Source organism: Meriones unguiculatus, chromosome 17, assembly GCF_030254825.1.
Source record: "Meriones unguiculatus strain TT.TT164.6M chromosome 17, Bangor_MerUng_6.1, whole genome shotgun sequence".
Classification (NCBI taxonomy): domain Eukaryota; kingdom Metazoa; phylum Chordata; class Mammalia; order Rodentia; family Muridae; genus Meriones; species Meriones unguiculatus.
Window position 1 is genome coordinate 33,991,688 of NC_083364.1, and position 71,035 is coordinate 34,062,722.

General features: G+C 48.8%; 3 long non-coding RNA genes across 6 annotated transcripts; 2 read left to right on the top strand and 1 right to left on the bottom strand.

Moving 5' to 3' along the window:
• Positions 1-24,555: 24,555 nt before the first annotated feature.
• Positions 24,556-28,271, bottom strand: LOC132648531 (uncharacterized). 2 transcript variants are annotated; one of them, XR_009586944.1, is made up of 3 exons: positions 28,074-28,271; positions 26,567-26,683; positions 24,556-26,464 (listed from the first exon to the last, which is right to left on the bottom strand). It is a non-coding gene; the product is annotated as an uncharacterized LOC132648531 (long non-coding RNA). The 2 variants fall into 2 exon arrangements; XR_009586945.1 differs by lacking the exon at positions 28,074-28,271 and adding an exon at positions 27,088-27,387.
• A 211-nt stretch (positions 28,272-28,482) lies between these two features.
• On the top strand, positions 28,483-46,700 carry LOC132648532 (uncharacterized). Of its 2 annotated transcripts, none has more exons than XR_009586946.1 (5): positions 28,483-28,765; positions 30,342-30,510; positions 33,547-33,803; positions 35,929-36,637; positions 45,167-46,700. It is a non-coding gene; the product is annotated as an uncharacterized LOC132648532 (long non-coding RNA). The 2 variants fall into 2 exon arrangements; XR_009586947.1 differs by having other exon boundaries at positions 36,512-36,637; positions 45,170-46,700.
• Positions 46,701-60,309: 13,609 nt separating this feature from the next.
• Positions 60,310-64,045, top strand: LOC132648686 (uncharacterized). 2 transcript variants are annotated; one of them, XR_009587083.1, is made up of 3 exons: positions 60,310-60,401; positions 60,670-60,833; positions 63,592-64,045. It is a non-coding gene; the product is annotated as an uncharacterized LOC132648686 (long non-coding RNA). The 2 variants fall into 2 exon arrangements; XR_009587082.1 differs by having other exon boundaries at positions 60,365-60,468.
• Positions 64,046-71,035: the final 6,990 nt, after the last annotated feature.

Here is a 71,035-nt window from a genome sequence, read left to right on the forward strand (position 1 = left end):
GCACAAACCACTCCTCGGGAGTCACTTATATTGTTTCTCTCTGCCCTGGAGATGGCCATAGTCTAGGCTGGCTAGTGAGTGTGCCGCTGACATCAGCCTGGCTCCGCCTTCCCAGAGCTGGGATTACAAGCATGCCGCTACACCCAGCTTTTTCATTTGAGCTCTAGGGATTGAACTCAGGTCTTCATGCGTGCAAGGATAGCACTTCCCCATCTGAAGTCCCCCCCCACTATACACTTTTAATGAGCGAATTTTATAATTGTGAGTTACAGCCCAGTAAGTAATTTAAGAAACATTCATCGTGGTGTTATTTATGTTAGTAAAGAATGAACTGTTCAAAATGCCTTTATGTGAAAGAAGAATTTACCAATAATAGATCTATTTTATACATATATAGATTCAATCATATCTACAAAATGCTGTTATGCTACAGAGAATAAATATGAAATAATGTTAAGAAAGATCTAATTATAAGTACATATAAATTTTAATTATATTCATCTTGGTTAGGTTTTTTTACTGCTGTGATAAAACACCATGACCAGAAGCAACTCTGGGGAGGAAAGGGTTTATTTCACTTACACTTCCACATCACGATCCATCATCCAAGGAAGTCCAGGCCAAAACTTAGAAGCAGGAACTGAAGTGGAGGGCATGGAGGAATGCTTACTGGTTTGCTCAGCCTGCTTTCTTATACAACTCAGGATTACTGGCCCAGGGTCGCCATCAATCCATGGTGGGATGGCCATACCCATATCAATGATGATTGCCCATATCAATCATCAATCATGAAAATGTCTCACAGGTTTACCCAAAGGACAACCTGATGAGAACATTTCCTAACTGAGGCTTCCTCTTCTCAAGTGACTCTGGTTTGTTACCGTACTTTTTAAAACACTCTTTTATTTACATTTCTTATCTTTTTTGCCCTACTCCACCCCAATCCCTTTCATCACCCCAATACCAGGTAGGAGAGAGAAAGGGTTAGTGGGAGAGGGAGCACAGTTCTCTTAGCTGCTTCCTGCTGGTTAGGGTCGTCCTCATTTCAGGAGATCTCCATCTTCTTGTCTCACAACAGCAACCAGGAACAGCAAGGGGGAAGCAGGAGGAGCATTGTTCTTTCTCTGATCTCCATACTCTCTGGGCTCTGGCATTTATACTCTCTCTCTCTCTCTCTCTCTCTCTCTCTCTCTCTCTCTCTCTCTCTCTCTTTCTCTCTCATCCTCAGATCTAAATTATCTGCAGCTGGCAAAGAGTTTCTCTCAGAGTCCACTTGAGGCAAATATTCTACTGCCATGGACCATCTGAATCAGTTCCATGTCCCACACCTGGGACCAAAACAAAAACATGTTTATATCCACAACACTAGTTAGGATCAGGTTGACAAAAAGTTAACCAGGACAGTGTCACTCTAGCTTTTCTTTTTTTTTTTTCTAAACCCTAAAGAAAGCACACTAAACTTTTTAATATGTGTTGTCTATAGGTACTGACAGTAGATAATCTATGGTTTTAAGTTTTATTCAAACAATAGGTCTCAAGTTTCTCAGACTGCTCTCAAACTCGGTGTGTAGCTGAGGATGACCTTGAACTCCTGATCTTTCAGCTCACCTGCTGAGTGCTAGGATTACAAGCATGCATCATGGTGCCTGGTTTATTGAACCCAGAACTTCGGCATTCTAGGCAAGCACTCTACCAACTGAGCTACCTCCCAGACTCTAAAATTTTGTACTATTTTTGCTTCTACTTTGATGAAGTAGAAATCACACTTCCCATGGTATGGACCCTAATGTTGTGTTCCTGAGGACTCGCTGTCCTAAAGCAGAACAGAACAGAAGTCAAGGTGGGTCACACCCAGCTCTTCAGATGGGGCTCCAGGCCTTCCCGGCCCCAGCTGGAATGCTGCCTTTAAAAGCAGGGAGCCTCTTTCCTGTTTCAGATGTGGTAGGTTTTGACAAACTCCAATGTCCTTTCCAAAGCAGGCCCAGGAGGAGACTCTGTCCCCAGGTCCATGTCTTTCCTTTGTCTACTCTCCCCAAACTATTTATTTCCTTTCTGCCTCCCAGTGGCTGTCCTTCAGTAACAGGAACCACACTGTTGTAGCTGCTGGCTCTCCCTGTTCTCATTTGCTCTGGAAAGAATTCTGATTGGGTCAAAATTCCCTGCGGAAACTCACAGCTGAACTGACTTCATTTTCTATCATTTTGCTTTAACATCCCAGCAGCCTTAGCCTGTCAGATTCTCTGTCGACAGTTCATCCAGCATCTATTCACAAAGTGTGGCTACGAAGTTCTGGAAAGTGTCCAATGCCACAGATGAAATCAGTCTCCCCACCCCCCTCACTTTTATTTGGAGGCAAGAACGAGCCCACTCATCTGGAGACAAGGAACATCAAAGTATGTGTGCGCCATCCGGGAGTTGCTTTCAGAGATGCTCTGTATATCAGCCATGGACCAGCACACAGGCATTCACAAGGCATTGGCGCTACCAAGAAATCAGCCAGGCATGCTTTCTCTCTTGATGGCTGCCTATGGCTACTTAATTAACTAACCATGTTTCTCGTTTAATAACAGGGATGACGCATTACAGAGACTCTTCTCTAATGAGGCCGCACAAGTCTCTCGACACTCCACAATATTACAGCCCCCTTTACAGATGAGAAAGCGGAGGCACCGGGAGATCACGTACTCCTCGAAGTTCATGTAGCTAGTGTTGACAGAGGCAGGACCGTGATAATCCCCAGCCTGTCGTTTGCAATCCTAGGGAGTTGGCACACGACGCCAAGGAAAAGGCTGGCCAAGACAAGGGCTGAGTGAGTCTTCGAACTGTATTTGCAACTTCTCAGGAAACCAAGTTTGCTCTCTGGAGTCATTTTGCCCCAGTCTGTTTCCCCTGGTGACAGAGACTTACTGGGCAGAAAGTTTCATTGTCTGTCCATCATCAGCTTCAGCATCACCATGGCAGAGAAGAAAGGTCATGGAGCACGGAGGACCCTTCTACCGGAAGAGGTCCCATTTCACCAGTGGGAACGTCACCATTCTGTAGAAGCCTTAGCAGCCTGCGAGAGGAGCGTGTGGAGCCTCCGTGAACTCCAGTGTGGGGTATGTGACAGGTACCTTGGAGCATAGATCCTATGCAGAACAGAACGTGTCTGCCTCCTCCGATGCTGTGCGATGGGGTTTCTGTCCCGTGGTGCTCTAAGAGAAATGCCTCTGAGATCCTGTGGCAACAGCCAAGAACAGCTGCATGGTGCGTACATTCAGACATTCCAGCCCCGCTCCAAAGGGTATGGATCTCTGTATGGTGATCACCCCCTCTTCTGCCGCAGAAGGGGGGAGTCTGATCACTCAGAGAAATCTCACCTGCACTTTGGCACAGACCTCCTTCCCACTCTACCAAACATTGCTGTTTGCCAAGAAGCTGAGGTACCAGCTGGCTTCTCAACCTTCTGTGATCCCCAAACCAAGGCTCGCTCGCCCTACTGTATCTTCATTTGACTAGACCAAGATGACACCTAGGGGCTTTGTTTTCCACGCTTTGTACCACTCAGCAAGTGGACTTGTCGTTTTTTCCTCACACGGCCCAGGGTGACACAGCAGAAGTCGCTGTGCTAGGCACTATTGCTACCTTTCCTTCAGATGAGGTACCTCTGTCTACAGTGTTTGACAGTTCGGTTAATTAAGCCACAATTAAAAATGATTGCTAAAGCATCCCAGCCTGGCTGGGTCTCATTTAATGACATCATAACCATAATAAAGTGTTTTGAAGGGTCTCAGAGAGCCAGTGAGGGTTCTCAATGGCCAAGACTTCTTCTAATGGCGCTCTCCAGTCCCTTCCCCACATTCCTCCTCTCCCACATTTCTGGGAGCAAATTCTGTCTGATTTCCAATACAACCTTGAAGGTTGGTTTTCAAGGCTTATCAGTCATTCTCTCTCTCTCTCTCTCTCTCTCTCTCTCTCTCTCTCTCTCTCTCCATCCAGCAATTGTAGACAGGGGGCATCCTCAGGAGGCACCATGGTCACACCCGCATTCTGCGCATGTGTGGCTTTGGGTGCCGCCTGACATCTAATCACATGGAACCCCTGCGGGGAGGAGCAATTGGTTCATCTTGTTTTGAGGTAGGAGTTGATGGTGGGAAAGGCTCATTGCTTGGTGCATCAGCCAAACTAAGGAGGAGTTCCCAGAATACCTCTATAGAAAAGCAACACAGTGTATTTCTAACATCCGAGGAATACTGAGCAGCTATCAGCGGTCACAAGGGCCTCTTCCTCAGACTCTATCTTGGAAAGGCTGCCGGGTGAGAAAGCATACGTCATGGTCTATGAGGAAATTTTGAAAATGGGGACCTGGATGAGACTGGTGCCTTGGCAGGCAAACTGCCATCCCACCCCCACCCCACTCCCTGACCCTCCAAGAGATAAAAGAGGAATTCTTGCCTTATGCCCTGTGCTGAGATGCGAGAGGCTAGAAGGAGTGAGAAGGCAGCTTTTCAAAGTGTTGATTAAATAATCCTGGGGAGTCAAGGACTCCGAGAGATAAGACCGTCTTCTCTGGCAAGCACGATGGTGACACAGTGAAGAGTGCTACCGTCTCGTTGGCCTGGGTCCTCATTTCTAAACAGTAATGACACAGTCTTATTGAGAATAAATAAGTTTTTACACTGGACTGAAGTTTAAAACAGCGTCCACAATATGGTCTGTCCTCCAGAAGTGATGTTTGGTGTTTTTTGTTTTGTTTTTTAAGACAGTGTTTCATGTAGCCCAGGTTGGTCTTGAAATCACTGTGCAACCAAAAATGACTCTGAACTCCTGAGATCCTCTTGTCTCCGCCTCCCCAAATGCTGGGATCGAACCCCAGACCCTAGGAGATGCTACAGATGCGCTCTGCCACTCCAACACCTCCAGTCCTGAATTAGTATCACTGTAAAGGAGAGTCTTTCTGACTAAACTGTGGGAAGACGTAAAGATCTTAAATTGTCCAGAGGTTGTCTTGAGTCACATGTTGGTTGAGCAGCATCTTGTAGATGCTGGGAACTACACCTGGGTCCTCTGGAAGAACAGTCAGTGCTCTAAACTGAGCCATCTCTCCAGCCCTCCATTTTCCTTTTTGTTTTTTTCCACCAGTTAGGACCCAGTTGCCCCTCATCCTGGGGTACATTTTTTTTTCAATGACATCACAAACACTGAGAACCAGAGAACTAACAATAAATGGTCTAAGGGAAGGAGGATTGAGTTTGTTTTGATTGTTTGCTTTGGTATTCCTTTAGTTATTTGTTTTTGTTTTGTTTTGTTTCAAGACAGGGATTCTCTGTGTTTCAGCCCTGGATGTCCTGGAACTCACTTTGTAGACCAGGCTGGCCTCGAATTCACAGAGATCCACCTGCCTCTGCCTTCTGAGTGCTAGGTATTCTTGTTACTAAAAATCAATAAAGCATGGCTGAAAAAGATGTCCAGATTTCATTGCAACAGATGGGAAGCTTGGAAGCCACAAAAAAAATCCACCCTAAAAAGTGTAAAACTGAACAGCCTGAAAGACAACAGCTCCTCTGAGACCCTCTAGAAAGTGACTTGCTGGGCAAGCAGGGAAGGAACAGAAGAAATACTGCAAAGGGTTTAATGACTGAGACTTCCCTGAAATCAGTGTCACATATGAAGCCACATACTCACCAAGCACAGCAGACACCATGCAAGATAACCACCAATGAACAAACAAAATGGCAAAAATAAAGAAAAAAACACATCTGTTCGTGTTATTTTCAAACTACGGGAAACAAAGAGGAAATATTCCTGAAAAAAGTCAGAGGGGAATTCTCTTCTCTCTCTTCTCCTTCTGACACTGCTATTGTAGGTACATATAAACATACATACATACATGCGTACATGCACACATGCACACATGCATATGTATGTATGTTGCCTTGTTCACAGTTGTCCCACGGTTCTTGAGTATCATGGTGTGGTTTGATTATACCTTTTGTTGTTTAATCAGTTTAAGCAGTCTAGAAAGTTTCATTCCCAAAAATTCCCAAAAATTCAGAGATTGTTTTCTTGGGGTGTCATAAAAGGACTATTAAAGGCATTCGTTTGGGTTAATGTTTCCACCCCTAAGCTTTCTCTTTCTGTTCCTTGGAGGAGGAGAAAGGCTTTCTTCCAACTCCTCAGAAGCCACACAGGCAGGCAGGGAATGAGTGAAAAGTGTGATGTGTTGAGGGAAGATAGATAGAGAGAGAGAGAGAGAGAGAGGAACAAAGGACAGCTTTGCTGTCTGAGCTCTGAAAAGAATATTCCTCAACAGTGAACGAGAAATAAAGACTTCTTCAGATACTCTTAAATCAGAAACATTTGTCGCCAATAGACCACATTTAAAAACGTCACACAGTCTGGGTGTGGTGGCTCACAACTTTAATCCCAACATTTGGGAAGCAGAGCTGGGCAGAGCTTGGTCATCTTGAGTCTAGTTAGGCTGTTAAGTGAGTTCTAGGCCGGCCAGGGCCACAGAGTGAAACCCTGTCTCCACCCACCCCCCTTAGATCTACAAAAGTAAAAATACTAGAGAAGGAACAAGTAATGATAAGAATAAAAGCTTTTGCAGAGTGCGGGGCGACAGTGACACAGGGATGAACAGGAGAGTTACTGACTTGGTTGTTTTAGGTCCCTGTAGGCTCAGAGAACAGAACAGTTCCCTAATGAGTGACGATGGATGAATTGTAACGGACAGCGCTAAATCCTGGCTGACGTGGATGAATAAAAGTTAAAAGGACATAAACCCTACATGGTTAGGGGGGGGAAAAGGTAGATTCAGTGAGGTGGCTCAGTGGGCAAAGGTCCTTGCCGCTGCCTATGCAAACCTGATGGCCTGAGTCTGATCCCAGAACCCACGCCTGTATGGAAGGAAAGAAGAGACTCCGCAGAGCTTGTCTCCTGACTTCCACGTGCGTACCATGGTGTGTACCCTCCTTTCTCTCCCTCCCTGCCTCTGCGTGTGCATGTACACACACTAAACAAAATTAAAATGTAAAAAGTAACGGACATTATATAAAAGGTTCAATTAAAACCACAAAGACAGTAAAAGAATAGGCAGCAAAAAGTAGTAACAAACACTCTAACAACTATCCTTGGTGCTAAGCCAGCCATATGGATATTCATTTTTAAACAAATGCTCTAAGTTCAAAGACCGTGCGTGACTAACGGTCACGGTGGCACACACCCATAATCCCAGCACCTGACTGGCTCAGGCTCAAGCATCAGTGGGGGCTGGGCGTAGGCTAAGTGGATAAAGTGCTAAGGACCCAAGTTCAGATCCTCAGTGCCCATGTACAGCCTTCACTACACAATAGAAAAGAAGATTTAAAATCAGGCTCAGCGCTGCCCATCTGTAACCCCAGATGTCCCTGGAACTCATTGGCCTGCCAGCCAAACAGATAAAGTCCAGGTGCAGTGAGACACCTGTCTTTAACAAGGTGTAGGAAAATCGAGGAAGACACCCATTATGGACCTATGGTATACCTACATCTATACCCACATGTACAGCATGCGGGTGACATGCACATACATTCACATCAGCTTGTATAGATCACATACACACACACACAAACCAGGTGATGCCACAGACTTTTAATCCCAGCACTCAGGGAGACAGGGTCCAGCAGATTTCTGGGAGTTCAAGGTCAGCCTGGTCTACAGATCGAGTTCTAGGACAGCCAGGGGTACACAGAGAAACTGTGTCTCAAGAAAACAAGCAAGCAAACACAAAAAAAGCAAAAAAGAAAGGGAAGGAAGGAAGGAAGGAAGGAAGGAAGGAAGGAAGGAAGGAAGGAAGGAAGGAAGGAAGGAAGGAAGGAAGGAAAAAATGAATAAACCAGAGAGTGGGGTGGACTGGGGGAGAAAGTCTGAAAGGATTATGGATTCTGGGGGCTAAGGAGATGGTACCACATAACAATGTAGGTATCTGTTGCTCCCCCTCCTGAGGGTCCAGTCCATGGGTGAGGGTAGGGGGTTCAGGCCGAGGGGCTGAGAGGCACGCGGTCACCACATGGACACTGGGAGTCAGCTGAAAGTAAACTGGGGATGAGCCGCTGCAGACTCCTTTATTCCGGAAGAGACAGTATGTTATATGGCTTTGGGCGACCAATCAGGTTCCTCTGCGCCATCTCCCATCTGGCCAATGGATGTTCGTCTCTGGGCGGACTCTCCAACGTGAGGTCACGTACTTTCCAACCCGCTACTTCTGTAGTCACATCCGGGGAACCTGCCCCAGGCCTTGAGCCCTAGCGGCCCTTTGCCAAAAATGCCCACAGCTATCAATTCTCCAAAAGACACAAGGGTCCTTAACATGTGTGCACCCCATAGAGCCTCACAGTGTGCGAGGTGGGAAGATGATGCAACAGTGTGGAGAAATAAGTGACTCCATGACTTCACCAGGAGAAACTGGAACAAGAGTGGGCAGAGTAAGCAAGCACAACAGCGCTGAAGCGCCGAACACACCACCGACGGCAGGGTCCATGGAGACATGGTGCTGAGAATTCTCCGTCTGAATTGCCAGGCAGCAGGGAGAGAGAGAGAGAGAGAGAGAGAGAGAGAGACTGGGCCTGGCTTGAGCATTTGATACTGCCGAAGACAACCCCCAGGGTCACACTCCAACAAAGTCACACCTCCTAAGAGGACCACTAACAGGTAACTAAGCATTCTCCTATGAGCCTATGAGAGCCATTCTTAGACAAACCACCACAGGCTAACAAGACTCCTCAGGTTAAAGAGTGCCTCTGAGCCCCAGTCTGGGCAGGGGAATAACATTAGGGCTAGGCAGTTGAGAATCACCCCCCCACCCCATAGTTGAGAAGTTCTTATCAGCTAACCATGGGGTAAGCCTGAGTGTGGGACTGTTGGTGAGGCCGAGGAACAAAATACAGAGAACCCCTCAATGCTTAACTCAGGAAGAAGGCCAAACAAGCTTCTCACAGTGAGAGCAAGCCTTGGGCTTCATCGGGATGTCTCTTGCTGGCAATTTCCTTCCTCAGAACAGGCCTAAGGGGTTCCAGGGTGTAAGTAACTTATCATAATGAATGTTACACGTGTTGCTAAACATGCTGGATGCTTTCCATGTGGAGATATCCCTCATCTCAACACACAGGAAGGAGTGTTTTTATTTAAACAACTCCAAAGTTTAGAAAATAAGTCATGAAAGGCTCCCTCCACCACCATCCTCACTAATCTTGCCCTCTAGAGGTAGTGACTGTTTACAGTCTTTGTGTATTCCTTCTGACATTTGTCTATATTTAATCAAGGTTATATATGCACACCCACTTGTGTGTGCGTATTTATACAAACACAGCTTGTTTGTTTTTGTGAAAATAGGACCGTACCTTAGGAAGTGCCTTGCTTTTCTCGTGTGTCCATCCATCTCTTTTCACCAACTCCACACAAAGAGATATGTGAGCAACTCTCAGGAAATCTGGAATAAGCAACAGGATTACTGAATGTCTGTCAGAAAAAAACATTGTGCTACCTGGAGTCTGTTCTTCCTGGTTACTTGATTCAAGCCTTTGAGCTAACTTTAGAGCTCTGTAGGATTTGGAAAATGGAAGACCACACAAAGAGTATCAACTATGGACCTGCAGATGAGCTCCATCAACCCCCTGACCCTGAGCAAAAGCCAGTGTGTTATGGCCCTCTGAGATCAGACTGGGCATATCCAAGATGGCCATGGAGCCCAGCAGAAAATCAGTGTCTCTGACCTAACCATATGTCTGTTCATCAGATTCTCCTTTGAAGTAGATACAACATCCCCTGGTTCGGTCATTAGAGTAGCACATGTTGATTCCGTCCTTTTTAAGAGTCATGGCTTTGCTTTAAGAAAAACAAATCTTTTGGTCGGGTGTGGTGGTAGAGGTGGTAAGAATAAGAGCTCCAGGCCAGCCTAAACTACATGAGACCCTGTCTCAAAGAAAGAGCTTGGGGTGTAGATCCCTCACCTACACGAGCAAGGTCCTGGCTTTGATCCCTTGCATGGGTGAGTGGCGATAACCCATAGCAACAGTAGTGGCAAGCTGCAGTGCTGCAAATTCAATGCAGTCACCTCTAAAGTTAGCCTGTGGTGCCTGGTTCATGTCAAAGCTACGGGTACTCGCTACCTGCTAGCTGCTAGTCTGTGCATTTCGGCTGCATTCCCTCATCTAACCCTCCCACTCTACGAAGTATTAGGGTTTCCTCTTATGGAAAAGAAGGACACGAAGTGATGAGCCGGGAACACAGAGGAAGTAGTTCAGCAGTCCCTCACACAAGGTGTAGCTGTTCACTGCTCTTGACATACTGCTTGTCCCTGAAGGGAGAAAGGCAGTTGTTTTGTTTCGTTGTTTTAAGATACATTTATTTTACGTATATGAGTGACCTGTCTGCGTGGGTACCTGCGTGGGCACCTTCATGCCAGCAGGGGGCGCCAGATCTCATTACAGATGGTTGTGAGCCACCATGTGGTTGCTGGGAATTGAACTCAGGACCTTTGAAAGAGCAGACGGTGATCTTAATCTCTGAGCCATAGAGAGAGGCAGTTTTTCAAGGCTAGAAGACCAAATTATGCTGCTGGCAATGCCACATGCTGAGTTGATGGCTCTGTGTGTTTGGGGGGGGTGTCTTTCTCCAGATTCCAGCCTGCGCTGGCCGTCATGGACGCTTCTGGGCTCAGACAGCCCTCGCTCCACTATTCTATGTCCACCCGACATTTTCAATGTGTATCTTCACACGTCTTCCTCCGCACCCCGTGCCTGGCCCCATCTGAATGTTCTCTTGTATACCGACACCCGTTGCACTGACTTAGGACCTCCTCTTAACTAAAGTCCTGGGGGCGTGGATTTTGATGAACGTTCTTAGAGTGCTGAAAGGGTGCATGAATCACAGTACAGCAGACAGAAAGCTGGAGCTAAACCTCTCTCCTGAATGTTAGCATCACCAGGGGCTCTGAGAGAAAAGGCTCCTGCCTCCTGAAGTATCAGAGAAACCCCCAGGGCTGGTGGTCACTAGGCCATCACAATCCATTCACATCCTGAAGAGTGCGGAGCAAAGAAACCTGTTGACCTTAAGTGGACATTTCCCAAACTTATCGGAAGTTAGTGGTAGGGGGATTGGGACGGTGGTAATTAACATTATTCTGCGGAGCTGCTGTTGACCGGCAGGTGAATGACCCTTGTGAGAAGGGAAGACAACAGCCAGAGCGTGGGAGTAAGAGATTCCGGTCCTGTACTTGCTTTTTACTGAATATACAATTTTGGCCATTGGTTTTCCTCATTTGTGTAAGGGAAGTGAAGATTCCTAATTAGTCACTTAGGGGCTAGTTCACAGCTATAGCAAACACCGACAGAGTGCGTTTTGAACACAGGAAGAGTGGTTCATTTGATGCTCAGAGCTAGTTGAAGGACATCCTGCTGTTAGCCATTCTCTACAGGGGACTCAGAAACCCAGAGCGCCAGAGGCTGCTACTTTACCAATTTGATTTGTGTCCTCCAGGGTCAGATTGTCCTTGTTCCATCTGGGCAGAAGAGGACAAAGTTTGGAGAACACTTCGTGGGAAGAGTCTAGGGGCCACAGCCCTCTCCTCTACTCAAAGATATGAGTCAGAACCGAGTCCCAGGAGTCACTGTAGGGGTTGGAAACTGTGAAGAAACAGCTAATTCTAGGAATTGAGGTGGGGGGTGGGGGGAGGAAGCAGGCACGGGGGATGACAGTCTCAGCCAGCTAGCCTTCTCCTGCTAATAGAACCTCTGGATATGCTCTTGGCACTAGATGTGGGTTTGGATGTCTGTAGAGCCCTTAGCATTGCATGTAACTAAATAAGTGGCAACCATTTAAAACTGGGAAAGACAGGAGGGGGCAGTGTCTGGTAGGTGAAATAGGAGACAGGCCCTGGGCACACAGAAGGGTGGCCACATCTGCCCCTTTCTTCCCAAGGCTTCCTGGTGGCCTTGTCTGCCGCGTGGTAGGGATAGGAGAGCAAAGTCCTCAGGGTGTCATTGAGCTCAGCTCGGCTTCTTCCCTGCTTCCTTGGCAGCCAGATGGAGAAGCGTGTGGCTCTGCGTCTTGACAGCCTCACAGCTTCCCTGGTGGCCTCAAGGCTGTAAACCCCACCTTCCCACAGTTGCCAAGCCAGCTGAGGGACAGGCAACACGCCAGGCCCAGCAGCAAATCCCCACCCCGCCACACACAAACACACCTCACCTCCAGCCCACACCAGCTGCAGATGCTCAGGCGAGGGGGAGGGGAGGCAGACACATGGTGCTCATTCCCAGAGTCCTGCAAAGGCCAGACACATGTCTCGGTCCTCCTCTAGGCTTCCCCAGCTACCTGGCCACAAAGCACAGGGAGATCGGGTCCTCTCTGGCCTCATCCTTGCTCACTGATCTACAAGGTACCAAAGGGGCTCAGAAGGACAAGCACTGCTTTGGAGAATCCATGCATTCTTTACACATGCTCACTAGCCCTCAAAACAACTGTATTTCCAGTAGCTTCCTAGCCCCCAACACGAACAAGCTCCCATCAATGTCTCCGGCACCCAACCCACCTTTCTGTACTTGACTGAGCTTTTCCAAGCTGCTGTCGGTGTTCAGTGTGTATGTACATAACAACTCCACTCTCTCCTCCTCCAGCTTTGTATATACTTTCCCATGAGCTGGAGCTTCCAGGCGCTGAGCCTGTCACAGGACTGCAAAATATATAGGAGGCATATTCTGCCTTAGAAGCTTTATGCCCAGAACATCTGGATGCTGCTCAGACAACTGGAGATCCTTGCTGCTGGTGCACATCCCCTTTGAAAGAAAGTCCCTTGTGCATCTGTCCTCATGCACATGGGCTGTTTTCCACACGGAGGACAGTGGGGTGTAACAGTTCCTGGGTTCTTCCCCGAAGTGGCATGCCCTGTAATGTTAGCCAAATTTATTTATGACTTCTGATTCCTGAAGCATTCTCTGTATAATAATAAACGGGCCACGGTCAACTTTTAGCATTTCCCTATCCTCTACAGCTGTTATTCAGCATTATTTGACTGGTTTGAGGCAAGTTGGGAGAGTGAGAAGGCATGGTGAGGGTGGGAGGAGGCAGAGTCCAAATTAGAAACAGATTTAAGGAGCATTTGCAGGGAATTAGGCGGAGGGCCAGGAGCGCTCGCTGGCAGCATGTGGAAGCCCTCTTTAGGGACTGTCAGCCTCTAGGTTTCCACAGCGGATGTTTCCCCAGCCAGAGCGCAGCTGGGTTTCAGTTGTCAAAGCCACAGCCAAGACATCTGAGAAGCGGGTGGGATGCCCCCGTGTGTGAGTGCATATACACACAGGCCACAAGTGACACCCTCGACCTCGGCACAGTTCTGCGTGTGTACACTTACTAACTGCCTATGAGCGCACCGACCCTCAGGGCATGGAAGAAGACACAGGTGCACACATTCTCTCTCTCTCTCTCTCTCTCTCTCTCTCTCTCTCTCTCCCATTTTCCCTCTCTAACTCTTCCTGTCTCTGTCTCTGTGTGTGTGTCTCTCTCTCTCTCTCTGTGTGTGTGTGTGTGTGTGTGGCATATGGTGTGTATGTATATATGCACATGGCAGGAATACATACATACCTGTGTGTGCATTTGGAGAGCGGCGAATATTGAGCCTTCTGCTCAACCACTCTCCTCACTCCCTTGAAATGAGGTCTCTTACTGAGTCTGGCAGCCAGCAAGTCCCACAATCCTCTTCTTCCCACTCCTACCCCCACCTCTGGGGTTGTTACAGGCACTCATTGCCATCCTGGACTTTTCCCATGGGTGCTGGGATCTGAACTCAGGCATGCACACTAGCACAGCAAATGCTCTTCTCCAACCCCCAGAGCGGATTTTAGTCCTATCCTGGGAGAAGATGAGATGAGAGTTGTTTGACTTTGGGGTTACCCTTTTGACCTCTCTGAACCTGTATAAACCATAGCAGCTGTGTTGACCAAAATGAGAAAGAAAGGTATCAGGAAACTCTTCAGCCTTTGATTCAAGAGGTGAAGAAAGGTGAGACATGGTGCTGTGGGCAGAGGACAATGGTTACACCCTTTCTGGAGGGGACAAAGATCGCTCCACTGGCTTTGGCTCTCACCTTGATCAAAAGAATAGAAGGCATATGCACGCATGGATGGATAAGTGAGGTAGAGAATTAAGGCGCCCTTTCCTATCAGCCCTGTCCTTGCAGCCAAGAGGGACCTGTGCCTTGCTGAACCCTGGGCTCTTTGCTGTGTGGGAGGCTTTACCTTGCTCAGCAAGGCTATATGCCTCAGGCTCCGCTCTCCTCGTGTTTCTCTCAATGATTTTGTGCTAACTATTTCTGCACAGTCCCCAACATATTTTCCTTCTTCACCCCACTTCTGGTGAAGAATATGTCCTTCTCCCTCTTCCTCTCTCAACCTCATGGCTTCCCTTCTGCTGGCCTAATTCCCAGAATCCTTTCCTTCTTTCCTTCTCCTCGGCCTTCAGATTGACTCAGCAGAACCAGCTGCCCTTTCCCGGGAACCTATTTGTTACACACATGCTCTTGTTCTGGGGAGGGGAAGAGGAGGGGCTGTAGTGAATTGATGTCACTCCTGCCCTAGGGGAGTTCGCTAGTCAGAGGGACCTTTCAAAACACAGATCCCTATGGGAGAAACACTTAGGGCATAGCATAAAGGCAGGAACACTGCCCACACTCTAGGAGGTCAAAGGACAGTAAGCCAGATCTTACTACACAGATCCGGGCATTCTGCCCTAAGCGTCCTGGTGTGGCAAAGAAGAGGGTGGGCAAGTCCAGCACTCAGAGACAGCCAGCTGTGTAGAGCTGCTCTTGAGGCCATGGGTAAGCAGAACACCTCTGAGTGATCACTGCCAGAATCAAGATGGGCTGGAGCGGGGAGCAGCACACTCGAGTAGGATTTAGACACAGAATAGGGACCTTCTAATCTTCACTAGACAACAAGCTCTTAGGAAGCTCATTGCTGGAACACAGCAGCTGACAAACCCAGATCCTGTTTCCTGGTACACTGCCCAGCAAGAACAATAGCTATAAACAAAACAACAACCAAAAAAAAATCAAAATCAAGATGGAAACCGGCAGGACAATACCATGGTCTACGGCTCTCTACGAATGATCTCTAAAGTGCCTGGTGGTGGTGGTGCATGCCTTTAATCCCAGTACTCAGGAGGTAGAGGCAGAGGTGGAGGCCAGCCTGGTCTACAGAGTGAGCTCCAGGACACAAACACTGCCTTGAAAAGGAAACAAAACAAACAAACAAACAAAAAATGTTCTCTATCGATCAGGGAGCAGAGGGGCCATCCACGAAGACAGAAGTGGGGGCCTCTGGAGGAGTAGGAAGGGTCCAGGAAGTACACAGAGGCGGAAGGTGTTCAGAAATCACCAATTAAGAAAATCTGAGAGAAATCAAGAAGTGAAAAAGGACCAGGTCATCAAGGAAGGTCCCTGCTATCTAGCTCACTCACGGTCATACTCACTAAGCTATTTAATACATACATCACTAAGCTATTTAATAGATTCTGTGCTGGGTCCGACGCCGCTGTGGTGAGTGTGAAAATGTAGAAGGTCCCTATTCTGTGTCTAAATCCTTTTACTCTCACGTGTTGCTCCCCATTCCTTTCCATCCTGATTCTGGCACTGGTCACTCAGAGGTGTCCTGCTGCCCAGGGCCTCAAGACCAGCTGTACACAGCTGGCTGTCTCCGGGTGCTGGAACTGCCCATCCTGTTGCCACACCGGGCCAGGCTGGGCAGAGTGCCCTGATCTGTGTAGTAAAGGAAAAAGGAGAGAATTCTACAGAACAGAGAGATGGGTGCACGCCTTTAATTGGAGGAGGGTGGTGAGGGAGGGGAGATAAAATGATTCTTGATCCTTGGATCTTTGGTTGGGTGCTCGGATGGAGGACGTGTCTTTTGGTAACAGGAAATACCAATGTGGTCCACTGGCAGGTAGAATGGTAGAGCTGATTCTGAATTGTCCTTGCTTGTTTTTAGACCCAATAGGATAGTTGAGTCAGGTGGGAGCTGGTGGTGATCCAGACTGCAGTGGCACAGAGCAGGCTCCAGAAGTGACAGGCTCCAGCCTACAAGCAAGGTTTGGGGCACAGACCTAGCTGTAGATGGGGACTGGGGCACTCAGGCAGAAACTGCAGTCCATAGGAATGAACACACACACACAAACCCGCAAACAAGTGTATGAATTTGCTAAGTCAGTTTTAAAATAGGAACAGTAGCAGAATCATACCCAAGAAGCTGAGTACCTGGTCGTACTGGGTGCTTGAGGTTGGATGGTTTGATACCTGAAGAGTGAGGAGTTGTTCCCCAATAGCTGTCTCTCACTGGGAGTGGAGAGGGGACAACCTGCAGTTACTCAGTCCATGAAGCGGGGTTCCTCAGTTGTCCTAGCCTGGCACCAAAAGCCAGGAAGTTTCCTGGACAGCCACTGGTCCCTAGTCTGTGATGAATGCTTGGAATCGCTGGTTGCAGAACTTCTTCCTGAAATACCATTTTTATCCAGGGTGCTACCAGAATATGTCGCCCACAATCTAGGTGGGCCTTCCCACATCAAGGCAATCGGGATGTTTGGTTCTTCAGCTGAGGTAATTCTAATTTGTGGCAATGTTGTTGTAAGTTAAAAAAAATAAATAAAAGAGTGTTGGTTTATATATTATTTATTATTATTATCCCTAAGATTATCATGGCTGCTATCACAAACAATGAGACACAGACACCTGTTAGATTTATAATTACCTTATTTACATTAGGCCAGGCAGATATTTCACTTACACTGTCTCAATATCCTCATCATCCATCTTCCTGCCCCCATCCAATGCCATCTACCTTAATCCTCCTCAATCGGACTTCCTTTCATCCATAATCCCATGGTACTTGCTTTCATTCTTTATCCAGGCCTTTCCAGGCCATCATTGGAGCCCTTTCTCCAGTCCCACGTGGTTCCTTCTCCACCCATCATGGCATCCTCCTTCCACCTCTCTTCTATTTCCAGTGATTCTCTCTTGAACCCAAAAGCCCAGGAACCTTAGCCACGCCTACCTCATTCTGCCCCACCCAGGTATAGGCTATTTAATCAACCCATCAGATATGTCTTAGGCAGGTTTACAAAACAAAGATAGGTGTAACCAGATCTCGAGTGCCAGTAACACCCATCAGACCGAGCTGCCAGGCAAGCTGACATTAAAATCAACCACCACAGCCTCTGAGCGCCACCCCTGTGACTCAGCTTGGTCTGGCCCACCATGGCAGAGGTCTTTTCTGTGACCCCAGGGACATCCTCGTGTGACGAGGGCTCAGCCGGGTAGATCCCTAAAGGTTGGAGAGAAGCAGCCAAGATGAAAGTGACTTCATTATGGTTTCAGGGAGGCCAAAGCTGAGCTGACATGCAAAGAGAGGTCTCTGCCCTGTGTTCTGTTACTGGTCTCCACATGTGACGTGAACAGGAGCTGTGAGTGAATGCCACCTGGCCCGCCTACATTCCTTGCTTCTGGTCGTCAAGCTCAATGGAAAGCAAGTTCCCCAAAGCACATGTATCTAGAGCAAATGGCCGTAATGCTCACATCCAAAGGTGGGGGTGTCCAGCGGTGAGAGTACTGGTCAGTGCCAAGTGAAACTTTGGCTTATTTGGCTTATTTAAATGATCTTACAATATATCCTTTATGCTTTGACTTTTTTTTTTTAATGTAAGAAAAGCAATTTCTTTTTTAATCATGTGATACTTTGATTTAGGAGCTGGCTTGCATTACATTAGCAAATTTAATCATTTTTTATTTAAAAGCAATAAAATGGAAAAAAATGAAAAAAATAAATATCATACACACATACACATACACACACACACACAAATCTCCTTATCTCTTTCCAGGTGCTGGATCTGGGACAGGTCCCCTGGAATCTCAGACGGCCTGCGCTTGTCATCATGCTATAAAAAGGGAAGAAGACAGAGCGACTGAAATCTAAAATTCCTGATCCAGGCCAAAGCCAGAAGCCACCGTGTGCTGTGGATACTAGCAGACACCTCCAGGCAATGTGGTTGCCGGGAAGGGGGTCCTACCGCAACCAGGATGGGAGGGGCCCATCCCAGCCTTGCAGGCTTCCTGGCTTCTGGTTAGGTGGACTGGACTGTCTTCCTGAATGACTAGGTCTAGGAAGTAGCGGTGACAATGGGTGGAGAGGGTGGAGAAGTCCCACATGTCATACACAACCCCTGCACAGCCCGCTTCCTAGCACCCCCTCCCTTCCACACTTACAGACCAGTTACCTAATCTGCAACAAGACGAGATGGTTATCTGAATCCCTAACGGCTCTAAATGCCCACAAGTCTAAAATTCAGATATAAATCCAGCTAGAGTGAGAGATAGGAAAACCCCAGCCCCAACCTGCTGCTTGGGGGATGTGAGTTGTAATATACACTGAGCCTGAGCAGAAGCAGCTGGTCTGCTGAGCACACAGCCCGGACTCAGCAAGGCAGTGTTTTTCTACCACACTGTCATTTTTATGCCCAAGTGACCATTATCAACACTGATGAGGAGACAGAGCTTAGTCAGCTGAGCAGCTTGCCCAAGTGATGGCACCGATGTCCAGTCCCTGCCCTGGGCTCCGCATCTCTCTATGCTCCACCCTTGGCTATTTCTAGAACCTTAAAGGGCTGGCTAGGTCTTGCTCTTTTATCTCCCAAGTTCCACCTCCACTGTCCGTTAGCACTGGGAGAAATAAGCTTTTCCCCAGGAGCAGGATGACTGCTTTGACTAGGGAAGAAGAAACCACACCTGCCTCTCCCAGCCTTGCAACAGCAGCTGCCCTGATCCAGCCTGCTCTCGAGGGAAGCCCACATTTGCCCATCTGCCCCAGACCCTGACAGGGAAGGAAGGTTCCAGAGGCTGTGTGAGGGAGGCCGTGTGGCCTTGCCCCTGAAGCCTTGCTTTTCTTCAGCTCAGTCGAGTTCATCATTCCTCAAAGTTAATTCTACAATTACAAAGCCAAAAAAAAAAGCTTACTTTTTACTGAGTTCATTAGAACCCCGCCAATATGAACAATTGCCGTAGCCCCAAGGGGACAGATACTAACAAGTACTTTGGGGATGTACTTGGGACATTTCCCAAGAACACAACAGCTTAGAGCCAGAAGAGAGCACATCCAGCCCAACATGGGAGCTAGGAACTGAACTTGGTGCTCTGATGAGCAACAAGTTATAAGTTACCTACCCCATCTCTCCAAGCCTGTGTTTGAGCGTATCATTTAATAAGAGCTCAAGCGTCACATGCTCTAGTGGCTGCTATAGTAGATAGACAAGCCCACCACCCTTCTCTCTTCCTGTGGGAATGTAGTCTCCACCTGCCAGTGTTCACCAAAGACTTCCTGGCACGATGCCTTCCCCACCTCTTCAATCTACCCATTTGCATATAGGGCACATCCCTGGCTGCCAGAAACATCTCGTTCCCTTGCTGGACCCCAGTCTGCCGTCCAGTTCACCCTTCCCTTCCTCTGAGACACGGGCAAAATGAGACACCCCACTAGGACACAACATTTCTAAGGAGCCTGTCTCCCTTCATTCTTGCCTGCTAGCTCTCTGACTCGTTGCCTAATGCAGGAATTGTTGATGGGACAAAGCCTTATGTTTTGCTTGCTTGAGAACACTATATTTAGAACCAATGTGGACACCTGTTTTTTTCTTCTTTCTTTCTTTCTTTCTTTCTTTCTTTCTTTCTTTCTTTCTTTCTTTCTTTCTTTCTCTTTTTCCCCCCCTGACCATTCAGTATCCAAAGATTTTTTTTTCCTGTTTTAGAAGAATCCCAAAATAGGTGCGAGCAGGGCCCACCTGCTGGCATGGCGGCCTACAGGAGAGCAGGCCTTTGCTCTCCACACTTCACAGCCTGCTAATCACATGCTTCTGCCAGGCAGCAGGAAGCCAGCAGGACTACACAAAGGCAGGGAGGCAGCATAGCCATTTACGACAGTGGCAGAGCCAAAGGTCCAACAGAGAGGCAGCTAGTGCCCTGGGGTGGTGGCAGCGCGCACAGAGGCAGCCTCTGTGGTTTGTTAGAAAACCGCAGACGTATGGGGCTCTGCAAACACTGCCCGCCCCTGCCAGAGGTGCTTCCTGGACAGCCGTCTTCCCTCGGCGAGCCCTGCTAAGAATAGGTGTCCTGAGGTAGATTCCAGCTGTAAGACACTCAACTCCCAAGTTTTTAAATACAGTCTCCTGCTGATTAAGATAGGAGGCCGAAAGTGAAGTGGAGGGAGGGAGCCAGGATATCAGAGGAGCGATGCAACAGCACTTTGTGAGAGTTTGGTTTCTAAGTGGCCCGCAAAGGCCCAGGGGATAAAAGTTAGTCTATGGTGTGTTGAGAAGATGTAGTCTTCCAGAGGTGGAGTATGGTGAGACATCTTTAGGACGCTGGATACGCACAGGCAGAGGAGACTGTAGGACTCTGGTTGTCTCCTTTCTCTCTTTTGCCAGAATGTGAGTGTTTTTTTTTTGTTGTTGTTGTTTTTTTGGTTTTTTTGTTGTTGTTGTTGTTGTTGTTGTTGTTCAGCTACGTCCTCCCACCATGACGTATTCAAAGCAACAGTTGTCCATCAGAGACTGAAGCCTCCAGACCTCTGGGACAGAAGCAGTCTTTCCATCATGACAGTTGATGTTCTCAGGTGTCTGACACTGTGACAGAAAGTGGCTTCCAGTCTTTAAAATCATTCTCTAAAGGTAATCTCAAACCTACCTTAAGATTTTAAGCTCTAACTGTTTTTCTAAGACACAGAGTAAAAACTAAGGTGAAAAAGCTTATGCATTCCCCGTAGTTTCTATGTGCTGGTGCTTGGTGCTTCTGTCCACGAGGGGTCCTCGAAACCTGTCTGGGAGCAACTGGAGATTAAGAAAGACAGACACAAGTGGGCCATGTGCTCAGATGATAACACACCAGCAGTCAGGAGACTCAGGGTGTTTGTTACATGCAGTGTGAATGAGGAGATGGGTTAGGTCATCTCAGCAGGGTCTCCAGAGAGAAGATGGTGGGGGCGGGGTGAGCCTGCAGTTTTTTGGGTTTTTTGTTTTGTATTATTTTGTTCTAATGTATCATTTTTAGCCAAAGGTCAATCTTCCGTTTTTAACCAATGGTCAACCTTCAAACTTGGACCAAAAGAAAGCCCTGCCATTCCCCTGAGCCTGAGGCATTGGCCTCCCTGACTCGGCCACACTCATGTCAACGATACACACTCATTAGGAACTTTGTCTGCTCTCCACACTCTGGTGTAGAAAGTAGTTGAAAACATAGCAGTACTGGAGGCAGGAGAACATGGGTCCTCATCCCAGTGGCCTGGTGTGGAGAAAGGCTTGGGAAAATGTTCCTCCCCTCCTGAGCGATAATTCTTTACCCAAACATCAAAGCAATACACGGTTGTTAAACTTCATCCGGTTTTTATTCTAACAAATACCACGGGAGCTGTGATTTCTTGAGCTTCTCCTTGCTTTTCTCTTCTTCTTTGAAATGCATTAACATTTTACAGTTTATGAGTGGATAAATTAAATATCATAAACTTATGCCATGGATATGCCCTTAAAAGAGAGTAAAAGTATTGAGAAGGGCAACAAAGTGGATGAGTCTTGAAAATATCAGGCTAAGCGAAAGAAGCTAGACCCTAGAGACCGATAGAGCATAATTTCATTTGTAGGAAATGTTTGGAACAGGCAGGTCTGTAGTGGCAGATGTACAGTAAGCCAACCCCAGCAGCAGCTCAGGGCTAGAAAGACGTGTATGGGGCCTGAAGCACATCTAGGATTTGTTTTTAGAGATGACAGAAATGCTATAAATCTAAATAACAATGATTATACAACTTCATAAACATATGAAAACATTTGAATTATAACTAAGACTAGTCAGTTACATGCTATCTGAATTGTGCCTCAATAAACCTATTAAAAGCCAGGCAGAAGCTTTAAGAAAGCCAATGACCCCCAACCATGCAGGACACGGAGAAGAGGAGATGGGGGCAGGAGGGCTTCTAGCTTGGAATCTAGAGAGATGGAGAAAGAGGAAGAGGCAGACACGAAGAGGTCATTTTGAACAGAGCGAGTTTGACATGTCACACGGAAGCCTTCTGAAAGCTTCCGTGAGCCCGGTTTCCCAGGACGAGGCATGACCTTCACAGTGTCTTCTTCCTGAGCGGCAAGGCAAGAGAACATTGAGATCCGACCCAGACTTCACTGTGAGGCCCCGGGGTGACTTTCAGTAGCACCACTCCCTCCTCTCAGTAACAATTCTTGTCATCTCTCCTGCCTTCACCACTGAAACCCAAACTTTACATATATTTGCTGCCCCTACTGCAACCCTCTCTGGCTGGTGTCACCCCGCGCTTCACAGTGGAAGAAAGATGAGAAAGATGGTCCAGGTAGCAGAGTTCAAGCCAGCCCATGTGTTCCTTCAAGGACACGACACTCAGTAACATCACATTGTCTTCACATGGGGACCAAGGAACAGTACAAGGAATGACTTACAAGGAACAGTACCCTAAAGCGATCTTGTGGCAAAACTGATTAGTTCATTAATTCAGTCGCTGGATTAATTCTGAATCTTAACATAGTGAGTTTGAGGGCAGCCTGGGCTACATGCAACTCTATCTAAACAAACAAATAAACAAACAAACAGTTTTGGCTCAAAGGCCAATGAACTATGGCCCCCGCGGGGGTGGGAGGGCAATTCTGGCCCACTACCTATTTGGTGGGTGAGGTCTTATTGGGGCACAGAACCATTTGATTATGTTTTAGATAAAGCTAATTTTATGCCTCCATAGCAACCATCGAGTCAGGGCCACCAGTGACATGCGTCCCACAAAGCTCAGCATGATTACCAGGTAGCCTTTGTAGAAAAAGTTGCTGAACCCTGGTCTAGAATCAAAACCATAGAGGTCATAAGGTAGAATGAAACCTGGATCATCCAAACAGCTAATGGAAAGAGCTCCGAGCAAGCCCAGAAGTGACTAAAGCCACATGCAGACAGGATGTGAGCCTCCGATGACAGCCCAGAACACATGGCCAGGTGAGCATGCTCAGATAGTTAGCTGTTCGAGTATTTTGGCAAGAAACCTCTTCGTTCTCTTTCTAGAGCGGCAGAGGTCATGGTGGTCACCCAGGCTCTGCCGCTGCTGAGTTGTGTGACCTGAGCCAATCTGCTTCCCCGGGTACCTGACACCAGACATCTCTTACTGGACAGGCAGGCTGTGAGAGGACTTGTGAGAAGTCTATGATCCTGGATGCCTTCACGGCTGTTAGACTAACTTCGAGATATTTAAATATATAGTGGGAGTAAAAAAAAAGTCTGCACTGGGGGCTGGATGGCTCAGTGGTTAAGAGCACTGTCTGCTCTTCCAAGGGATCCAGGTTCAATTCCCAGTAACCCATGGGAGCTCAGAGTTGTCCGTAACCCCAATTCCAAGGGATCTGATGGCGTCACACTGACGCACATTTTAAAAAAAGAAGAAGAAAAAAAAAATAAGTCAGCTCTGTGTGCAAAGCCATCTTTGTCCCTGGCTAAGCATGCTCAGTTTTCAGCCATTCTCTCAGGACACAGCTTGGCACCTTGAGGAGTTCCCCCTGACAGCCAGGAACATGTGGACACCCAACCTCCTGAGACTGCAGTGTGTGTTCCCAGAGGCAGAAGCAGCTGGGAAGTGGGAGCCAGCCTGGGTTTGCTCTGGAGGACTGAACCATCAACCACATCTTCCCTGGAGCCAGCACAAAGGGATCAGAGCATAGCCTCAGCCAGCTGGCCCAGTCCTGGTAAACACTGTGTTCTCTGCTCCCTCACCCTTCCTCCAGGAAACAACCCCTTCTACCCCAGCTTGGATGATGCTTTTCGGCTTACACCCTTGAACCCACAACTCAAGCTCAAGGGGGAGTCCGTGGCCCCATCTGCACAGCCCGCAGCACCTGGCTCGCTTTCCTCTCCCCAGAAGCCAAACCCTCAGACACAAGAGAAACCAGAGCTGGCTCAGCTGGCTCAGCTGGCCAGCACACAGGCTTCCTGTCCAAGTGTTTGCGGCTGGGCTTCCTGCTGGCGGAAGGGTGGCCTGCAGCTCTGCTCTGACGTCCCCGGGTGGCAGCCAGGCACGTCCAGCTGGCACCGGGCAGGGCTGCTGTGGCTGCACTCCACGCAGCTGTCAGTCGGCATTCCCAGGGACGCTGGGGTCAGGCTGTGAGAGCTGTAAAGAAGGATCCTTTGGGAACAGAGGAAGCTGTGAATAAGACCCCAAGCTTCAGCTCAGGCCTGTCCCAGGCAGCCAGCCAAAGCATGCCTCCCAGACACGCCACACTCCAGATGAATGGACCCCTATGTTTCACAGAAGCCCAACACCCTTGTCACCTGTAAACCTCCACCTGTGTTCCTTCATGGGTACCCCATACACCCCAGGAACACTGGGGACAGAGTCTAGGCACCCAGACCATAGCCCTTACTAACTCTGATCTCACCATCTTGAGGGATCCGGTGCCTGTGGAAAATCAGCTACCCTTGTCTCAAGTGGAAACCAGAGAGTCGAGATATTTGCTGGGCCTACCATGTTTATTTCCCCACATTTCAAGGGCTGTGACATGGAAAATGGGGCTACCCTTGTCCCACAAAGATCCAAGGAGTCCGAACAAGCAGAGAGGCAGAGCTCAGTTTTAATATGGAAAATTATGTTGTCCCACAAAATGGTGAATCTCCTGTTATTAGAGCTATACAATCGTCAATGTCCACAGACTGTTCAAAAAGTCCCGGAGAGCTGGCCAATGGGCCCAGACCCAGCTCCAGTAGGACCAGCATTCCCACCCGTTCCAAAACATCTTTGAAACAAGGGGAGGGAGGTAAAAGAGATAAAGAAGGAGAGGGTTTGAAGACTTTGAAGAGCAAACTCTTAATTTCAGGGAGATGGTGGACAAGCTGCCTCTTGAATACCGTTTATTTCTGTGGTGATGAGATGAAGGTTACAGATGCCCACCCCAGAGGGCGTCATGAGGACAACTGTGAGCCAAGCCAGCTCTCCTGTGGGGACCTTGTTTACAGGCAAAAGCAATCTCCTTATACATTCTCTGGCTCATTTTGCCGTTCATTTTTATAGAGCCCTGAAAATGGCCAAGTCCCTATTTGAACTGACACAGAGCCTGAAACTCAAAGTTCAGCAGTATGTCTGAGCTGACTGCTAAGCCGCCTGACTGGAGTCTGGCATCATCCAAAAGGGCATGTCCATCAGTCCATCTTACCGTCCCTACAGATCTTGCTGTGATGGCCTATCAAAACATCTGGTGTTCAGTTAAGCCCCAGACACTGCTCTATCTTCTAGGGGGGAAAAATGTGCAGGAAGCAAATCATCTTCCAAAATGGCTGGTTCCTTCCCACCTCATTCAGAACTGAGGTAACAACTACTGGGGGGGGGCGGCGGCAGGGAGGGCAATCTTCAAAGGCAGGTGCTTTTCAGTTCTCCTAGTCCAGCATTAGAGGGATGCCTGGCGAATGGGCCTGTGACCGGTTCTGCCTCAGATCGAGGACCTACTGCCCACCCTCCATTCCTCCCTTCTGAGACATTCTTGCAAACTATCATTGTCAAGGACCCTCCTACTGCCAGATGACCTGGAGAGGAGAAAGAGGAAAAGGAGGAGGGTGATGAGGACCAGTCTTTTTGCCTTTTGCCTGGCAACACCACCACCCCTGGAGCCCCAACTCCTACCAAGAAATCTGCACCAAGGTCCCAGTCCCCCTCTGACTTCTGGCAATGCCAGCTTCTCTATGGCCCTGAAGCCGGGGACGACAGCAGCTTCCTTTCCCGTCAGGCTTCAGGCTGCTGTCCCCAACTGTACCCTTCATCATTTCTCACACCTGCATGACTACTCTCCCACTGCTGAGGTTTCCGGGATGGGTTATGTTTCCCCCGTGGACTCCTTCCGGCTCTAAATCCATGTGGCCTGTTGAACCCCAGCCCAGAAAGAGTCAAAATGAGGGGAGGAAGGGGCAGTTCTGGCTTGACAGAAAGACAAACGCAGGGCAGGGGGCAAGGGAGGGAAAAGCTGAGCTACACTTGTAGTTTGTAGGCGAGGTGGTATGTTGGAGTAAGGATACCCACTCTCAGCCCCGCCTGTACCCTTTCCCTCTCACACCTAGCTGCATAAGGTTGAGCCAGCCCTGGCATCCTTTAAAGCCATGACACAAGAGTCCGTGCTTCTCAAGTACATGGGCCAGAGCCTGTGACTCAGGGCTCCGGGCTCCAGGCAAGCCATTCCAGGTCCACGTCACCTCCTCCATCAGGACGTGGTGAGAAGGCCTCCCACAGTGATGTCAGCAAAGGAAGCAGGTGTCTTTCCACTCAACCCCTTCTCCCAGGCCTGGAGTATCTGGGACACAGAAAGGACTCTTCGGTTCTGCCTCCTCCACTCCCACAGCGAGGTAGCCTGGTGAGGATTCCTAGGAACCTTGCTGTGGCCTGGTCTGTAGGGAAAGGAAAATCGCATGAAAAGAAGAAAACTAAACCCTAGGTTCAGGTTCATGCGGCCCCATGACATTAAGCTGTCACGGGTTGTATCATTTCACCTGTCTACTGCCTGTCTACTGCGATGGAGAGATCCTGGGATCCTGCTCAGCACATCTGTGCTGAGTGACTACCAGGTGCTGGCAGTTGCAGAGATGGGTAACCTGAGGTCCTGCTTTCTGGAAAACAAACAAACAAACAAAAAAAAAGCTAAGAATCTAGGGTTTGTATCCAGGATCCAACCGCAGGGACTGTTGTGATTTTGGTCATGTGACTCTTGCCGCCTCTGCAGCAAGTTGTAAAAGGTCTCGTGTAGGTAACCAATTTGGCACAGGATAACGCTCTTTAATATCCGTTGACTATTTTCTTTTAATTAATAAATGGAGCATGCACGAAAGCCTGGGGAAGCCTGAGAGTGTAAAGCCCTGCTAAAGACTTGCTTCTGTTAACCCCAAGCCAGTCACAAAGCCCGTTGCCACAGAATAAAATTTAAAACATTAAAAAAAAGAAGAAAAAGAAAAGCTTGTTCTTTTTCATTTTGGTGATCTTCAGCCGCCTGACCTCGAAGGCATCCCACGCTCACCCTCTGTCCCCCTGCCTGCCTGGCCGACACCCCTCCCGGCCGGATGTGCGCGCTCAGGGCCAAGGTTGGGAGCGTTTCCGGGATGGCTGGGTCACAGTGCGGCTCTGCGCTGTCTGGCAGCCCCACCCTTCCTGGCAGCCAGACCTCCTCCTCCTCCTCCTCCTCCTCGGTCCTCCAGCCTCTGAAAGCCTGCCAGCACCCGGGGACCGCGGGGAGGGCAGGACCCGGCGCTCCTCCCGCCCACCTGACCTGCCACGCATAGGCCGCTCAGCAAGTGCCGAGCGCTCCTCCTAGCGGGAGAGGAAGGATGCGCGACTCCAGCTTGCAGCTAGAGCCCAGGGCTCCTTCCCAGGCCTACGTAAGTGATGGATGGCAACAACCATCTGGTCCCACGCCACCTCACAGTGACAAAGACCCGTTCCTATCCAGTGCCTTTTGAGTGCGTTACACTTTTAGGACCCGTTTTACAGATGAGAACGCTGAGTCAGTCTCAGGCTGAGCTGCAACTTCTTTCTTTGAAATAGTGTGTTACTCTCAAAATCCACGAAAAGCAAGGCTTGACCACCTATCTCATACCCATGGCCCATGCTTTTTCCACCCGGCCACACACAGACATCACGCCATCTTAAGAACAGACCTGGTTCTCTCTTTGCCCTCTGACCTTGATCGCTAGAAACCAAGTGCCCTAGAGATATCCTGATTAAAAGCCTTACTGCTGTTCTTGAGGCCACCCCTTCCGAGTCAGCCCCCTCCCCTTCCAGCAACGTGCCTAACCCCACCAAAGCAGGAGAAAGGGGCTTTCTGCTCACTATGGGAAGGATGAGTTAAAAAAGTTGCCTCTGAATAACTCTACCACACACCGGCAGCTGAGCCTAGTTTACATACTGCGGGGAGTGGGGAGTGTCTCCAACCCTCCAGCCTCTAAACACACACACACACACACACTTCTGCCCATACAGCAGAGAGGCCATTTTGGAGTAACTCACTCATCAAAGAGGAGAGTGGCCCTTGTCCTGTCTTACAGAAACAGGCTTCCCAGACTGGATGAAGCCACATGTTGTCCTAGGGATGTGCGTCCTGGGGACCAGCCCTGGAGATCTGGTATGGAGACCCTGGCTTGGCGGCTCTTGGAAACCACAGGAGGAGGAAGGTCTGCTGCCCACCATCCCCAGCTGGGATCCTGTCACGGGACAGCACTGGGCCTGAGCTCAAGGACAGAACAGGCAGTCAGTGAGCTGTGTTTTCTGGGAAGGCAGCCAGGCCTTGTGCCCTCAGGCTTCCGGGCACTGAGGAGAGTGGTAGAGCAGGCACTGGCGTCCTCAGCTCTCTCTGGCCCAGGCTGAGTGGGCACACCCTGCTTCTGGTGCCAGAAAGCCTCAGCAGGGGGTCGATAAACGCTGGGCTCCTCGCACTCCAGGGGAGAAGGGACACAATGGAGCCTCAGAGCCATAGCAGTCTTGTGCAGAACACACAAGTATGGGTGTCTGCTGGATGATCCTAAGTCCTATCTCCTTTGCCCGGCTGAGCTGTCTGAGGGCAAGGGAGAGGCCCTGGAGCTGGCCTCGGAAATGCAGAGCTCAGAGCAGGGTGGTGGTGGCTGCACACACGCCTTTGATCCCAGCACTCAAGAGGTGGAGGCAAGCAGATCTCTGAGTTTGGGGCCAGCCTGGTCTACAGAGTAAGTTCGGGACGGCCAGGGCTACACAGAGAAACCCTTCCCCCCCCCAAAAAAAAAGGTAGGATACCATGTATCTGTGAGCACATGTCATTTCTCCTAATCCCAGCCTCAGTTTCCCAGATGTGCTCACCTTTCTGGTTGCTTAAGGGCCTAGGGTGTATCTTGATGCGGCTGAAGCATAGTTCTCCTATGAGGGTTGCAGTTTCTTAGTGTCAAAGAAGTTAATGAAGTCTTATTAACCCATTAGGGGAAATGAGGATAAGGGCTGGGGTGAGCACCTAAGCATAGACTTGGGCTCTTGACAGATACTTATATGAGACCCTGAGAAGGAGGAGGCTTCCTAGTTCCTGGTAGCTGCCCAGCAGGTATCCATGCCCACTAAGGACAAACCATGGATGAGCCCGGAACGAATCTGAATTCCTCACTGGGCCACTCAGCATGCACTTGACAAGTTTCTTGTTTAGGAAAGATCCAGGAGATGAAGTTTGAGGGTCTCAGAGCCAGCTCAGGGGTGGGGGAGGGGGTGGATTATCTGCACACTGAAAAGGGTTCTCATGTAAGGGGGACGGACACGGCAAGAGCTCTAAAGTGAGGATTTGTAGAGGCCAGGTCTGGATTCCTGGAGAAAAGAACTTTCTAGAAGCTCCTTTCCACCAGACAGGACTGAGTTCACAGGCAGTGCACTAGGAGTGCTTGTCTGGGTCTGTGATGGTGGTGGGGTGAGTCTAGGAAGAGGTGGCGAGTCAAAGGCGTTAGGGAACCCTTCCCTTGTCCTGGGGATTCCTGGCTTCTCTGTTGCCCGTGTGCTGAGCGGCTGTTCCTGGTATTAATTAGCAGGCACTGCCTGAGAGGTTACTCAGAACACTTGGCCAGATCGCACTGCCAGGACCGCCTGAAGCGCTCCACATCCTGTGTACATTCCGTGTAGGAGGGGCTGGGTATCTATCAGGACAGGCGGTTCAATGGGTTAGAAAGGGCTCCGTTCCCGTGTAGCCCTCTGTACGCCTCTCTCCCCTTGCTGTGTAAAAGGAGCCCACGTAGGCTCCTCACACGTAAGGCCACAGAGCATGTGGCCGTCACAGCGCCAGGAAAAACAAGCCCGAGCCTGAGGAGAACTCACCCTGAAGAGTGGCGGGCCAGCTTTTCAGAGCTGGGTGGTCCCCTGGTTGCCACATATGAGCTTGATGCGTGGTGTTCACCTGCCAAAATCCACACTCCAGTCACATTAAGTCATCGAGGGAAGATGCTAGGTGGTGGCCGGTTTCTAAGGAGACGCTGTGAGATTTGGGGTGGGGTGGGGCTACCGCCCTGTGGCTGTGACACAGCTTTCTATCATCAAGCCATTCCTATCAGCCTGGAAGCAGGCCAGCAGATGGGCAGCTGCAGACCAGCTGTTGGCATGAGGAAAACCAGCAAGCAAGAGGCCATGACGTGGGAAGGCAGTCTTCGTCTAAGAGGGGGCCCAGCCCAGACACCCCCCGCCCCAGGAAAGAGAAGCTTAGGTGGAAGGGTACTGGGTTCCTTCAGGCAAATTAATCTCGACAACCAGATTATGCTGTATCTTGTTTTCATCTAGCTCATGATGGCCAGGCATTGGAGTAGCCATGCTTTTTCGAGCTGTGGTGGTCGGACACCATGCAGAAGAGGAGCAGCAGAGGGCCAGAGGCGGAAAGCATCTTGTCTGAGGCCTGTCCTATGACACTTCGGTAGCAGGTCAGGTCTGGGTCAGCATCCTTCCATCACAGGTAACTTCCCACCAAGCCCCACTTCACATGAACTACAGGTGAAGGAGATGAGCATGGCATGGTACCTGCTGCTCTGGGGACCTACCTTGTGTGGACTTCTCTCCCTCTCTCTCTTCCAATGCTTCTGGACCCAGCAATCCTATTGCTTGGCAACAAGGAAAGATGCGGTTGTTTGTGCTATCCCTCTTGCTAGGCTGCAGTCAGGCTGTCTGTCCTCAGCACCAGTGCCATCACCAGGACGCCTCCCCTGCCCACTAGGTCATTACCTACTGCATTTCTTTATAGAGTGTCATCTTGTGTTTGCTTGTGTGTGTGTGTGTGTGTGTGTGTGTGTATGTGTGTGTGTGTGTGTGTGTAGGGTGCATACATGTGTGCACAAGTACATATGTTTCTGTTTCTTCCTGTTAACATTTAAATATCAACAAAACAGACTGTGGTATGGACTCAACAAATATGAGTGACGAAAGTGAGATTTTCTTATTCCTATTCTTCTTTCATATATTATATCCCAACTACAGTTTTCTTTCTCTCTCTTCCCCTCAGCCCCCACCTCCTCACTCCCCTCCTCCTCCCATCAGAGAAGAGCAAGCCTCCAGGGGACTTCAACCAAACACAGCATAACAAGCTACAGAAGACTAGGCACAGACCATCACATCAGGACTGGACAAAGCAACCCAGGAGGAGGAAAAGATTCCACAAAAGAGTCAGGGACAGCCTCCTCTCCCACTGTTAGGACTCCCACAAGAACACCAAACTACTCATCCACAACATAGATGACCTAGGCCAGACCCCTAGAGCCTCCCTGATCTTTGCAAGTGCCCATGAGTCCTGACCAGTTGATTCTGTGGGCCTGGGTCTCTAATTTTATTGTTTTTTACTAGAAAAACTTTTTCATACAATATATTTTGCTCATGTTTTCCCCTCCCCCAACTCTTCCCCAAACCTACCCACCCAACTCCAGCTTCATGTTCTCTCTCTCTCTCCCTTATTTTTAATGGCAAACCATGCAAGGTTGGTAATGAGTGTTGATGGAGATGTTGTCAGACCTTGCATCTGAATGATTTGTGTTCTCTTGGATGATCTAAACTTACCTGTGCTCCTAGACTCTGCCTGGGAAAGTAAGAAAAAGTGCTGTTCTGGTCCCCAAAAGACCCAATAACCCACCAACCCCAACACAGCCCTGCCTTGCTTACCCTCCCATGTGCAGAAAGCAAGGTCAGGGTCTATCCTCTTTCCTCTCCTACCGATGTTTCCCACCCTGCCTCCTGTCCCACCCTGTTAATCTCTGCTCGAAGCAATCTCTGCTTTCACATTTGACATTTCAGAGGTGAGAAGCAGTAATGATCCCTAAGCAAGACAACTTGTGAGGTTCCCCCCTCCCCAAGCAGGGTCCTCTTCAGAGAGAAAACAATATATACGACTTCTCAATTAAGTGTTGCTGAAATCCCGTAAGTTGAGTATTTATGGAACAGGCTGTGAGTGCCTGTGAGCCAGGCACTGTGCCAGGCATGCCAGTGATTTGGGGGGTGGGTCCTACCTTTGAGCAGCTCTCCTCGGGCCAGTGAGAAACAGATCATTTTGACTGAGTGGATATTTTATGAAGCCTCTACCAAACGCTAAAACCCCTAGGAGACCCGCTGTGAATGACCTCACCACAGCAGCCCGTGGAGAAGGATAAATTGCTGACAGTTTCGATATTCTGCTTTAGGTCCCGTGAAGGGCATGGGGCAGGTGAGAGACAAGGTAGGCAGGGATAGTGAGGAGAGCTGGAGGTTAGCTTTGAGGGAAAAGTAGGGTAGGCTAGGGCAAGGGGGAAGGGGTCTCAGGCAGAAGGGGTTTTCAGGCAGCACAGAGATGGATGTGAGCTGACAGGCTCCAAGGACGGCAATGAAGCTGTAGGGGCAAAGAATGAAGTAGAACCATGTACGGCGGCAGGCAGGATAGGCAGGGTAGGCAGGCAGACAGAAGACTAAGTGAGTACTCACAGACAGGGGAATGGTCTGTCCCAACAAGCAGCTAGGAAAAAAGTGTGAGGCTGGAATTTACAGAGTTTAGACTTGCTCCGGCAAGCCCAGGGGAGCCTAAAGACCCTAGGGCTGAAGGGAAAAATTGGCAGGGGGAAACCCAGTTTGGAGGCTGTTGCCAGGAGAAAGGGACAGGTGACAAGGGGCTAGAGCACAGTGTCAGGGTCGGGTAGCCTTGGAAACTGCAAATAATAAAGGAGTGATGTTCCCAGGCCTCTCTTCCTGGACTGTAAAGCTCCCATTTCAAATTCTTTCTGTGACCACCCCCACCCCTCATCCCTAAGCCTTGATCCTCTCCTTCAGCAGCTCCCTTCATACTCCCATTAAGGATGTTGTCAGGTCAGAGAGCTTCTGTTGATTGGAATGTTGCCCTTCCCGTGTGTGTGTGTGTGTGTGTGTGTGTGTGTGTGTGTGTGTGTGTGTGTGTGTGTGTGTCACACAGGGGTGCCAAAACAGCCCACCTAAAACACAGATTCCTCCCCCATCTGCCTAAGGACATATTCATGCACTCACTAGAGACCCAGAATGACTCCATTCCTTCACTTGAAATCTTTCCAATCCTTCCATCTGGACATTGACTGGACAAGAGAATCTTCTAAAGAAACACCCATCTTGCCTTCCATTAAAGAGCCAGGGATGGGAAAGACCCGTGCTACCCGGGGAGGTACAGGTGACCACGGACTATATTTTCCCTTTGGGAAAACATATCCTCTCTCCAATCAGCTGGATGGCTTGATTTTAGTCCTGATTCCAGCAGAGGCCCATGGCCTTGCTTGGTTGGGTGGCAGAGTTGATAGAAAGAACTCAAAGTTGGGGGCTGGTCAGACTCTGCCTCTGGGAGAGTCCCTTCACCTCTCTCGGGCTCAGTTTTCTAACTGTGAAAATAAGGGGATGAATGGTTTCTAAGGAAACCTTTGCCTCTGACCTTTTCCTTGTGGCCATGTGTGAGCTGATCCCTGCCTTCCTTCCATCCTCCTCCTACAGAGCCAGGCTTTTTTTTTTTTTTTAACAGCCCCATGCATCTCTTTATATCGTGCTGAAGAAGAAGGAAGTGTCTGTCACTGAATTCACCCATGAGAACTTGGGAGTATCTGATGGGAGAAGGCCCCTTCCTGCCAGCCCTGCCTGCCAATGCTGCTCACTGGGCCAGGCAGTGTCAGCAACTGCCAGGAGCACACAGTGTTGGCTGGCTGGCAAGAGGCCTCGCCAATCCCGCCACCTCTACCCTTCCTTGCTTGCCTTGGATGGCTCTCAGGACATCCTGACAAGGTAAGATGTCCTCAGCCAAGGTCCCCATGCACCTCTGCAACCTGAGGAAGGTACAGAAGTCCACTCTAACCAGACAGTGCACCCTCTGCCATCCACAGAGGGGAGGTGGTGGGGGACAAGTTAGGCCTAGATGGATCACTGGGAATGGGGAGAGGGCAGAGGAGCTGAGGTGAGATTTCGGCTTTGTCTCCAGGGACAGCTGAGAACTGTCACAAGTAAAGGTTAGGAAAGAAAGAGAGAAGGAAGACAGGCTGAACTGAGAAACGCTTGCAAGCTCTGTGGCCAGTGAGAAAGCACCTCCTGCCTTCAGGCTCAAGGTCTCCTCCTGGCCAACCACCAGCCTCTCTAGTCATGCACCCCAACATTAACAAACAGCTGGCTGCCCTCACTGGATCATCCTTGATTAAGCCTCAGACCCCAGCTTTCAGCCGGTTCCCTCTCTCCTTCTCTCCCCCAAGGGTCATCCAGGGAGAAGCAGAGCTTGACCCAACCTCAAAAAGCCAGGACCCAAGGGGGACCACTGGCACCTTGCCCCTTCCCCCACCCCAGCACAGGAAGATTCTTGCTTAGGACACAGTGGGAGTCACAGGGCCTGGAGGGCACAGGGCAGTTGCCCCCCCTCCCCAAGTTCTTGGCTGCTGGCCCATCAGGGTTGGCAGCGGCTCAGCTGGCTCCAGCACACTCCCCTGGAAAGAAATCCCTGCTACTCGGTTCTCCCCTCCCGTTGGCCTGCAGCAAGTCAGAACTATTGGCTCAAATCCCTTTTTCTTTTTAACCTTTCCCTCACCATTTTACCCCCCTTGCTGGTGAAAAGGGTTTGCAAGATACTTTGTTAGGCTTTTTTTTTTTTTAAGTGTCTTTAGGAAAACGCTGTAAATCACAGTGGTTCTGGTATCTACAAGGTTCAGACAGACCTTTCCCAGATTGGGACAAGGAAATTGGGAACTTCCAAAATCCCACTCAGAAGACAAATGGGAAGAGAGATTTTATAGCACTTGTTTCCACACACATCTCTCAGTGAAAGACACCAGGTCACTCTTCCATCACCCTTGGTCCCAACGCTCATTGGGCTTCTAACAGGAACTGAATGGACACTTCCGGTGATGGAAAAAAAAAATGGACCATGGGAAGATGGAGCCATCACAGTTGCGGCCACTCAGGTAGAGACTCAGCTGAGTCCTCTCCACAGGCAAGCACATGGGCCACCAGGGTCCTCTCTCTCCCTAGCCTGCTCCAGAGACCCTCCTACCCCCCAGGAGTCCACTTCGAAACACATCTTGCAGATGGGCTCCTTCTGGCCCTCCCTACACTGGGACATGTGCCTTCACACTTAGGACTATCCGTAAAGAGTAGCTGGGGTACAGGGTCTCACTTCTAAGGCCCAGAGGTGGCAGGCAACAAGCTTGGGGAGCCCTGTGGCAGAGCAGCCACCTCAACTTCTCATTCACTAAGTAACTACTAGGTACCAATCAATACAGAAGGCTAGAGAGAAAGACGGTAGGAAAAGCCTTGATTCTACGGAGTTTCTGGGTCCTTGGAGCTAGCAGACTACCCCTGACCTAAGGATGAAGGAAGGGACAAAGGAAGGATGGACAGGGTTCAGTGGAAGTCTTGTGGGAAGAACACTCGGTTATTTGGGGTACATCAGGGAAACCCTCAGATGTTAGGGTTCTGACAATGGCATTGATGGGAAACAGACAGGATGGTTCCGGACCAGAAGTTCTCAACCTATGGTTCATAAGCCCGATGGGGGTCACATATCTGACTCCGGTATCCACGTGACGATTCATAACAGTAGCAAAGTTACAATTATGAAGTAGCAATAAAAATAATTTTGTGGTTGGGGGTCACCACAACATGAGGAACTGTGTTAAAGGGTCACAGCCTTAGGAAGGTTGAGAGCCACTGTCATCCAGACCGTGGCAGTGTGGCAATAGCCCAGCTCTGTATCCTGCAGCTGATCTAAGGTCATTCCCTCAACTGTGGGATTAGAAAAAAAAATCATATCACTGATCACATATTTATCATAAGCACATCTTGGGGTCATTTTTGTGAGGAGGGAGCAAGCTTTGTCCCTCTGGGCTGGCCTTCAAGATATGATCACTCCCTCATTTTTGTCTCTCAGCCTAGGCCACCCTCTTTGCTCTGTTGGCTGTTGCTGCATATGCCTGGGTGAGGATTTACCGTGTTGTGCCCTCCCCCGCAATGGAAGCCAGTATCAAGTTAATGGAATACATCTTGCCCCTGGACCAAAGACCCCAGGACCTTAGGAGCCTGCAGCCCACCTCACTCATCAACCCCGGGACAGAGGTGAAACAAGCAGTATGGAGCTGGGATCACTGTGGCAGTGGTTAAGACAAAGTGACACAGATGATGCCCAGGTTGAGGGTGAGGCTGGCTGTCGCACAGGGATGAACAAGTCTAGGGGCTTGTACTAGCCTGTACATCCCACCTATGGCCTCCTCAGCAGATGTGTTTAGGCTCTGATCATGCCTCCCTCCGGCTGTGCAGGATTCCCCTGGATTCCTTAACCCTCACGGCTTCCTCAGGCAGCTAGGGGAGGACCCAGGCATCGAAGACCTCAAAGCAAATCGGCTAAGCTGGAGGGTGACTACTTCATGGCTGCTCGCCCAGCCATCCTCACAGGGTACTTGGATGTCAAGTAAGCGGGTATGAAAGCAAGCATGCCTCAGCAGAGGTGTTTGCAGCCCACAGGGTTTCCTCGAGCTCACCTCCGCGCTCGCACTGACTGACGCTTACTTGGATTTCCCAAGGTCACACCGTCAACACTATTGGTCCAAGCCACAGTAAAAGAAAGGAACTGGAGGTAGAAGGTAAGTGATACCGAGAGATCCCCATCTCCTATGAATATCACATGACCTCAGGGCTGGAAAGGACTTCCCATCCTACAGCTAGGACACTGAGGCCCCAGGGTTGGGGCCTGTCCATCATCAGAGAGGGTGGGGGACATTGGCAAGTGATCAGGAATGGTCTTCTTTATTTGGAGAAATGATAATCAGACGCTCAGGGAACTGGCCCCCCAGATAGAAGGACTGCAATAAAAGGATGTTGTGAGAAAACCCACCATCCAGCTCCTCCCTTAAAATCCCGACATTGTGTGCCCAGTGACCCCCCCCTCTGCCTGCTCTGTCCCACCCATTTGACACACGCTCAAGGATGGGGTCAGCCATAACCCCCTTGCTCTCATTTCAGCCAGTAATTGCCACTCCTCCATGGATTTCCAACAAGAACTGAAGGTTCAGGCTTAGAGATTTGACAGCTGCTTTTGACAAGTCTCTGAAGTCCACCAAAACCATGCCAGCTGGGCAGTTCTTGAATGCTCTGACTTGTAAATAAGGCAGAGGGCAGAGTCATCCTTTTCAAATCTTAGGAACAGGGGCGTTTCCCAGGAGAGGGGGAAATGAAGCTTCCCAAACAGTGGTGGTTTGACTGAGAATGGCCCCAGCTGGGGAACTGTTTGGGAAGAGTTAGGAGGCGTGGCCTTGTTGGAGGAAGTGTGTCACTGGGCTTTGAGGTTTTAAGAGCCCACACAGGCCCAGGCTTTCTCTCCCCTCTCTCCTCCTACCTATCTACCTAAAGTGCTCAGCTACTGCTTTAGCATGTCTGATTCCCACCATGATGGCAACAGACTGACCCTCGGAAACTGTAAGCAAGCCCCACTCAAATGTGTTCTTTTGCAAGAGTTGCCTTGGTCATGGCGTCTCTTCACGGCAATGGCACGGTGACGCATGCCCCATCAGACTCCAGTTAAACTTGGTGGACGAGTGCTCAAGCCCCAGGGTGATGTCTCAGGCCCTTCAGCAGCAGCACAGCAACAAGGCCTCCCAGCTAAGGGAGCAGCAGAAGAAAGACTTCCTTCTGCAGAGTGAGGAGCCCCAACAGCCCCCACAAGGAAGCTAGGCAGGCCAAGCGGGACTCCAGACCTGAGCCCACACAGCTGTGCTTCTAGCAGTAAGCCAAGCCTAATGGGGGGTGGGCGGAGAGGAGCTGAGCTGGAGCCAAGAAGTGAGATCTGGGGCAGCTAGGCCAGGAGTGACTGCGGGATCTGGGAGAGCTCCAGACACAGTGGACCTGGATTTCCAACCACAAAAAGCCTGGGTGCAAGGGGCCTCTGGTAAGCCAGGAAGCAAAGCCCATGGAGAATGCAGGACCAGGACAGCTACACAGAGAACGCTCACAGAGAAAAGGAGTGCTGATGTAGAGAGCTACACCTCACGACTGTCAGGTTCCTTCTTTCCATAAACTTTGCTTAAACTGAATACATACATACATACAGACATACATACATAAAATCGTGCTCACTTCATGACTATGTTCCGTACAAAATTCAGAACTCATACACATGGGTTAAACCTCTTTTATTAGGCAGACACTTTAAAAGTTGGGCCTCTTGAAAATACCCCTCAAGTCCCTCTAAAATATCCAGTCTCTCAACTGTGGGCTTCAGTAAAACTGAAAACAAATTAAATACTTTCTCACTCAAAGAGGGAAGAACCAGGGCTCAGCTACAAGCAAAGCACAGCAAAACCAAATTCCAACAGTATAAAAAGTTCAGTGCTTGCTGTCTGGGACCTAGTCACCATCCCTGGACTCCAAAAGGTTCAACATCTTTCTGGCTCTGCCCTCTGCATTGCACACAGCTTGTATGCTCCGCTGGCTTGCATAGCTAGCTGCTGCTGTCTCTGGTGGTCATTCCATGATAAAGGCATCTCCAAAATTCGGAGGAGGGGAAGTTCTACATTGCCACTGGGCTGTACCTTCACCAATAGCCTCACTTGGGCTCTCCTCAGGGATTCTAACCTAGCCACGTGGTGCTAAGCCTCCGCTGCTCTCCATGACACCTTCGTGCCTTCAGTGCCACACTAGAAACCCTTATACAGTACCAAGTTTGACTGCCGGCACAATGGACCACACTAACTACCTCTGGACCACAGCATCTGTGTGCTGAGCCTGAGGAAAAACTCCCAGAAGATTTCGCCTCCGAGAGGCCGGTCTCTTCTTGATCACAGCTCGTTTCTCAGCTCCAGCTGACCAGCATCAATGGCATTAGTGGCTCTTAATTCAAAGTACAGCTCAAACAGCCCTGACAGAGTTTTCACTTTCCTCTGAATCCTCACAAGCCAGGCTTCCATTATCTGCATCACTCTCAACGTTCTGATCTTCCAAGTCCATACAACAGCCCATTAAGCTCTGAGCACTCAATGGCTTTCCTAGCCCAAAGTTCTGAAATCCTTCCACAGTCTTCCCCAAAACATGGCCAGGTCTGTCACCATGACAGTCCATTGTCTGGTACCAATTTCTGTATTAGGTAAGGTTTCTATCGCTGTAATAAAACATCATGACCAAAAACAACTTGGGGAAGAAAAAGTTCATTTCATCTTATACTTCCAGGTAATAAACAGTCTGTCACCGAAGGAAACCAAAGCAGGAACTCAGGGCAGGAACTCAGGGATGTGGAGGCAGGAGCTGAAGCAGAAAGCACAGCTTGCCATTCGTGGTTTCCTCAGCTTGCTTTCTTATACAACTCCAGACCACCTGCTCAGGGACAGCACCATCCCTCGTGGACACCCACATCAATCATTAACCAAGAAAAGCCGCCGTAGACCTAATCACAGGTCAATCCGATAGAGGAATTTTCTCAACTGAGTTTTTTTTTTTTCCTTCCCAAATGATCCTAGATTATGTCAAGTTGACAAAAGCCAAACAAACGAAAACAAAAATAAAACAACTGGACAGCTCACCTCTGGAAGGAGACACTTGGGAACTGTTCCTCTCTGTGGCAGCCCGTGTGTGACCTATTGTTCCTACTGCCACGTCATGCCTGAGCCCTCGCAGCACGGGGAGACCCAGTGGAAGAAACTGACCAAATTCACGTCTCCTGGCTTATTTCAAAGACAAGGAAGTGTGAGAGGTCTGTTCTCCCAGGAAGAGTGCAGACAAGAGCAGTGGCTTCCTCCGTCAAAGCCCTTGTTCTCCCTCAGCATTCGGGAGCATACTAGCGACTTAACTGTCGTGTAACAAATTGTCCCCAAAGGCAGCGACTTCAGCAACAACCATTCGTTTCTCTGAAGGGGATTGTCCTGATGGTTTGGGTACAAGGTCTCCTGTAAGGGTACAGTCAATGTGTTCTTAGGCCTGCAGTCAGACTGAGAAAGATCTGCTTCCAGGACCACTCACATGGCTGCCATAAAGCTGGGACGAGCCACTTCCAGGACCACATATGTGATGGCTGGATGGCCTCAGTTTCTCACTGTATAGACTCTCCATAATCCATCATGGCTTCCCAAAAGTGGCAGTTTGGCCTTCCCCAGAGCAAGATTTCAGAGGGGGGCGAGGGGGCTGGAGAGATGGCTCAGTGGTTAAGAGTACCCGCTGCTCTTCCAGAGGTGCTGAGTTCACTTTCCAGCAACATGGTGGCTCACAAGCATCTATACTGGGGTCTGGTGCCCTCTTCTGGCGTGCAAATGTACATGCAGATAGAGCACTCATATACATAAAATAAATAAATAAATCAGAGAGAGAAGGAGCTGGGAGGTGGTGGCACATGCCTTAATTCCAGCACTCGGAAGGCAGAGACAGATATATATATATTGGACTTTGAGGCCAGCTTGGTCTACAGAGTAAGTTTTCAGGACTGTTAGGGCTACACAGAAAAACTGTCTCGAAAAAAACTTTAAAAGAGAGAGGAGGGGGTGGGGGCAGAGAGAGATGGGAGAATCCATGTCAGCAGCCATAGTTCCATAACCCAATCTTGGAAGTAATAGCCCGCCATGCCTGCCACACTCTGGTCTCCAGCAGATATTAACTAAACCCAGGCCACGGTCAAGGGGACCCCTGCCTCTGAAGAGGGTAGAATGAGAGTGCGTGCACCCCAACTTAATAAACACCCCACCTTGGACTTAGGGCGGGGCATTAGATCCAGTCCTCTTTAAAGGCTCTGGGTCTGGGATTATGGCTCCCTACCCCACAGAGCATCAGGTTTGACACAAAAGGAGCAGCCAGTGAGCTGACCTCAGAAAAGAGGAAGGCCTGGGAAGGAGCGAGCACTAAGGTGACGCTCAGAAGACTGTTGTTCTCCTCCATAAAAGGCTGGCTGCCCTGCTTCCCGGTGATGGGGCCCACCTAGCTCCTCGTGGACACAAGGAGCAATGTCTAACCACCTCAGTGGTCCCGGGCCTGTGTGATGGCTGAATGTGAAGTCTCTCTAGCAGAGAGCAGAGGTTTTTTTCCTTGCTTCCCTTATATCTCCAAGAAAATGAGGGTGAGGGGGGAGACATGGCAGAAGCTGAGAGATAAACTAGGAAAGGCCAGTCAGGTCTCTTCGCTATGAAAGGAAGGGGAAGGAAAATTACCTGGCACCCAGGTCTCTTTAGAGGGATGCTAGGGTGAGGCTAATAGCTTGAGCGTGGTGATAGGTGGCTCTGAGCTCAAATGTTGACTGCCATTGCTAGCTATGTCCATAACCTCTTTGGGCATGTTTCTTTAGAGGCAAATTTGGCATCAGAAGAGGATTTGGACTGGGGAGATGGCTCAGACACAAGGGCTTGTTGTACAAACATGAGGACATGAGATCACAACTGTCACTGTGCCCCCACTTCAACTATACATCAACAAAGATCCCCTCCAAATTGGTTTGTTTGTTTGTTTATCAGTTTTTCAAAACATGGTTTCTTTGAGTAGCCCTGGATGCCCTAAAACTCTCTATGTAGACCAGGCTGGCCTCACTCTCAAAGATCTGCCTGCCTTTGCTGGGTTTAAAGGCATAAGCCACCAAACAACCAGGCTGATCCTCTCCGATTTAAAAAGACATGACTGGGCCAGCCAGATGGCTCAGCTGGTTAAAAGGACTTGCTACACAAATCTGATGGCTGAGTTCAATCCCCGGAACTCAAGACAGAAGAAAAGAATCAAATTCCACAAGTTGTCCTCTGACCTCTACATGCACATTCGTGAGTGTGTGTGTGAATAAATTAATAAAAATAAAATGACATGACGGAGAACTCTCAGACTACTGCTCAATTACCAGGCATTCTGGAAACCCTCTACCTGCCCGGGAAGCCAAGGCCAACAGAGGGACAGCTCACATCTGACCTGAGCCACTCTCGCCCTGGCTGCCCTCTCTGCTGCTTCTTCATGTTGCAACAGCAAACAGTCTAGATTCTGAAGGGCCCCGCTCTAGGAAGGAAGAACATTCGCCTGTTTTCAGTTAGGTGACATGCCCTTGGCAGTCCCTGGCTTTTCATTTACCCTCATCGCGTCTTGCTTCTTCTGTTTAAGGTCAAATCATAAAAGACAAGGAGCCTGATAACCTGTGTGTGAAGGATCTGGAGGAAGAAGATGCCTGCCAAGAAGGCTAGACAGTCCTTCCTGGGAGGGGCCGTGGGTATCAGGTTAATCTGGAGGTGGGAGGAGGGTGTGTGACTGTATGCAGATGAACAATGGTCCGTATGTACATGCTTTTTTCTTGCCTATCTGTGTATACACATATATGTTTATGGGGGGGGAGACTCTGCTGAGGACCATCTCTGCCTTCTCTGACCATGGCACAGTGACCCCAGCAACAAAGCAGGTCGAGATTAAGGGGCTCCTTTCTTCTCATGCCAGCCCCCCTAGACAGCCGCATTTATTGGTAAGGATTGGATGTTTCTTGCGCTAAGCCTTAGAGAAGCATCCTACGGTAAAGTCAGAACACACACTCAAGGAAACAGTCCGTGGACCACCTCAAAGGTGTGAGGTGGGGTGGGGAGTGCCAAGGATGGCCCAAAAGTAAAGTCATGGGGCTCAAAGTCCCGAAACTTCCACCTCTGAAGAGTGGGGTCAGCACCTCCCCGACCCTAAACCCCTATTCTTCGTTTGTAAATGAGCCTTACAAGCAAACATCTGCCACTCTCGGCCTTCTGAATGGGAGGTGAAGCCCAGAACACAAATCTCTGTGTTTTCATGAGGTGTTTTAGCCAGTTTCGACTCTCCTATTTTGTACACACACAGAAGTCGGTGCTAAGAGGATTACTCTTCCTGGTGCTGCATCCTCCCAAGAGGCCCCGGTCAAAAAGAGACCCTTGTTTAACAGCGTTTTCTCTAATTCCTCTGCCTTTTCCTCCTCGCCTCACCGTGCAGACGCGTAGCGTCGCCAGGTCTTAAATCCACCCACCTCCAACTTCGGGGAATAAAGATGGTCTGGAGCTCCATTCTCTTCCTGCCCCCGCATCCTTCAGACAGCTGAAGATGAACATTAGCGCTTGGTTCAGCAGCATCTGAAAAAGAAAGGGCAGCCTGGTCGAAGCCTCCACGCCCCAGAGAAAAAATGTAGCCTTTTTGCCTGTGTGCAGTGAATGCTTTCTGGAGAGTTTTCATTAGGGCCGGGGCCGCTGGTGCAGAAAGCTTCACAGATGTTGACATTTTTTTTTTTTTTCATCCCTGGGTTAAGATGTCTTCCATAAGCTTTTATTCCTTATTTGTTACTTCTTTATTATCAGGGAGGTTTTGCCGCCTTCCTTCTCTGGTTTCTCTGAAGGGAGCAGCGGTAGCCAGGCCACTCATTATCTCCGCCCTATTCTCTGGCCTCCAGAGGCAGCCCGGGCCTCGGGCCCCTTTTGTGAGGAACAGCAGGTAGCTGAGGCAGGCCGGGTCATTCCTCAGACCCTTTTGTGTGGCAGTCCCCTCCTCCCCCAACTCAGCCCAGGGCGTGTAAAAGGTCAGGGGCAGCCAAGCCTCCATACCTGGGCTTTTGTTGGTTGCCGGAGGCCACGGAATCCAGAGGCACAGGGTCTTGGCAGACAGCCTAGAGAAGAGGCCTGTATCTCTTGACCACACAGCTGTCCTCTCACCCATCCTCTGAATGGGGTAGGGAGGCACCAGATGAGCCTGGCTCTTCTGTGTGCAAAACTACCTCAGGACAAAAGTAGGCGCCAAAAGACTGGCTGCGATGAACTCAGACTGTGGCTACTGAGGTATAGAGGGAAGTATTTTCAAATAAACATGTAAAGCCCCCTTGGTTTCAACAGTCTTTTCCCCACATCTGTCAGATGGTGCCTGCACACCCTCTGTTTCCTGCTTGATGCAGTTTTCCTGGTTGTCCTGTACATCCAGTGGGGTGCTGTAGAAGCTACAAATTGCTTTGCCAGCCATAAGATTCTAAAAAGCATTTTTTTCCTTTTGTTCCCCTACTGCCCAGGTAGACCTTACCATGAGCAAAAATCACATCATCTGACACAGATTAATGTTTCTGAAAATTGTAAGTAGCAATTACAGACTTAGTGGCCTTGACTGATATCCAAGGCCTGTCAAAGCCTGATGACCTTTCAGTGACTGAGACCTCAGAACAAGCTGGCCCCTGGTGACAATACCACCCCTGCCAGGAGAGTCACTGGAAAACACACCTGCCTCATGAAATAAAGAGGCTTTGGGACCAGGAAGGTGAGGACATCCTCCAGGACAGCACACCTTAAAAGAGCAATGAGGCTCAAAGGACAGAGGAGAGAGCCACGCCAGGACCAGGGATCCGGAACAGAACTGGCTGGATGGAGGAGTTGAGGTTCCTGCGCTCATCTCAGGGCTGCTCAGGGCTGGATTGGGGTTCAAGGCCATTCTGTGTGGCCAGGGGAACTGGAATGGAAATTGAAGAGTAGAAGCAGAAATGGACATGTTTGGAAACAAGTCAAGGTGCTTTTGGTTTTGTTTGTTGTTGTTGTTGTTGTTGCTTGGTTGATTTGTTTGTTTTGTCGTTCCGTGGTTTTTTTCCAGACAGGGTTTCACTGTGTAGCCTTGGCTGTCCTGGACTCATTTTGTAAACCAGGCTGGCTTTGAATCCACAGAGATCCACCTGCCTCCGCCTCCCGAGTGCTGGGATTACAGGAATGCGCCATGCCGGGGAAAGTCTAAAATGGAATGTGCTGCTTTATTGTGGGGTGTGGGTGGGGGGAGTGGGGCTTCACTGAGGGTGGCATCCCACAGACTGGAGTGCCCTTGAGAAGATTCAGCCACCAAGCGTTCATTTAGGGCTCCCTCTGTGTCAGGCCCAACAAGCCTTTTTTTTTTTTTTTTTAATCCTAAAATTGCCCCATTCCTTGAACTATTAAAAAGCATCTTTCACTTCCTGGTGATTAAGTTAAATGACACCAATCCCCACTTCTGGTGATGGCCGAGCTACATCACCCTGTGTGTGAGCAGAACAGGACAGAGGGTGAGTGAGGTGGCTCAGCCGGTGGAGGCTGATGACGAGAGTGTAATCCCCAGGACCCACATGATGGAAAGGACCAGCTGCCCCACTTGGTCTGCTCACCCCCACACATGCACACACAAAGTCAACCAATAAATAAATACATGTGATTTTTTTTTTCAAGCAGACAGCATTCGATGGGACTTCTGCTCTCTGAAGAATGGGTTCGCATGAGTACAGCTTCAGAAGAAACCAGATGCAGGTGACCGTGTGCTTAATGGGGTGCAAAGGACTATGGAGCTAAGCAAACCATGAGATGGGGATGAAAAGGCAAATCCTCCACGGAAAGAGCCAGGAAAGTTCTCAACAGCCTGTTTGTTCTCGTCTCTGCTCAAACCTTGAGTTACATATTCACAGGGAATGCCACTAAGCTGTTGAAAAAAAAGATCTGAGCCTATTCTAGTGTCTCCCGCATCAGACACAGGGGTTGCAGTATGAATCCAACCAAGATAATTGATTGATTAAAGAAACAATACCAGCCAGCTGTGCTAGCACGCACCTTTAACCCTGCGCTCAGGAGGCAGAGATAAAAGCCAGATCTTTGTGAGTTAGAGGACAGCCTGGTCTATACAGCAACAGCATGCATCCCGCTGAAGAAGCATCCTCCCTACCCCCCCCCCCCGGAAAAAAAAAAGAAGCACGTACTGGAGAAAAATAGCAAAATCCAGAAACTACCCAACTTAATGTGTACAATGTCCAGATTGCAATCCAAAAGCATTTACTATGAAAAGAACCAAGAAAGGAGAATGCATTCCCAAGACAACAGAGCATCAGGTGAGACAGCAAAAAACAATCCAGATATAATTAGCAAACAGGTAATTTCTAGAATGGATTGTAATTATACTGAAGGTAAAAGAAAACATGGGAAATTATTAGACAGGACTGGAAAATGAAAATGGTGAAAACTGAAATCCCAAAACTAAAAATACAATATAAGGAAAGAAAAAAAAAAAGAAAGGGAGAGAAGATCACTCTCTCATCCTGTAACAACAGGATGGAGTTGACAGAGGAAAGAGAAAATGGACTTAAATATGAAACAAAGATATTATCCAGTGTAAAGAACAAAGGAACAACCGTGGCTGCCGAGATGGCTCCGAAGAGCACTTAAGCCACTGGTTCTTCTACTTCTCCTCCAGAGTGCCGGGGTCACAGGTGTGCACCCCCACAACACATCCAGCTTGTCTTGCACAAACTTTTCAAAAAGGATGGAGGCAGGAGCATTTCCTAATTCATTTTAGGAGGTTAGCATTACCCCGATACCAAAAACAGACAGAGATCACAAGCATGCACAGAAAATCAAAATTTTCCATGGAGAGAAGACGTCAGTGGTTACGAGCAGTAGCTGCTCCAAGGGAGGACCCAAGTTCAATTCTCAGCACCCTCAAGGTCCCTAGCAGCCATAGATAACTCCAATTCCTGGGGACCTAATGCCCTCTTCTGGCCACTTCTGGCACTGCATGCATGCAGTGCACAGACACACCTGCAGGCAAGCATTCAAGCACGTGAAATAATAATAAACAAATCTTTTTTAAAAAATCAGAATTCTAGAAAATAAAATCTAACAAGATATCACTATTTAAAAAGGCAATACAGCGTGACTATGTATCTTTAACCCGGGAATACATGACTGCAGTTCATCATATTAATAAAGAGGAAAACATGAGCATATCGACAGATGCATGCGTGACTTTTTAAGAAAAAGAGCCCTCAACTTAACAAATTACACACACATGCAATATCCATCTATGTTAATATATAGTATGCTCTGTGTGTGTGTGTGTGTGTGTGCGCGCGCACTACAGTTAGTATCATACTTAATGGCAAAGGGTAAAATTCTTTCCCCTAGAGACAGAAACAAGCAAACCAACCTGAAAAATTTTCAAGACTAAGGGAGTCTAGTAAGATAGCAGAACATAAAATAAACGTGGAAAGCCAGTGTCTTAGTCAGGGTAACTAGCCAAAGCGACTTGGGGAGGAAAGGATTTGTTTGGCTTACATTTCTATATTACAATTCATCATCAAAGGAAGTCAGGACAGGAACCTGGAGGCAGGAGCTTATAGAGGCCATGAAGGGGTGCTGCTCACTGGCTTGCTTCTCATAGCTTGCTCAGCCTGCTTTCTAATAGCACCCAGCAGCCACCTAGGTTGACAATTGATGGTCCTGTGGTGGAGTGGCTAAAACATAAATGAATAGTCTGAAGGGCAAAAAGAGGAGAGATGGAGCGACCAGGTCTCTACCTGGGATTTTTTTAAACATGAACTTTTCATCAGAATGCAGAAAGAGGGCAGCAAGATGGCTCCCTAGGTAAAGGAACGTGTCACACAGCCCGGTGCCCTGAGTATGATCCCTACAATTCACATAAAGGTAGAAGGAGAGAGCTGACAGCAGAGTCTTGTCCTCTGATCTCCACACGCCCTCTGTGGCATCCACGGGGCCAAGCACACCTTATAAGCCAAGAATTTCCTCAGTTCCTGAAAACGAAGGCAGGGAGATCACGGCTCCGGCCCAATGTGGGCTATTTGCACAGCCAGACTGTCTCGGAAATGAAGAGGCAGCTTAGAGGAGCCAAGCCCATGTCTGGCTTTGGTGGGAGGCTGGCACCCTCCTTGCCTCTCATTCTCTCTGCAGAGGCACCCCTATTCCCTCCATGCCACCCTGAGGATTGCCCCACATCAGGCCTTAAAGAGCCAATATCAAAAAGAAGAAGGTAGTGTCTACCTCTCCTGGGCTGCGTGTGCCTTCCCTCTCACAGCTGAGTCCACTCTGCCTCACGCTCTTCAAACACAGAATGCCGTCAGTCCTCCCAACGTAGCCTGGGCTAAGAAACCACTGTGAGCAGCAGCACGTGCTGCCTGGGTGGCTCCCAGCAGGAACCGGATGGAGGCGGATGAGGTTACAGGTGCTTTTCATCCAGCCCGCCGGGAGAGCCCCAGCTACCTGCTGCTAGAACTTTGTCTACAAATCTTTGTTCTCATTCGAAGGAGGGATGGAGGCTGGGAGACTCAGGGCAGTATGATAACTTGATTAGGCCTCAGGACAGATGGACAGGAGCTAAGCAGCCTCCGCTCTCCTCAGGCCTGGCTGATAACTACTGATCCATCCTCTCTTCTACCATGCTTCCGGCAGAAGCCTGTGAATCTCCATAATGCTGGGCTTCTCTCTAGAACAGGCGTTAAATAACTCTCAGACCCCTGCATGGGGTCCGGTGAACTGTGGGAAACACCAGTACAACAGGGACATGCAGGACTTTTAAGAGCCTGGAAATCACCCTCCAGCCCAAGTGTAAATTACAGCACATTTAGAAATGAGTAAAACTGTTCTGTTGAAAGATGGGTTCAGATTTTCAGAACACCCTGCTCTCTTGGGAGAAATGTCTCCTGATCTACTGTGGTGTCTGCTGTCGATGGTACTTGGTTGAGAACATTTCTCACCATCTAATGCCAGATACTTGGGCATAGGCTGAAATGAGGCCTCTGTGAGCTACTCTGTCCATGTTATATACACCTGGAAGATTTGGAGATGAGCTGCCAAGCAAGGAACAGAATGGGCATGTTGTTTTGTTATTATTTGTTTTTTGGTTTGTTTGTTTGTTTGGTTGGTTGGTTGGTTGGTTGGTTGGTTGAGACAGGGTCTCACTGTGCAACTCTGGCTGTCCCGGAGCTCACTCTGTAGACCCATTGGGCCTCAAACTCACAGAGATCCACCTGCTTCTGCCTCCCAAGTGCTGGGATTAAAGGCCTGGACCACCAGGCCCGGCTGTTGCCATGGTGATCCCCGCCCCCCAACTGTTTCAAAATTATCTAACATAAGTAATACAGAAGACATTTAGAGTCAAAAGAGGTTTTAAAACAAACTCCCAAGGTCTGGTATGGCCCTCTAATTCCAGCACCCAAGAGGCTGAGGTGGGAAGAATGGCTCAAATTCAGGCCAGCCTCATCTACATAGCAAGTCCCTGTATTAAAAATATAAAACAAAATGATCCCCCTCTTTTTTTTTTTTTAATATACTAAAGAAATAAAATCGACTACTGGCTCTTTCTGAGATGGCCCCTGTGGGGAATGTGAAGGGAGCTGTTAGTGCTACTTTCAAAGTAAGAAAGCCAGGCCATTAAAATTTAAAGAAATGGTCTTTTAAATTTTCAGTCATGGTGATGATTTACTGCCCAAATCTCCTGGTAAGAGTGAGCTAGAGCTACAGTATGCCAACATCGAAGGTTTCTGTTTCTGTCATGGGAATGGAATGTCTTTTGAACTGCTAAAGTAGATAATTCCATGCCTGGAAGAAAAAAAAAAAAAAAAGACAGTAGGAGGGACTGGAGCAGAATAGAAGGAAAAAAAAAAAGATCCTCTGGTTTCTCAGTAATTCCACAATTGCAGCATCGGGGAAGCTTGGCAACATGTCTCACAGGCCCACCGGAAGAAGAGCATGCCGCCATGCTCCTCTATCAGGGGGACACTAGAAACTCCTAAGGGACACACTGTAATAACATAGATTATACAATGAGCAACAGGTATGATGCAAAGAGGTTTATTTAAGGGAGGAGTGGGAAAGAGGTGGAGAGATAGTGAGAGAGCTTAGGAGAAGAGGAAAGAGAGAAATGGGGATGGGTAGGGCACCCCAGGAGAGAAACTCTGGGAGAGGGAAAGAGGGTGGGGAGCAGTGATGGGTGGGTCCTTTATATCCAGAGCAGGCCTGGCTGGCACCTGGCAGTATCAGGTGATGATGTCAGAGGCTGCTAGGCAACCTACCCTAACATTCCCCCCTTTTTCTTTAATTAAAAAAAAAAAAAAAACTTAGGAAAGAGTACAGAAAGATCAAAACAAAACAAAAACAAACAAACAAAAAAAAAAACAAGAGCAAAAAATGTCCAGATTATATGGTGAGGAGGAGGGGAAGCCCCTGTCCTGGAAAGTTCAGGGTAGAGGGTGGGTTTTGCCAGCCATGCCCAGCAGCAGATAGGGACCTAACATCCCAGCCTTTTGTTGATAAAAGCATTACAGGCAAAGAAACCCATTGTCTCTAGCTGCTTCTGGCTGACATTGGGGTGTTGATTTTGAGGGGCAGAAGGCTAGAAGGTTGGCCACATCCCAAGAGCAAGCTGTTCTATTTGCTGTTCAGGATCTGTGAGATCACCTGTGGCTAGGTAGGAAAATGCAGGTCCAGGTGCAGCCATCGATGGTCGACAGGAGTATTTGTCTAAGCACCTGTCTACCATTGCTTTGGTGGCTGTTGTGGATGTAGGAAACACCTGGGCCTGGCAACTGGAGTGCATCCTGGTGGTAGATTGGGGTAGGTTTCCTGTAGCTTACAAGAATCCTTTAAAGTGCATAAAGAACATAAATTTCAAACATGTTAGCATCACCATTGTAATCTGCAGTGAAATATACATTGTAGAAAACAAGGTAGTAGGCCTACATCCTTGTGTCACAGCAGGGTTGAGGCTTGGGAAATAACCTCGGGTTAAAACCATGAACACTTTTTTGAGGTGAGCTCAGGGAAGACAGAAGCCTTCTGTGAAGTAAATGGGGGAAAGCGCACTTGGATTTTAGTATGGTTACACACCATGAAAGAGAGGGTGATTCCCTCTGTTCAGAACGCTGGATGTGTATAGATCTAACACAAAGAGGATTTTTTAAGGATTTATTTATTATGTGTTCAATGTTCTGTCATCATGTACACATGCACGCCAGAAGAGGGCACCAGATCTCACTATAGATGGTTGTGAGCCACCATGTGGTTGCTGGGACTTGATCTCAGGACCTTTGGAAGAGCAGCCAGTGCTCTTAACCTCTGAGCCATCTCTCCAGCCCCAAAGGAACAACTTTTAAGTCTATACTTAAAAGACAAACCAAAGGAAATTTGAAATCTTGAGCTTGGAACTATGATAGTGGATCCTATAGTGGAATTTTTTTTTTTTTTAATTCAGAGTTAGATTAATAAGTCAGGGTTCCAGTGATTAACGTCAAAGCTCTGAACCATTTTAGTACAACTGTAGCATACCAGCAGGAAGAAATCTGAGGCATTTTTATCTATTTACCTATTTTGGATACCTTAAATCATCCTTTTAGACCCCCTAACTTTACAACTTGCGTTTACCAGCCTTCAAACACCTTCTTAGATCCTCCAATACTTTCTTAGAAGCTGTCCTTCATAACCTTCACTTGCCAACCTTGAAACACCTTCTTAGACCCTCAAACATTTTTTTTTTTAGATCCCCATAACTTCTGTATCCTTCGGCCTTTTTCCTATTTACCATGAAGCACAGGTGAGATTGCTGGAAACAGTCACTGTCCTTCAGTTGAAGGAACAGTAAAAGGTTGCAGCCGAGACTGCTTTGGGGGTCTGGTAACAAGGAAGGCTGTGTCTAGACCCTACAGCAGCAGCTCTAGGAGTGAGGACGAAGTCCTGGTCCCCTGCACATGACCAGGACTGAGAAGGCATCTGAAGCCTCCCATGACAGATGCTGGCAATGTGACCATGGGACCCAAGTATGGGGTTAAAACAGACCTGTAGCATTACCCTGGTCTTGCTAGGATGGTGGAAGTCACTGAATTTGGGAGCCTTCAGCCCTCTATGAGGCTAAGAAACTCAAAGGCTGGATGTGTCTGTGGTGCTTGCACTGATTGGGCCTCCGTGTCGGGGCACAGACGGCTAGCCTGCATGGGAGCATTTCGACTTCCAGAGACCAGTCTGCTGGCAGGCAGGGCATGGCTTGTTGAGGCAGCTGCAGGACCAGGCTTCTTCCTGACTGCATTTGAAACAGGTACCTGACAGAGTTGTCTTAGGCTGGACTCCTGGGGGGTGGGGCATTCCAGACCTCTTGTTTCTCCTGCAGGAATGCCAATAGCCTCAGAGCAACAGCCAAGGTCTGGAGCACAGTTTTTTGCTGTAGCTCAGCCTGTCAGGAAGGCTCCGCTCAGGCTTTAAAGACTTTTAAAAACCACTTTTACCAATTCCTGTATGGGGGTTCAGGGACCATCCTCACCCCTTTAGTTAAGATGGCAGTGAGACCGTGTCTATCTCAAATAGATCTAAGTAGACAAACTTTGCTTTTTTTAGTTATTTTTTGGCTGCCAGTTATGTGGCTGCCCTTAGTCAAGATGGCAGTGAAGCCATGGCTCCACCCTCTTTATCCTAAAATCAACATGGCGGCTAGCCATGAGTTGTTAGAGGCTGAGGTGGACAATTTCAAAACATAGCCATTGGGTGTTTCTGTTGCTGGTGGGCCACCTTGGCCACCCTCCAGACCTAAGAGAGGGAGGTCGGGTGTACATTTAGGGGTGAGAGCACAAGTCACCAAAACCTGGACACGATAAAGGAACTGATCATTTATAAGTTGACTATTAACTTGCATTTCTCAATCATCAATTAAAGATCAGGCTTTTAGGTTTTATCCCTGATAAGTTGGACCCTTAAAAATCATAAACATAGTCCATACAGAGATTGGGAATCTTTTGATCTTTTTATGGTATAGCACTATAGAGCATTAACAGATTCCCATATAATTCAGTCCATAAAAGGTCCATAGCTTATAAAAGTCCAAGGCTATATCAATAGAACATTCCCTATTCCAAAAACAAGGCTAAACGCATTTCTAAGGCAGTGATTTTTAACCTTTTTGAGAGGGAAGGTAGAGCACAGTAACCAAGTTCTAACACTATAAGCAGCTGAATGTTTCTGGAATTTAAAAGTATTTAATTTAAAAGTATCTTTAAATCCTAATTTAAAAGTACCTTTGGAATCATATCACATAGTTTAAATTATTTAAGTACAAGCCTTTAATTATTGGTCTGGACTTAAAAAACAAAAATAAAAACAAAAACAAAAACAAAATACGTGAATGAGTCTGAGAAAGGATTAAAGGATTAACAATTTCCTGTTTATAGAGTCAGCAATACAGTAGAATGCTATAAAACAATTTTAAAATTATGTTTGAATTTGCTATACCAAATTCATTGGCTAGAAAGCCTAGACATGAACCCAGAGCACAGGTAGGAGCAGAAACAACACGCATTCATACACCCAGTAACTAGTAAAGGCAGCAGTTAGACATACATTTCAAGTCTGAATAATCCATACCAATTTGAAATGAGGCTAACAAGAGTTTGAACTTAAACTTTAAACACCATGACCAATAAACAAGTTATAAATCTTTAGGTAAGAGTTCACGGTATAATCCTAAGACGTATATTTTCATTTTGAGGGTAGAATGCAAAGAAATCAGAGATAAAAGTTTTTTTTTAAGAGTTGAGAAGCAGATTCTTAAGGATAGGACTTTGGAAACTTAAAGCATAGTAGGTTTAGAAAGATAATATTTGAGAACCATTTGTCTGTGGCAGTGAATAGTTGGTAATTTGGTATGTCATTTTGGGGGGGCTTTGAACGTAGGCAGGTTTTACATAATAGAGAATCTACTGATGGGGAAGAGGAGAGGGAGAGCACTAATTTGAACTCCTGCCTCTGCCGGAGGGGGGAGGGGCGAGCAGCGAGCGGGATCCCATGTGGCCAGGCCAAGAACCAGAGCCTCGTGGAGGAAGTGGACTCTTAAGTGAGCTATCAAATTCACAGACAAATGGCTCAGACATACCTCAGCACTGGTCAAATTCGAGGCCTGAGGCAGCTGATGTTGGGAGTAAGACCTGTGTAGTGGTCTCTGTTCTCGCCAGCCAGATCAGAGGGCTGCATGCTCAAGTCACGCAGCGCGTGAGAGCAACCAAGCGGCGTTAAACATGGTTTGGAGAAAGGAAAAGAGCATAAAGAAAGGAAAGTTTTCAGTGTCCTGTGACCTTCCCCCCACTCCGGCCCTCGTCGCTTGGGTGGTGTGATGAAGCAATTTAAAAGCATCTGATGGAGAGAGTTTGTCGGTCTGAATGGGGACAACAGTCCCATGGGTGAAGAGAGAAGCCACAAGCCTTGAAGCTTGGGTGTCCCCAAAAGCACAGAGGAGCTAGAGACAGAGGTACAGATCAGTCAAAGCAGGTCATCACACCCTTGTCAGGGACCTGGCAGATGCTTGAACAGCACAGTTTCATGGCACCAATGTTATAATTGTTATATGGGCTGGAGAGATAGCTCAGAGGCAACGTTGGCTGCTCTTCCAGAGGTCCTGAATTCAATTCCCAGCAACCACATGGTGGCTCACAACCATCTATAATGAGATCTGGTGCCCTCTTCTGGCATGCATGTGTACATGCAGACAGAACATTGTACACATAATAATAAATAAATCTTTAAAAAAATCTATTGCAACATATTTGGTATAAGGAACAAAAGAGCATAGAAAAGAGAGAAATTGGGGATGGGATGCCCTGGAAAAAAAAGTCAGAGACTGAAAGAGCAGTGATGGGTGGGTCCTTTATATCTGGAGTGCCAATTTCCATGTCTCACAGGGGTCTGGCCAGTGTCCATAAGACTAGAACCGGGGATGAAATACTACCTCACCTAGAGGATAAACAGAGCCTCCCCAGGAACTTCCCTAGGGCAACAAGAGCAGGTGTTTCAGCTGCTGCCCTTGGTGCTCCCACCGAGGACTTCTGATGCCGTTCCACCTAGCTTGGCCTGGACAGGTAGGAGGTACAATCCTGCAGGCAGGGAGAGTACCCACAGTCCCATCTACCCCCTTCCAGATGGCCTGTCTTCTCACTAGGGTGGCCAATGAGGAGACAACGGGTTACAGCCACCTGGGCATGAGGCAGCCTTTCCCCAGATGGCAGACCACACCCTGCTTAGGATGAGTCCCTAAGAGCCAGGGCAATGTGGGGCAGGGGCTCCTGCCAGTCCCGCAGATGAGCTGGTACACCCTGGTTCATGCTGGGCACTTCACTCTAGTGATACCCTACCAGCCATGGCACACCCTGTGTGGCAGGCAAGGTCTCCCTCCACCTCAGTCCCCCAAGGAGAACCTTGTCTTCTCTCTCTCTCTCTCTCTCTCTCTCTCTCTCTCTCTCTCTCTCTCTCTCTTCATTGAGATAGGACCCAATGTAGTGGCCTCAGACTCACTATGTAGCCAAGAATGGCTTTGAACTCATGATTCTTCTGCTTCAACCTCCTCATTACTGGAATTATGGGTCTGTACCACTCTGCCTGCTGATTTGGCTTTTTAAATACATACTTTCTTTTCCTCGGTTGATTTCTGCCACGCCTGCCTGTCTAAGTAGCCATTTCTTATAAAAGGGAGCATTTAACTGGGGGCTGACTCACAGTCTTAGAGGTTTAGTCCGCTATCATCATGGTGGGGACCATGGTGGAAGGCAAGGTACTAGAGAAGTCACTGAGAGTCACAACCTGATCTGCAAACACAGAGAGAGACAGAGACTGAGCCCAGCACGGCCTTTAGAAACCTGAAAGCCCACCCAGTGACATACTTCTTCCAACAAGGCTATACCACGCCAACAAGGTCACACCTCCTAATCCTTCTCAAACAGTGCCTCTTCTCGGTGACTAAGCATTCAAATAGGTGAGTCTATGGGGGCCATTTTCAATCAATCCACCATACTGCCTACTCACTAACAGGTCTGAATGTACTGCAGGTACAAAATATTTTCATCTTCTGTTTTTATGCCCTCCTTACTTTCTCTACAGATATCATTAATTGTAAAAAAAAAAAAAATTTAAATAATTAAAAAACGAACAAAAAAAGTCAGACAAGGTGGTATACAGCTATAATCCGAGCATTTGGGAGGCTGAAGCGTGAGGATCACCATTTTGAAACCATCTTTGGCTCTAATTTTTTAATTCTTTTGAAGACCCATTGGCTGGACAGTCTGAGAACCCAAGATATTGCAATAATGAAACTCCCAGGAGAGAGTGAAATAGACTCAACCAACGGTTGCCAGAGGCTGAGGCAGGCCAGTGGTGGAGAAGATGAGAAAGTCCCTATACACAGAGTTTATGCGGTGGCCCTGGTTCCAGGCTTGCAAATGAGATGATTTCAGCAGCCTTTGTGTGAGTGTGTGTGCCAATGTGGCTCATAACCACATGTGGAGAGGCAAGAAGGCAATGTTAGGTGTCTCTCTTTATCTTATCATCGTCATCATCATTACCATCATTTAGGGTTGTATTTTGCTGTTTTATTTTGTTTGTTTGTTTGTTTGTTTTTGTTTGTTTGTTTGAGACAGGGATTCATTGTGTGGCCCTGACTATCAAGGAACTCGTTTTGTAGACCAGGCTGACCTTGAACTCAAGGAGATCCAACTGCCTGTGCCTGCTAAGCCCTGAGGTGAAAGGTGTGTGCCACCATGCTGGGCTCTCTAGCTCATTTTTTGAGAAAGGGTCCCTCACTGAACCTGAAGCCTGCTGATTTGGCTTGACTGGCGGTCAGCAAGCTCCAGAGAGCTGTTTCTGCCCTTTTGCCTACCCCACTCAGAGCTGGGATTACAAGCAAGCCACTGCACTTGACGTTTTTTGGAATCTGAACTTAGGTCCCCTGAATCATCTCTCCTTGATTTAATTACTAAGAACGAACCTTCCTCTCAAAGTTTCATGCTCCATCCAAGCTTGACACTTCATTGTCCCTCAAGAAAGCACACTGCCCCCACAAGATTTACCCATCTGGATGGTGACATGATTGACAGTTGGGCTATGGGAAGGCTCTGGAAACACTTAGGTTTCAGACAGGTGGGATCAGGCCCAAGATGGATGATGCAATCAATCCTGGCCTCTTCCGGGAGGACTGACTGAAAAGGAGGCACAAGGCTTTCCGTAATAAGAATCTCCAAATGTCCATGAGGTTCACAGCCCTACCCAGGCAGCCTGAGGTGGTGAAATTTCCCAAGGCCCAGAACCCCTGCTCTCGGGGAGCACAATTCCCAGGGGCTACTGGGTAGAAGGTGCTCGCAGACAGTCTGGGACCACAGGTCTCCAAATGAGTAGTATTTACATGTGCAGGGGAACCCATAGGAGAAAGGAGAAAATATGTATCCATTGGCAATGATTTATAAAGCCTGGTGAGGAATCCACCAAATAAAAAAATATTAACATCTACTTAATGCTTTGACACATTGCACATAATTAAACACTTGGTTTTAGGTCTTTGTCAGTTTTTTTAAGTTTCAGTTTCTTAAAAAGGTGAAAGTTTCAAAATTAAATTTTTTTTTTGAGACAGGGTTCCTCTGTGTAGTTGTTTTGGAGCTCGCCCTATATAGACTAGGCTGGCCACAGAGATCCTCCTGCCTCTGCCTCCTGCCTCTGCCTCCTGCCTCCTGAGAGCTGGGATTAAAGGCATGTGCCACCACTGCTCTCGGCCACCTATCTTAACTTAAATACTAACTGACCTATTTTTGACCTCTGATTTTGAACTAGTTAAAAAATCTTATTTCAATATTTATTTTTAAAAAAGACTATAAGGTTTCTGTTCTGGATGGGAAGGTAAATAGTCCACCTGCCAGCTGTGGACAAGTCAGCCTACCGGCTCCGGAGCTGATCTCCAGAGCTCATTATGATTATGAATGATATTGGACCTCTGGAGGGGTAAGGAGCCAAGCAAGGTGGAGAATGAGAAATGTGCTTTTGAATTAGACAAATGAGGACAGTCTAATTGAAGTAGATTCAAGGGGCAAGGAGAGAGGTGAGGTTTCATAGCTAACAGGCACCGAGCTGTCTGAAGAGGACTTCAGGGCAATGGGGGTTGTCTATTAGTGGGAGTGTGCTACAGAGGCCCAGTAGTCGGAGAGAGGCCGGTGGTCTGTGATGGGAAGGGAGATGGAGAGAGTCATCTGTAAGCTATCAGGAGGTGCAGAAGGGGGTAGCCTTACACAGCATGGAGAGCTGGCCCGTGGTGGCAGGAGAGGCAGAGGCATGATGCAAGTACATGGAAAGGTAGACGTGACATGGAGACAGTTCATGGCTGTTTCTCCACAGTGGGATACAAAGCCTATTGTCTCCATAGAAGGGCGGGGCAATTGCTGTTGGTACAGTCTGGTTGGACTGTAAAGTCATGAGGACAAGAGCCTTGTCCTCTGAGGCTGACCAGGCATTAGGAATTCAAAGGGCACTTTGACAGTGAATGGGCAAACTGTCACGGGGCCTGAAGCTAGTTCACCAGTGTCCTAAACAGTCTCTAGACAGAACCCTGTGCTATCCTGACCCACGCAGAGGCACAGCTCTCTCATCTAAGGCTCCCCTGGATCTCCAGCCAGTCTCCCCACCCTCCTTCGAGCTGAGCATTAGGAGGGGTGAGCTCAGGCCTCCTTGTCAAGTGTCCAGTTGTGTCTGGTTCAGGCTCAGTGTTAGCAGGTCACATCTGCGTGCCTCCAAGGCTCTTGTTCTTGTTCCCAGCCACTCACATGATCTTGTATTTGTTGCTGGCCCCACCAAGACCTCATGATCACTGTCACCATCTCTAGGGAGAAAGGGAAGGTTTGAAAAACACTTCCACTGCTGAATCTAGGCCCGTGGAATGTCATTTCACCATCACACCAATATCCCATGTATACAGCTAGCAGTTAGAACTGTCTGGAACCTTCAGGTCCAGGGCAGGACTGTGAAGGTAAGGGTCCTCCAAAGAATACATATTCTTATTCCAAGAATATGTAGCTTGTGCATCCCAAAGGCAGGAAGCTGGCTCCCTGCCACCCTGCAATAGGCAGCAATCACAAACCCACAGTCTGCACCACTGAGTCTAGCCCCTTCCAACATCATCTCTTCCTGTAACCCTGATGGGCTGTCCCCATCTCAGAATGAACTTCTGGCTTAAAAGAAAAGTGTCAGAGAAGCTAGGGAGGTAGCTCAGTCAATAAAGTATGCTGAGCAAGCATGAGGACCTTGTTGAGATGCCCAGCGTTCACATTAAAGAAAAAAAAAAGTGTGGTGTTGTACACCTTTCATTCCAGCACTCAGGAGGCAGAGGCAGGCAGATATCTGAGTTCTAGGCCAGTCTGGTCTACAGAGCGAGCTTTCAGGACAGCCAGGGTTATACAGAGAAACCCTATTAAAATACAAACAAAACAACAAAAAAGACAATGGGGCATGCCTGTAACCCAAGAGTTGGTCAGGATGACAGAGACAGATGCTCTTTGGCTAGCTGCTATAGTCAAATCTATGAGCTCTTTTATGGCACTTCCTAGGCCATCAAGAAGAAGCTGAACATCTTCTCAGCCAACGGCTACCAGAAGCTCACTGAAGCAGACGATGCTTCATCCTGTCTGTCAGTGGTTCTCAACGTTCCTAACGCTGTGGCCTTTTCACGCGGTTCCTCATGTTGTGGTGACACCCCCCCAACCATGAAATTATTTTCATTGCTACTCTGTAACTGCATTTTTTGCTACTGGTATGAATCATAATAAAAAATATGTATCTGTTTTCTGATGGTCTTAGGAGGCCCCTGTGAAAGGGTTGTTCAACCTCCCCTTTTATGTGACCTACAGGTTGAGAACCATCGCCCTATGAGAAACTGCAGATGTAGCTCTTGATGCTCTGGGTGAGGAGTGGAGCAGTTATATGGTTCAAATCAGTGGTGGGAACAACAAACAAGATTTTCCCATGAAGCAAGGTATCTTTACTTACAGCAGACTGCACCTGCTGTTGAGAAAGGGGCATTCTTGTCTTAGACCAACTGGAGAGAGCTGGAGAGAGGAATTACAAGTTTGTTTGTAGGTAGATGCATTGTGGGAGCCAATCTGAGTGTTCTCAACTTGGTTATTGGGGAAAGACAGAGAAAGAGAGAGAGAGAGAGAGAGCACTAACAGAATCCAAAAGCTTTTCAATCTCTCTAAAGAAGATGGTGTTTGCCAATATGTTATCAGAAAGCCCTTAAATAAAGAAGGTACCCCAGGACCACAGCACACAAGATTCAGTGTCTTTTTCTCCACCTGTCCTGAAACACAAGCAGTAGCAGATCCCTCGGAAGAAACGGCGCACTAACAACAAGAAGGCTGCAGTACAGGCTAAACTTCCGGACAAGAGAATGAAGGAAGCCAAAGAAAATGCCAGAAATGGATCGCCAAGAAGATGTAGGCTGTCCTCTCTGAGAGCTGCTGCTTCTGAGTCTGAGTCCAGTCAAAAACAGGTCTTTAAAGAGGAACAAGTCATTGATCAGGCCTTGAATCCACAATAACAACAACCTTGTGGGAAGTGATCAAGGAAGACACTGAGTGTTGACCTCTGGCCTCCATACACAACACATGTGCATGTACACACAAACAAGTATAACACAGACAAAGAAGCCAGAGAAGGAGTTGCCTCACATTGTCAGAAAATATCTGAGAGTGAGTCACCTCTCCACCCGGAAGGCCATTGGTCTGGGACTGTGGGATGGGGTGGGAGGGTTCCCCACCCCCACCTCAACTCCTCTGGTGTTCCCGGTAGAAGACACTGATTTCATCAGTCCCTCTGAGCTTCTCCTTGGCCACATCTGCAGAAAGTAAGTCATCTTTCTAGTTTCTTTTCGGCCCCCAGGGCACCCAGAGAGCAGGGTCCACCACGGCCAGGTACACCTCTTTATTTATTTATTTATTTATTTATTTTACTAATCAATTAACTGGAGGGGGGGTGTTGCTTGTTGGTTGGTTGATCCGCTTTTTGTTGTTTGTTTGGGGTTTGGTTTGGTTGGTTTTGTTTTTTTTTTGTTTGTTTGTTTGTTTATTTCCTAAGAAAGGGGTTCTCTTGTCTGCCCTGGGCTTGCTTTGTAGACGAGGCTGCCCTCGACTTCACAGAGATCCACCAGCCTCTGCCTCCCTGAGTGCTGAGACTACAGGCACGCACCTACTTTGTTCTATTTTGTTTTGGAAGAATCTTACGTGGTATAGAACTGGACATCCTCCTGCATCAGCCTCCCCAGTGCTAGGATTTACAGGTAGGCACTATCACATCCAGCTGGAATGGGCTTTTATTTCCTTCCTTGTCAGGCCAAGGGGAGCCTGGGGAGAAATGCTGGAGACAAACCTAATTACTAGGTCAGTACATATTTCTCAAGAACCTGCTGTACACCACTGCATACACTGTTCTAGAGAAGCCAGCTTCCCTTCCAGGTTATGCAGGGCCAGCTTCATCAGAGCGGGTAGCAGGGTTAGACCCTTTAAGCCCTTTAGCGCTTACCCTAAGACCTCACCCCACCCTGGTCTGCCGTGAGGATCTGCCGATCAGAGCACAGCAGCCGCTCCTATCTCTCAGCGGCTCAGAACCACTCAGCAATCAGCTGCCCGCATCAGCCCACCCTACCCCCTACCCCCAGCCACAGTTGGTGGCACACCCACCCCACGGGCTCAAGGATATGCTATAAGGTCAACTCCCTGCCACCTGCTTCCTGCCTCAGTGGCCACAAGGCAAACACCAGCCTTGGGAGAGGTGGAGCCTGTCACTCAAGAGAAGAGATAAAAACTGCCCACCGTGACAGGAAAAAACACAACTTTCTAAGAAGCCTGTCCTCTTCCCATGGGGCTGCCCCCCCCCCCCCCCGTGGCAGGCAGAAGCAGGGAGAACACCTGCAGATGATGGAGATGGATGGACAAGGAGACGCACCTTGTGTTTACACACAAACTGGGTTCTCACAGTCTTGGATGGCTTCCAGCTAAAACACCCGCTACCACTGGGGTGTCCAAACACTTCAGATGACTTAGGGCATAGCTTCCCCCTAACCCCCGACCCTTGGAGGCTAGAAAGAGAGCTCCTGGCATCTGTTAAAGAACATGAAGCGGAATACTGCGGGAAGATGCTTGCAGTAATTGGTAAATGAGTATTGCAGTCTTGACATCAAGGGTCCCCTAACTCAAGCATGCTATGGCCCACAGTACCTTCTCCAGAAAATAAGCCTTTGTGTGGCGACTATGAGGGAGAATTCCAGGCCAAACACAAGCTATTCCAAATTGGAATAAATTCCCCCAGAGTTTAGAAAAATATATCAAAACACACAGAGTGTTACGAGAGGTTATTCTCTGACGCAAAGGTTGGTTCCAGACCCGTGATTCTCAAGTGGAGGAGGTTGCAGAAAGAGGTTGGACTCCCTCCACAGGCTTTTCACCGCCACCCGCTTCAGAGCTCCTGGCACGGGCGCTCCAGCCAAGACTACTGCCACAGCCAGCCTTTATCCTCGGAGGCTCCAAACCACAGCGAGTACCACAGATACCAAGAAATTCTGTCAAACACAGACCACTCAGCCCACCCAGGCTTCTGAGGGCTTCTAGAAAGTTCCAGGTGCTGCTGGTCCAGGGACTGCCCTGAAAAGCTCCATGTAGGAAATGGTTAAGAACAGCTGGTTTGGAAAAATGCCTCTCTTATTTACTGTGAGGGCATGGGTCAGCTTCTCAGTGGCTCTTCTTCCAAGTGCTGAAATGCTCGGAAAGAGGCAGAGTGTCTGCCAAGGCTCTGCCTGCTCTGCTACTGTCGGGCGCCCACATTGGCCAGGCCTGAGTTGCCCTCCTTGGTATAACTGGGAACAGAGGCTCTGAACTGTATCTCTGCTCTCCTTTTAATGAGAGCTTAGAAGTGAGCAGAGTGTGTGGAACCTCTCTCAGGAAGTGTGGTCCACATGAAGGCCACATGGCGAGAGGTGAATGTAGGCACAAGACCCCCTTTGACCCCAGTGGTTGCCCACTTCCCTTGGCTTAGCCCTCCCAGCTATGGAAGATGCTTTCCATGTAAAGGTGAGGGTCCTATTCTCAGAATTCACACAGACTTCGCGGCAACCAAATGTGTATCATTTACACCAAAGTCAAGCTACCCTCCAAGGTCAGTAATGGTTGCGATCATAGTACATAGAGAAAATAACCTGGCTAGGACAGAAAAACCGTAACCTGGGAAAGACAGAGCTCCAGAAGGTACTTTCACTTTCCAGAATGTTCCCATTGCATGTGAGATTACATTATCTCACAATTACACACACGATGGAGAAGACTGTGGATTCTTCTACTTGTTCAGACAGGAAGCCTGCTCACCTAAGGCCTCCCATGGTGCCTAAGAAACACGAGGGCCTTGAGAAATCTGTTCAATTGAGTTCCAAAGTCAAAGCCCCCCAAAGAGGGAGTACCACGAAGGGCAGGATTCCGAGGGCTGGCGCCTACAGAGCTCAGCTTGGGCACTCTCTGGCTGGGAATACATGGAGTGAGGCCAAATGCTCCTCTGAATTCTGCCCAGTTGCCTGGCTCTGTCCCTGAGCAGGCAACAGAGTCACTGAACTTGTGCCCTAGGCTGTCAAAAACTGCCCCGTGCTTCCAAAGAGGTGATGATCTTTGGACTTTGAAAGGCCCTTATATTGTTGGCTAGTTCTCAAAACCAACCAGGGATGATTTCAGGCTACTGAGGCTTTTCAGAGGAACGTTTGGGGCTTGAGTTGGGGTCAAGAGAGGTGGAAAGGGAGAGGACTTGTGTCTCTAAGGGTATCAATGCTTAGGCGTCAGCTAGACCAGCAAGCTGAGCCATCTTTTGCTGGGGCTGGGCATCGACCTGCAATGCAGTTAGGCACCCCCTGGTAGATGCTGGCTTGTGCATTTGTGCATTCTGCAGCCTGCGGTTTCCTTTTGCCCCAGATCCAACTCAGAGTACATGGAATGTACTTGTGCAGGCCCAGTGATAAGATGGGTTGTGTTGGACTTTCCTCTATCCCATTCTAACCCAAGGTTATTGTCGAACGCCAGACTGGTCACTAAGGCGATCCTCTACATGATGACTCTGGCTTCACCACGGGAAAGTCGTCGTGAAAAACACGTCTGCGTCCTGCTCACAGGCATTGACAACGGGCTCGTCCATTGCACATTCTACAGGAATCCCCCCACGAGTTTCTTTCGGGACTCAATAACTACGTAATTGTATCTCTCCTAGAGTCTATATCATCCTCTTCCCCCTCTCCAGCCACTAAGAGCCTCGGAGCTAAGTTTAGTAAAGGTGAGAGGTTTGGAGCTGTTGAGGTGGCTCAGTAGGTAAAGGTGCTTGAGTGACTAATCCTCAGGGGCCGACCAGGTGAGAGAACTGACTCTCACAGTTGCCCTCTGACCTCCACAAGCACCTCATGGCACGTGCTCATGGGTGAACCAATAAATAAACAAATGCAATAAAAATATTTTTAAAATGTAAGTTTGGCATGGTTACCTCCTCTCTCCCATGATTCCGAAACTAAGATGACCGTTTCACTAATCCCGGGCATCGTGTGTTTGTTGTAAGCCACTTAATGTTTTCCCCGACTCCCTCTTTCTAATAGATCAGATTTCATGCAGCTCAGACTGGCCTTAACTTACCCTGCAGCAGAGGGATGATCTTGAATTCCTGCTTCTCCTGCCTCTGCTGGGGACTGAGCCCAGAGCTTCGTGCCTGCTAGGTGAATACTGCCCTCTGAGCTGTACTCCCCAGGCCTGCTCTCTTTAAAAACAAAAACAAAACACAAAACACAAAATATCAATGAGTTCAGCACAGAACCAGGATAAATGCAGGTGACTGCACCCAGAGAAGCCAGGTGCAGAAATACCAACGGCGTCCCATAAAGCAGCATTCCTGGAAAAGAGTAAGGGGTTGAGAATGAAGTGAAAACACAGGCAAGTGATACCACAATAACTGGTGCGCAAGGGGCTGGGCCTAAGACAGCAGGACTTGGAATGTTTGTATTTGACTGTGGAAGGTCTTCCTTCCCAAGGGAAGTTGGGGGACTATTTTGGTTTTATTTCAGGAAGAAATATTTTGGGGGCTGTTTTGTTTTGTTTGTTAGGAGGTTGTTTGTTTGTTAAAACAGGGTCTTTCTTCATAGCCCTGGCTGTCCTGGAACTCACTATGTAGACTTAGCCAGCCTTGAACTCATAGAGATCCGTCCACCTGCCTCTGCCTCCGGGTGCTGGGATTAAAGGCTCTCTGGGATTAAAAGCTGGCTTGCTGTTTTAACTCAGTCTTCCAGAGAGAAGAGCTCGGCGGCAGAAGTGCTTGCCTAGTCCTGAGCCTGACTCCTAGCACTGGAAAACAAACAAAGCCAAACACACCTAGGTGCTTGAGCTTCCTTTCAGCCCTTGAGAGGCTCCAAGAGAGAGAGCCGTTAGAACAGGTAAGCCCCGTCCTTTTGAAGGAGGGAGAATGCTAACAATGTCATTAGGCCTTGTTGTTTCCAGAATCCTGTAGAAGAGCAGTAGGAGAAAAAAAAAAATTAAAGTCCTTTCCCTCAACCGTCCCCCACCCCCCACTTACAGTTAATGGATAAAACAAGCCTCAGGTGGCTGGTTCTCCTGCAGCCCAGTGGCGTGGGGCTAACCAGACCCTAGCTAAGCAGGCAGGCAAGCTTAGGACTCCCATGTCCTCCCGGCCTTGAGAAAATCCACGCCAGCGGAGGGGTGGGCCCTGAGAACAGCCCCGTGGCACTGCTGTGCCGTCTCCCCAGCGGCTCCAGGTCGGGCTGCAAAGCTCCAGGAAGCCTGGCCCGAGGCGCTGCCACTCAGAAGGTTCTGATCTCCCCTCCCTAATCCTCAGAAGCCCTGGTCTCTGGAGCTGCCGCGCTGGGTGTTCTGGTACAAGGGGCTATGGGAGCTGTGTTTCTTTAAATATAAATTGTTAGATGTGACTCGGAGATAAAAGCGTGGGGAATGCTTTCTTGCGTTCACGACAGCCCCGGGGAGAGCCCCACACAAGGAATTGCGGGGAGCTGAAGCCAAGATGAGATCTGCTTTTCCAATAAGGACTTCAAACAGCAAGAGCATGTTTTTGGCTCAAGCCAGCAACTGGGAAGCCAACAGTTAATAGGGCTGGGCACTGAGGCCAGGCTCCCTGCCACCGGGGAAAAGTCTGGGCTGCTGTTCACAGCGGCTTTCGCCGCAACCGAGTTACAAGGCATTGTCTGACTCTCCCAGAAAAGCAAGAGACATGGCCGACCCTTTGGACCTGGACGAACAGAGGTTCCAAGATTCAAGATTTCAGTTTTCCAGTTAATTACCCTCCATACCATATTTCTTCGGTAATTTTTTTTTTTTTCACACCAGGTTGCTTTACAATAAGGTCCCAGCCACGATCCAAATTATTTTATTGGGTTGGAATTCTGTTGATCCTGGCATGGGGCGCACGGAAAGAAATGGATGCTAATGTAATGACTGGTGGCAATGGCGGATGGGTGGGTGGGGAGACACTCAGACTGGCTGGTGGCCATGACACTGTGGGGGGAGGGGGGAGGGGATTTACAGTTCCAAGTCTCAGACGTGGAAGGTAAGAAGCCTTAAAGCAAACGGCCTGACGAGTTCTCCATGGCTCCTGGGCTGGAGCCCACGTCGAAGCCTTGCTCTCTCCGTGACAACCGCCGTGCTGCTCCGATGGCTGGCTCACACCTTCACCTAACAGCTGCGTCCTTCCGTGTCCCCACGTGGACCTTTCCAGACTCGTCACAGTCACAAGTTACTACCCCTCAGCTAATTACCAAGTCACACTGATCAGCACCACTGATCTGGACCTCTGAGTCCAGCTTCCTCCTAGACGGGACCCCGGGAAGTTACACCCGGGCATGCTCTTCCTGAGCTGTGAGGGGAAAGTTCTCCGCATGGATGAAAGTCAAGGCTAGCAGCGAGGGTTGCCAAGTGCCACATATAAAGGACTTTGGAGGTGCGGGTCCCTAGGCCCTCTCCCTGAGTCTCATGAACAGGTTGGAGCAGGCCCAGGAACCCCCTTTCGATAGCTAAGGGCTTATCTCTTTGAAGTCTTGGTTCAAATGTCATTTTCACAGTAAGAGCTTTCTCAACTGCTACATTTAAAATTACAAAAAGCCAGGTACGATGTGCACACCTGTAAGCCCTGCACTGGGGAGACTGAGGCAGGGGGATCCAGAGGTTAAGATCAGCAGGCACTACACAGGCCCTGCTCAAAACATTAATACATGAATGTATGCATGCGTACATTCTCAACCAACATACTTCCTTCGAAGCCCCAGACCTAGTGTTCTTTATTTTTTAAATTACTGTTACTTTCTACTCTGCCACGTAATTAACATATTTCCCATACTAGTTATAGGTCCCCAAAACTAAACAGACAGTCCATGAGGGAAGGGAGGACCTGCCAAATCCCATGAGCCTGAAGCCAAATCTATGCCATCAACCGCTTGTTTCAAGCAATTGTCTAGCTAGGTGGTGGTGGCCCACACCTTTAATGCCAGTACTCGGGAGGCAGAAGCAGTTGGACCTCTGTGAGTTCGAGGCCAGCCTGGTCTACAGAGTGAGTTTCAGGACAGCCAGGGCTGCACAGAGAAATCCTGTCTCAGAAAACAAAGAGACAAAACAAACGCCTGAATGAGGAAGTAATGCTATTGTGGCCCGAGACTCACACTACCAGAAACTCTGGTCCGGGATGTGTGTGAGCTTTGGCACTAGCTAGGTAATAGTCTGGATACCTGCTGCAGTCAAAGCCAGGTCCTCTTCCCCCAGCAGCATCAGGCAAAGACCTGCAGGCGTGGCTGAGGGCCTGTCAGGCTGGCATGCCGTAGGCTGAGCATTCCTCCCCAGACATCCCAGAGGGTACGTCCCACGGACTCTTGTCACCTCCACCTGGGTGGACTTTGGAATGTGGAGGATGTGACTGAAACTGAACCGTGATTTTCTGCCAGGGCTTCCGGAATAGGTGAATGAGGCTACAGGATCTCCCTTCCCTGGGCTTTAAGAAAAACCATGAAAAAGAACTTAGCCGGGCATGGTGGTGCATGCGTTTAATCCCAGCGCTGGGGAGGATCTCTGTGAGTTTGAGGGCAGCTGGTCCACAAAGCAAGGCCAGGACTAGGCAGAGAAACCCTGTACCAAAAATTGAAAAAAAAAAAAAGAAAAGAAAAGAAAGAGAGAGAGAGAGAGAGAAAGGAAAGAAAGAAAGAAAGAAAGAAAGAAAGAAAGAAAGAAAGAAAGAAAGAAAGAAAGAGGGGAAAAAACTTGGGAGCAGAAAGACACAACTGAAAGTGTCTGTGCAGTCACAAGACATGTGCACTCCAACAGGAAGGGAAGGATCAGGGTCACCCACCCACAGGAAAGAACAATGGTGGGCACCTGACTCTGTCCCTCGCCTGTACCCAAGCTCCAGCTGTGCTGTGATGCTGATTGTCCTACCACCTTGAGCTAGCCCTCTCCTGCTCTTCCCTCCTGTTACCGGCATAGCCCAGCACAGAGCTCTGCGCTCGCTCCTGAGCCTTGTTTCATAGCCAAGGTTTCTGGCTGGGCTCTAGCCAGACGCATGGCCAAGCCAACAAGGGAACTTGTCCCAACTGGTAGCTGCCCAAATTTTCCTGGCTAGCCCCTTGCCCCACCTGAAAGCCTTCCTCTCAGGGTCCACATTAGAGGGGGCAGGACACATTCTGACACACCACATCTTTTCCCTGAGGTCCGCCCCCTCCCCACTTCCCCTTCAAGCCTGAAAAAGCCACTCTCCTCTGAGCCCTTAGGCCTGTTCTCTGCTCACAGCCCAGGCCCAGTCCTTGACACTCTGGGATCAGGCCGAGCTCTGTGATGACATTGCTCATTTGGATTCTAAGAGGACTGGGCTGTTCTTCAAATTAAACCACTTCCCTCTGGACCCCCGTCACCACTGCCTCGCTGCTGGGAAGTATCCGCTGGCCCTAGGGAGAGCTTTTGAACAATTCCGTAGAAAAGGCATCTGCCAGGAATCAGCTATGTGACTCTCGGCAGTCTCTTCGAGCCTCTCTGGCCTCAGTTTCCCTTGAATTGAACTGGCTCCCTGCCAGCTGCCTGGGAATGAGGAGCTAGTGGGGGTGATGTCTCCGGTCAGCTAAGAAGACGAACAAGGGAGTCTCCTTTCCAGGATAAGGCTCCATCCCTAAAAATAGAATCCTTTGAAAAAATAATATAAGTGCCATCAAAACCCAGAAGCAACCTTCTGCTCCCCACCCGCAAAGACAGCGAAAGTCCCTTACAAACGGTCCTGCTCTCCATGTCACAAAAATCAGGGCAAACCCTGTGTGTGAGAACCGTTATTATTAAAACCCACGGAGCTCAGCCAAGGGCAGAAGGCAGAGAGAGAAACCACGAAAGGGAAAGGCGCGAGCTGGCTTCTGCAGCCGACCAGCGGGTCCGTTGGCTTGAGAAACTTGTTGGGATCCTCGGAACCGGACAAGTGAAGGTGGGCAACAAGTGTCAGGGCGCAGCCCCAGAGGTGAGCCTAGAGGAGGCGGCGAGCAAAGCTGGTGGAGTGAAGCAACCTGTGCCGAGCGGCCGCAGGCGTTCCCCCAGCACCAGCAAATCACTAACGTCAAGAGTGGCTAGGCAGCCGCCAGCATTAATTAGGTGCAGATGCAGGCGCAGGGCAGGCCTCGGCCAGGAGCCGCTCCCGGAGGCGCGCGCCCCAGGCGCAGCCGCCGCCTCCGCAGCCCGGACCAGCAAGCGCTCCGGAGCGCGGCGCCACAGCGCCCCCTCATGGCCATCTCAGGAAACGCGCTTTCCAAGGCTGGAGGAATCGCCTGGAAGCCAGCGTCTTCAGGACATTTCATGCACATTCGGATTACCTAAAGAGTGTTTAAAAATCCTAATGCCTCATTGGTACCTCGTGCTTATTAAATTTGAATATGGTATCTGGACTCAGGCACCAGGGCTTCAAAAATCCTGCAGGAGTTTCCAGTCCACAGCCAAATCCAGAAACAGCTGTTCTGGAGCAGTAGTTCTGAACTTGAGCTGCACTCCAACGACTTGGAGGCTAGCATCAGGCGCGGATTGCTGGGTCTGTGGTTGGGTCTTGTGAATCGGCTTTTCACTTCCCAGGACATAAACGGGGCTGGCAGAGATCGAACACTGTCTGGGAGCTTGATAGAAATTCAGGCTTAGAGACACCTTCCAACCCTCTTAATCACGATGTGTTTGACACACAAGAATGAGTCCTCTGATATCGTGGCTGAGAAGCGCTATTTTAAGCTCTCTTTGGTCAGAGTTCACACACCACGCTGGAAAGAGTGCGTCTCACCCTCCCCAAGACTGCTGCATCAGAGGACGGGATAGGACGTCCCAGATTCTCTGATCCAATTATCTTGCACATCGGATGGGAGAAATTGAGGTCCAGAGGATGGAAGGATGCCCCAGAGCCTGGGTTCTAGGGCGACCTAGCACCCCTGTGGGTTGTGATCTGTCTATGCCAGTCAGGCAGCAAATTGGCAAAGGCTACTGCTGCCTTGGCTCTGCCCTCCATCTTGGGAGAGGGCGAGGAAGCAAGCTGAGACACAGCTGAGAGGGAGACAGGCAGGTGTGCAGATGACTCAGGAAAGCAGGTTGGGAGGGGTTGACCCTCACTGAGACTCACAGCCGTCACCTGCTCCTTCTTATTGCTCTGCATTCTCAGGGATGGATCAGAAGCCTATCTTATGAACAGAAGTGAGTCTGTAGCACTGGGGATCCTGTCCCCAAAGTGGGCTCTCCTGCAGTATATGAAGGGTCTCCATCTTTGTTATTTGTCTAAGCCTTGAGTGAACAGTGGGGTTGTGCAGGAGGCCATGGCCTCTGGACCATGATGACTGCAAATATAGGTTTGAGGAGCCAACGGTGAGAACTTTTGGTGGCCGTTATTCTCGTGGGTAGTCCCAGGGCTATTCAGAGACCTAGAGCAGTCCTGTTTTGACCATAGTCTAGAGTCTGTGTAAAAAGCTAAATAAACATATGAATACATGAGAAATAACATAAGTCTGGAGAGTCCGGTGTCCACAAAGGACCAGGTACTCAAGAGATACTTGCATGGCCCAGGAGCACCAGAGCAGGCTTCCTGGAGATGTGATGGCTATTACAGGGGGAGCATAGTGGATGCTGGATGGGAACCACCTTCCTATTACTCTTCTATTGTTGTAAAGAGACAACATGACCAAGGCAACACTTATGAAAGAAAGCATTTTGTTATAGGTTTGCTTTGAGTTTTAGAGACTTAGACCATGACCATCATGATGGGACGAAGGCAGGCATGGCTCTGGAGTGGTAGCTGAGAGCTTTACATCCTGATCCACAGACAGCAGGCAGAGAGAAAAAGAGACCGGGCCTGATGTGGATATTTGAAACTTCAAAGCTAGTGACACACCTGCTCCAACAAGACCACACCCACTCCAGCAAGGCCACACCCACTCCAATGAAGCCACACCTCCCA